General features: G+C 55.3%; 4 protein-coding genes across 7 annotated transcripts; all 4 read left to right on the forward strand.

The window, feature by feature from the left end:
- Nucleotides 1–3,973: 3,973 nt before the first annotated feature.
- On the forward strand, nucleotides 3,974–15,797 carry YJU2B (YJU2 splicing factor homolog B). Of its 3 annotated transcripts, XM_007182074.2 has the most exons (11): nucleotides 3,974–4,049; nucleotides 4,780–4,824; nucleotides 6,581–6,802; nucleotides 8,202–8,255; nucleotides 9,704–9,786; nucleotides 11,521–11,576; nucleotides 13,237–13,297; nucleotides 13,778–13,920; nucleotides 14,016–14,188; nucleotides 14,862–15,000; nucleotides 15,098–15,797. In XM_007182074.2, exons 3-11 carry the CDS (start codon nucleotides 6,800–6,802, stop codon nucleotides 15,577–15,579), a joined length of 1,194 nt encoding a protein of 397 aa, XP_007182136.1. In that variant the 5' UTR covers nucleotides 3,974–4,049; nucleotides 4,780–4,824; nucleotides 6,581–6,799; the 3' UTR covers nucleotides 15,580–15,797. The 3 variants fall into 3 exon arrangements, with proteins under 3 accessions (XP_007182136.1, XP_007182138.1, XP_057397204.1); XM_007182076.3 differs by lacking the exon at nucleotides 11,521–11,576; XM_057541221.1 differs by lacking the exon at nucleotides 4,780–4,824 and having other exon boundaries at nucleotides 3,979–4,049.
- Nucleotides 15,798–15,947: 150 nt separating this feature from the next.
- On the forward strand, nucleotides 15,948–22,075 carry MRI1 (methylthioribose-1-phosphate isomerase 1). Its single transcript, XM_007182077.3, has 6 exons — nucleotides 15,948–17,039; nucleotides 17,115–17,353; nucleotides 18,191–18,366; nucleotides 19,650–19,826; nucleotides 19,907–20,131; nucleotides 21,857–22,075. The coding sequence occupies exons 1-6, from the start codon at nucleotides 16,770–16,772 to the stop codon at nucleotides 22,000–22,002; spliced, it is 1,233 nt and encodes a 410-aa protein (XP_007182139.2). The 5' UTR covers nucleotides 15,948–16,769; the 3' UTR covers nucleotides 22,003–22,075.
- A 1,235-nt stretch (nucleotides 22,076–23,310) lies between these two features.
- C2H19orf53 (chromosome 2 C19orf53 homolog) lies at nucleotides 23,311–26,356 on the forward strand. 2 transcript variants are annotated; one of them, XM_007182072.3, is made up of 3 exons: nucleotides 23,311–23,460; nucleotides 23,539–23,594; nucleotides 25,912–26,356. In XM_007182072.3, the coding sequence occupies exons 1-3, from the start codon at nucleotides 23,364–23,366 to the stop codon at nucleotides 26,053–26,055; spliced, it is 297 nt and encodes a 98-aa protein (XP_007182134.1). In that variant the 5' UTR covers nucleotides 23,311–23,363; the 3' UTR covers nucleotides 26,056–26,356. The 2 variants fall into 2 exon arrangements, with proteins under 2 accessions (XP_007182134.1, XP_007182135.1); XM_007182073.3 differs by having other exon boundaries at nucleotides 23,322–23,409.
- Nucleotides 26,357–33,148: 6,792 nt separating this feature from the next.
- ZSWIM4 (zinc finger SWIM-type containing 4) lies at nucleotides 33,149–52,372 on the forward strand. Its single transcript, XM_057541496.1, has 14 exons — nucleotides 33,149–33,541; nucleotides 35,591–35,792; nucleotides 37,181–37,537; nucleotides 39,073–39,221; nucleotides 39,308–39,458; nucleotides 40,317–40,484; nucleotides 41,140–41,502; nucleotides 42,822–42,959; nucleotides 43,322–43,576; nucleotides 44,205–44,340; nucleotides 46,590–46,744; nucleotides 48,206–48,369; nucleotides 49,835–49,916; nucleotides 50,330–52,372. The coding sequence occupies exons 1-14, from the start codon at nucleotides 33,389–33,391 to the stop codon at nucleotides 51,187–51,189; spliced, it is 3,333 nt and encodes a 1,110-aa protein (XP_057397479.1). The 5' UTR covers nucleotides 33,149–33,388; the 3' UTR covers nucleotides 51,190–52,372.
- Nucleotides 52,373–62,737: the final 10,365 nt, after the last annotated feature.

The raw sequence follows: 62,737 nt of genomic DNA on the forward strand, positions 1-62,737 counted from the left end.
TATTCTTTTCCATTATGGTTTATCCCACAATATTGAATATATATAGTTCCCTGTGCTATACAGTAAGACCTTGTTTATCTGTCAGATGTTCCTTTTCAAGATTTTTGTTTCCCCCAAAGAATTTAGCTGCAGAATAAGCCAGGTGCGGTAGCTAACAATTGGAGGTGTGGCACTGAACTTGCTCGTTTTGCAGGGCCTCTCCTGCCCCCTCCTCTGGAGTTACAGGATCATGGCAAGGACACCAAGGTTCCCTGGATGCCCTGTGTGCTCAGAGCCTGGCCACTGGAGGAGTGGCCCACGCAGGAGCTGGCCCTGTCCTCTCTGTCTTCCAGCTTGCACCGGGAAGAGGATTTATCCGAGAAACCCAAGTGTTGTCCTGATCTCATCAGGATCTGACAGAGGCAGATATATAGGCCTGTCATTGAGTTTTCTGTTTTGTCTGCAGTTGATTTGAAAATGTGTCACGCTTCCTTTTGTCAAGTTCTTGATTCGACCTTTCATTTTCTCTCTGGACTCAGACCCCCTCAACCACCAAATCTGGAACTCTGATACTCCTGGGAAATGTGTTAAGTAACCTGCAAGTACAGCTTCATGTTAAGAGACCCAGACCAGTAGGATTGCACAAAGATCCATCGTCCTGGTTTTGTAGCCCCCTGAATTTCAAATCCTGTTACCTTGTCTTGCATAATCAGAGAGCTTGCATTATCGACCAGCCTCAGTGCTCACTTGTAAAAGATGATTAACTTGGTTTGGACTTCATTTTTACCATTCTATAGCTATTTCATACTTTGCAGTTCTACCTATAAAATGAATTGTTTGAGGCCCCCCAGTCTTGGTGTCAGTTTTCACAAAAAATAAGGGGAATGATCTGGAGTTTGTAAATTCCACATACCAACTCTGCATCTTAGACACAGATATTGGTAAAGTTCTTTGGCTTGCAAGAAAGAGAAACTTGTTCAGATTAGCTTAGTCAAAGAGGAGAGTTTATTTTAGGGATACGGGGATATATCAAGCCACTTAAGAACTGAAAGGTCTCCAGGGATAAGGAAAGTTTTTCTGTCTATTTCTTTCTCTGCCTCTCTATTTCTTTCTCTTTCTCTCTCTTTCCCTCTTTATCTCTATTTCTTTATCTCTCTCTTTCTCACCACATGGTTTTCATCTCTGCTTTTCTCTGCACATGGCTAAAGATGTCTTCCCCCTAAGTCCCGAAGTTCTATGTCCTCAGACTAAGCCACAAGCAGATTCCTGTGCATGTCTGGATCCCAGCTGTAAATTGCCAGGAGCAAACCCCATTGGCCCAGCTTGGGTTAACTCTATACCCCTGATCCAATCAGCTGTGGCCAAGGATGGGCCATAGGTAGAAATGCTGCAGCATCCTCCGGAAGTTGGATGTTCTCACACAAAGGTAGGGGTGGGGGCTGGGCAGGCACCCCAAATAGTTTTGGTCACAGTCACAGATTAAATACAAAATGTCTAACCTATTGCGCCTGCTTTCTGAGCTAGTTGGTGATTGGGGCATGAAGACAGAGGTAGGCTTGTACCACAGACTCTTAGAGGTGGGAGGGAGCTGGAGGGCTGGCATGTGGAAGAGGGGTCGGTCCTCTGTGGCCCCCAAAGTTAGGAATAGGGCCACATAGTGGGTGCCAATAGCAGGGAAGTGGGTTTCAGTTTTATGTAAAGAACTTCCTGGTGCTTAGAGGTCGCCCCCTCCTCGGTCATTCTGCTCTTGTCCCCCGAAGCCACACCATGATCTTGGAACGCCCCTCCCGGCCCACTGGCTTCTCTCTTCCTCTTCAAACTGTTTTACAAATACATTGGTAGGCATTTACTGCATTTGTTCCCATGGGCAGGGCTGAGATATCCCACTTTACAGGTAAGCAGATAGAGGTGACATGACTTGGTCAGGGTCCCCCAGAGCTAGAATCCAGGTCCCTTCCTGTCACCCTGCCCAGCCTGGCTAATTGTCTTCCTCTCCCTGAGCCAGTTCCCTTGGTCCCACGGGAACTGCCTTGCGCTTGGCATCTTTATAGACAGTCTCTTCGTATCCCAGGCTGATGTTTGTTTCCATCACCTGAGCTGTGTGTGAGTAATAAGAGTGAGGCTCGGGACTTCCCTGGTGGTGCAGTGGTTAAGAATCCACCTGCTAATGCAGGGGACACGGGTTCAAGCCCTGGTTCGGGAAGATCCCACATGCCGCGGAGCAACTAAGCTCACGAGCCACAACTACTGAGCCCACGCACCACAACTACTGAAGCCCGCTCACCTAGAGCCTCTGCTCCGCAACAAGAGAAGCCACTGCACTGAGAAGCCCATGCACCGCAACGAAGAGTAGCCCCCACTCGCTTCAATTAGAGAAAGCCCGTGCACAGCAACAAACACCCAACACAGCCAAAAATAAACAAAAAATAAACAAATAAAGGATTTTTTAAAAAAAGAGTGGGCTCTACATGTCCCTTGAAAGCCAAGGGCTCTCACACTTCTCACCAAAATATTACTCACAAGGGAGTATTTTGTGGCTTTTCAGTCACTAGCTCTTCTTTCAGGTGCAAGACAAGGACTCAACCAAAATCCAGAGGTAGCAAGCAAGATTACTGGGGTTTGAGTGCAGCTCCATCTTGTTCCTCAGGATCTGTGAGCATTCCTCTGCCCTCCCCCTGCACCCTTCCTCTGCCTGGCTTCTCTTTATCCAGCTCCGGTGTCACCCCTCACAGGGGTCTCGCTGACCCTCACTTCTGCCCGCTCCTGAACACCCCACCCTTGTTAAAGATTCCTCCTGGTTCCCACAGCCCTTATGTTTAATGCATACAACCCAAAGCAGTATAGCTCAGAGGTTAAAGGAACAAGGTTTAGTGTCAGCAGATGTAAGTCAAATCCTCCACCTTTCACTAGCTGTGTGACCTTGGGCCAGTTGCTTAATCTCTCTGGGCCTGTCTCGTCATTTATAAAATGAAAATGATAGAGTATCCATCTCCTGGAATCAGCATTCCCTGAGGTGATTCATGTGAATAGTGAGCACTGGTGAATGATGCCTGGTGAGTAGTGAGCACTCCATATGCAGCACTATGATTACACAAGATCTGACTTATGAGGGCTTTAGAACAGGGCCTGGCACCAAATAGTATAGTAATAGTAGCAATCATAGCAGTAGTAGTGTCATCATTTTTCACACTGTCCTCGATAAATTGCCAGTTGACATGCCAGCCTCATCAGTGAGAAAAGGGTGTGTCCTTTACTCCATAATCCCCGTAGCCTGACATATAGCAGGCACCCAGTAAACAGCTGTTGAGCGAACAAATGAACAAACAGATTTTGCTACACTCTACAAGGCACAAAAGTACATTCAAAAGCCATTGCCCTGTGCAGAAGGCAAAATCAAGCTGGTCTGAAGGCTCTAAGACAAGGGCTGACCCACTTCTGTAAACGACCAGACAGTACATTTTCAGCCTCCATGGGCCATAGGCGCTCTGTGACAACCGTTCAATTCTGCCACTGTAGTGGGAAAGCAGCTACAGACAGGTAAATGAGTGGGCGCAGATGTATTCCAATAAAATTTTATACACGGACACTAAAATGTGAACTTCATTTGATTTTCACAAGTCATAAAATGTTATTCTTTTGATTCCCCCCGCAACCATTTAAAAATGGAAAAACAATTCTTAACTCGCTAGCCATTCAAAAACAAGGGGCTGGTTTGATTTGGCCCAGGAGCTGGAATTTGCCCACCATTGCTCCACCGCTTCAGCTGGCGAAATCCCGCTCTCTGGAAAGCATCATCAGAAAGGCGGTCCTCGGATTGGGTCAGGCAAAGTGGGCGGGGCCGAGGGTGGGGCATCGTGTAGTGCGTGCTGTTGGGAAGGGCAGGCCCGGATTGGTCCACTCCGGCGGCTGTGAGCGAGCGGCGTGTTCGACATTCAGCCAGTCAGCGCTGCGCTGCCGCCTCGCCCCGCCTCGCGCAGGCGCCCCTGTCACGCGGGGTGTGCGCCACGCCCCCTTACGCGCTCAGCAGGGACTTCCGGAACGGATGCGGGGTGACGTCAGGAAGAGGGCAGGTAAGTGCAGGCGGGCAGAGGGGTGGCCAGGCCCGGTAGGGTTGGGGGTCCGTCCACTGCTTCACCTGGCCTCGGAGCCGCCCGATGGGGACGAACGCGCCAGGGGCCGCGGGGCTCTGGGAACGTGGGCCCGATGCTCGGAGCCGCCCGCTCCCCAGCCGCGACCCCCGACCCAAAACCCCAGGCCCTGGCCGCGACCCCAGACCTGACCCTGGCCCATATTATACCTCTTCAGGTTTTCCTCATCTGGAAAATGGGACAGTAAGCCCCTACTTCTCTGGGTCTCGGTGAAGGTTTTTTTAAATGACGCTTGTAAAACGGTTTGGCATGAGAAATAATCAAAACTACCAACGTTTAACTCAGCATCAGGCGCTCTTCCAGATACTTTAATTCACTGAGTCTTGACAGCAACCTCATCAGGTTGATACTTGTATAAACCCCGTTTTACAAATGAGAAAACAGGCTCAAGAGAGAGAAGCAGTTTGCCCAAAGTCAAGCCACTAGCAAGCAAAGCAGAGTCGGAATCCAAGCCCAAGCATTATGCCCTGAGCCAGTGGGGTTTATCATTATTCTTGATACCAAGAACCAGAGATTTCTATACATCCACCCTGTAACCCCACCTGTACCACTCACTGGGGTGATAAAACCACGGTAAGACCCCCAACTCCTGTAAATGGAGTACTTACTCTGTGCAAGCATTACCCATGTTTGTATGTTATTTCATTTACAGCAACTCCAGAAAGTCAGTCCTCTTGCCATCATCGACTCTTTACAGGTGAGGAAATATAAGCTCAGGGAGGCTCAGACATTGGCCAAGGTTACCCAGCTAGTGAGGAATGGAGCAGGGATTCCAGCCCAGGGAACTGTGCCCCCAAAGCTCGGGTGGGCAATTAGCTATTTTGTTGGCAAAAGCATTTTTAGTTTGGAAGTGACTTTAAGAAAATCTGGTCCAGGGGCACGCTTTACAGGTGGAGGATCCGAGTTGGAGAGGAGTTTGGGGGGATGGTGGAACACTTTGTATCTGGGGCTTTGCACCCTGGCTCTGCCTTCCTATCAGCTCCTGGCCCCTGGCAAGTTACTTAAGCTCCCACATCCTCATTCGTCAACTGGAGATAATACTAACACAGTATAGAGTAAATGGGGCAATGATGTTGGACTCTGCAGCGGGTAGCACACAGTAACTATTAGAGAGCACACAGCTAAGTTGGCAGAAACAGTTAGAGACTTCCTGATTCAAACACAGGGAGCCAGCAAACTACACTCACAGGCCAAAACCAGACCACTGCCTGATTTTGTACAGCCCACCAGCAAAGAATGGATTTAACTTCTTAAATTGTGGGGAAAAAAATCAAAAGGAGAATAATATTTTGTGACATGTGGCAATCACGTGAAATTCAAATTTCAGGGTCCACAAATAAAGTTTTGTTGGAATACAGCCACACCCGTTCATTTACATATTGTCTATGGCTGCTTTCTAGCAGTGACAGCAGAGTAGAGCCGAGTTGAGCTGTTGGGACAGAAATTCTGGCCCTCAATCGAGAAAATCTGCCAATCCCTATTCTGGACTACACTTTAGTCCCTCATAGTGTCTCTCTTTTTTTTTTTTAATTTTTTTATTGAAATCCAGTTGATTTAAAATGTTGTGTTAATTTCTGCTGTACAGCAAAGTGATTCAGTTATACATATATATATGTTCTTTTTTTAACATTCTTTTCCATTATGGTTTATCTTAGAATATTGACTATAGTTCTCTGTGCTATACAGTAGGACCTTGTTGTTTATCCATTCTATATGTAATAGTTTGTATCTGCTAACCCCAAATTCCCAGTGTCTCTGTGTCACCCACACAGAGTCTTGTGGAACCTCAGTCAGTTATCAGAGGTTCATGAAGTCAGCATTTATCAGGAGCTGTCCTGGGTGCCAGAGACATAGCACAGTGGGACCCGGCCGAGGACACAGACTGTAAACAAGTAAACAGACACAGGGTGATGTGGTAGAAGCTCCAGGGAAGAAGAGACTTTAGATCAGGGGATCAGATGAGGCCTCTGACAGAGGTGATGTTTGAGCTGAGACCTGTGACAAAGAACACTTGTGGTGGGTGTTATCCTGTGTATTGCGGGTGTTTAGCAGCATTCAAGGCAGTTGGCCTGCACCTGCTGAGCTTTCGAAGGCAGCCAGGAAGCCAGTGTGAGTGGAACAGTGAGCGAGAGGGAGAGGGGTAAAAAGGTGGGCTCGGAGAGGCAGGCAGGGGCCCCATAGGCCATGGGGAGGGGTTTGACTTGATTCTCAAAGCAATGGGAATCACTGGAGGGGTTTAAGCAGGAAAGCGATAGTTCAGATTTATATTTTAACAGATCCTTCTAGCCCTTACGAGGAGAACAGACCGTGAGAGTCAAGGGCAGAGCCAGGAGCCTAGGGAGGAGGTGACTGTACTCGTCCAGGCGAGCGATGATGGGGGCCGTGGAGGGGTGAGAAGTGTCAGCTGGGAAATACATGTTGGATGGAGAGTGGACAGGACACTCCCTTTCCAGACAGACAAACGCCGCTCCTCGGATGCCTCCTACAGCTGCGGGGAGGATCGTCTGAGCCGCCACCACCACGCACAGCCCACCGCATCTTCACAGAGAAGCCGCGACTGTCTGCCAGGCTGTCCAGGAGGCTGGCACTGGGCAGTGAGTCGACAAAGCAGTGTCTCATCGTCTTTTCAGATTGGCTGAGTGGCGGGTGAGGACCAGTAGGCAGCTTCCAAGATGGTGAGTAGACAGGCTGTGCTCATTGGGTTTCTCTTCTGATCTTTAGGTGAAGGGAAGGGGTCCCCTGAATAGCCCTTTCCCTCCCCTAAAAGTCTCCTTCCCCACCCCTGACCCCAAGCTCTCAGGTATTTTCAAACTCTGGATCATGGCCTTTTGGTGCAGTGGTTCTCAAACTTTGCTGTGTACTAAAAGCGCCCAGGGAGCTTTTTTCTTTTTTTTTCCTGTTTTTTTTTTCTTAATGAGGTGTGAAATTCACATAACATAAAACTAACATTTTAAAACATATGATTCAATGGCATTTAGTACATTCACAATATTTTGCAATGACCACCTCTATCTAGTTCCAGAACATTTCCGTCACCCCAAAAGGAAACCCTATACCCAATAGCAGTCACTCCCATTCCCCCACCCCAGCCCCTGGCAACCACCAGTCTGCTTTCTGCCTCTGTAGATTTGTCCGTTCTGGACATTTCATATCAATGGAATCATGTACCATGTGTCCTTTTGTATCCAGCTTCTTTCACTTAGCATGATTTTTTCAAGGTTTACCCACATTACAGCATATATCAGAGCTTCCTTCCTTTTTGTGGCTGAATAATATCCCATTATATGGATGGACCATGTTTTGTTTATCCTTTCATCCACTGATGGACACTTGGGTTGTTTCCACCATTTGGCTACTGTGAGTGAACCTGTATGTACAAGGATGTGTATACACACGTGTTTTCCAGGGTTGCTTTTGAAAAGCCCTGTGTCCAGGCACCATGCCCCAGAGCAGGTCCTCTGTTAGGAGAACCTCTGGGTGTGGGTCCCAGGCATCATTATTTTAGAAACTCCTCAGGTAGTTGTAACGTGCAGCCAAGTTTGAGACCCACTGCTTCAGTGGATCGTTAAGTCAATAAGTCAGTTCAGCAGGTGGCTGCCAGCATTTAAAAGAGAGAGTCACAGCTGGGTGAGCATTCTTTCCTGAAACCTGTGCTTGTGCATTTGGGGTTAAATATGTCTTACCTTAAGTCACAGTCCCAAAACAACTGTGAAAGCCATTGCTCTAGGAGAGTCTGACCCTTGTGGAATTTTTCACAGCGACGACAGTGGGTTTTGTTTTGTTTGTTTGTTTTTCTTCGGCTGAGCCGCTCAGCTTGCCGGATCTTAGTTCCCTGACCAGGGATTGAACCCAGGCCACAGCAGTGAAAGCGCTGAGTCCTAACCAGTGGACTGCCGGGTAATTCCCAACAGTGGGGCTTTTTCCCCCAAGTCACCAGTCCTCGATGGGACACAGAGCCCTGGGCCATCCTCCAGGATATCCCTGTCTTCCTTGTCCAGGTCTCGCCCCTCAAGGCTGCATGAGTAGGTCTCTTGTAGGACCCTCGCTGACTCACGTCTCTCTTCTGCTTTCCAGGGTGAAAGGAAAGGCGTAAACAAGTACTACCCTCCGGATTTCAACCCTACAAAGGTAAGGGGCAGGCTTCCTTCTCCGTGTCCACGATAGCATAGCGACCCCACAGGGCAGGAGCCCCACGCTCTTCATCCCCTCCTGGAGTCAGAACCAGAGCTGCAGAAGCCCGGGCGGCCCCCGAGGTCTCCCTGCCTTGCACTTGTCACCTGCGTCTTGGGGCAGCCTTCCCTCCCAGGTGGTCAGTGTGACCCTCGTCAATGACCCATGTAAACACCAGCATGCCCAGTGCTGTGTGTTTCCAGTGGAGTCCAGAATGAGGTCCCACACACGGCCTCTGGGTCAGATCCCCTCACCCTCCCAGCTCCAGCTCGTCTGGCCTCCTCATTGTTCCCTCTGCCTGGAACCTCTCCCTCCCCCTGACCCCAAGACTCCTGTCCTTCCTTTAGGTCTCTCCTCACAGAGGGCCTCCCTGACCACCGTCTCATTCTCTGTCGCATGACCTAGTGCTTTATTTCTCTCCGTAGCCTTCTTAACTCCTTGATGCATCACCCATTTATTTGCGTATTGTCCATCTCCCCCTCTATTTATTTATTTTATTTATTTCTTTTTGACTGCATTGGGTCTCCGTTGCTGCGCACGGGCTTTCTCTAGTTGCGGCGAGCGGGAGCTACTCATCGTTGCAGCGTGCGGGCCTCTCATTGCGGTGGCTTCTCTTGTTGCGGAGCATGGACTCTAGGCACGCGGGCCTCAGTAGTTGTGGCTTGCAGGCTCTTGAGTGCAGGCTCAGTAGTTGTGGCGCACGGGCATAGTTGCTCTGCGGCATGTGGGATCTTCCCAGACCAGGGTCTGAACCCATGTCCCCCGCACTGGCAGACGGATTCCTAACCACTGCACCACCAGGGAAGCCCCCCATCTCCCCCTCTAGAACGTCTGCACCTCAAGGGCAGGGATGTTCACCTGTCTCATTTGTGTCTGTGTCCCCACACTGTGGGCGCTCAGTAAGGGGCTAGTAAATGAATCAGCATGTCCCAGCTGTGTGGTCCCCTGCACATGACTCGGCCTTTCTACACCACAGTCTCCCCATAGGTCCAAAGGGGAAACAAAACAACCTGACCTTCCAGAAACATTGAGGGATTAAAGTGAGATGACACACATAGAGTACCCAGCAGAGATTTGCTGGTCTTGTCATCTCACCTGATCTCACAACACCTGGAGGTAATTATGATCCTTGTCCCCAGTTGACTCATAGGGCTCAGGAAGGCAAAAGGTGAGGTCACTGCCCAGGGTCACACAGCTCTTTTAGTTCCTAAATGGGAGAGGTAAGATGCAGACTCCCGTTTTCCTGATTCCAAGCCCACTTGCTTCACCAAAGCCTAGGTGCCTCCCATTTTGCTGTGAACACTCCCAGCAGGACATAAGAATGAGGCCTCTCTCGGCCTGTGAGAGAGGGCCTGAGCTCCCCCAGCTCAGCAGTGCTAATCTGCTCCCTCTTCCTTTCCACACAGCATGGCTCACTCAACAGATACCATAACAGCCACCCGCTTCGGGAGCGGGCTCGGAAGCTGTCCCAGGGCATCCTCATCATCAGGTAAGGCCCTGGCATCACCTGAGGACCCCTGCCCTTTGTGCCACCTGGTGTCAACCTCAAGGAGCCTTCAGCACCCCCTGATTTTGCCCAGTGCTGCAGGGTCTTAATTCCATAAAGCAGAAAGTTGCTGTATCAGTCAGCCATTGCTGCGTAACAAAACGATAAGCACATGTTAAGCACTCGTGTTGCTCACGAGTCTGCAGCTCAGCTGGATGCCTCTGCTGGCCTTGGCTGGGCTTGGCTGACCTGAGCTGGGCTGTCTCACATGTTTGGGGGTTGCCTGGCTGGGGACTGGCCGGTCCAGCATGGCCTTGGTTGGTATGACTGGGCTGTGTTCCAAGTGTGTCTCATCCTCCAGCCGGCTAGCCTGAGCTTGTTCACACAGCAGCAGCCAGGTTCCAAAAGAGAGCCAGCAGAGGCACACAAGGCTTCTTGAGGCAGAGACCCTGAGCTGGTACCCTGTCACTTCTGTCTCATTGATTCCCCAAAGCAAGTCATGATGCAGGGAGGGGGTGGGACAACACACTGCACCTCTTGACAGGAATGGCTGCAGAGTCATCTTGCAAAGGGCATGGACATGGGGAGGATAAAGAATCACAGCCATTACTGCAGTCAAGCCAGGACGATGGCCATTCCCGGGGTTCTCCTCTTATTTCTGGCCAACACCCTGTGGGTCAGCTGTGGCGGGAAGCAGAAGCCAGCTTGTGTCGTCCCAGAAGGAGCCCCTCTCTGCCTCCTTCTCTGCCTCATGAACTCTGCCCTCAGCCTCTGGGGTCCGCCCTGGGCCTGAGCAGAGCATCCAGTGACAAAACCATCAGAGGCAGGAACATCTATGGAAAAGTAGTCAAGATGCAAATCTCAGCAGTGGCCCCAAGAGTCAGAGCTGAAGGTCACCTCCAACTCCCGCCATGCCTCCACACTCCAGAGCCAACCACCCACCCTGCCTTCATCCAGTCTGTTTGCCAAGCCCTCATCTCATCTGTACAGTGTCTTAAATTCACCTCATTCATTACTTAATGGTTTTGTTTTAAAAGAGAAGCTCCATTACTGCTGTTAATGGAAATTTACTGGAATTGCACGTTGCAAATAGAACTGGATAAAAGAAACCCAGGGACTTCCCTGGTGGCGCAGTGGTTAAAAATCCACCTACCAATGCAGGGGACACAGGTTCAAGCCCTGGTCCGGGAAGATCCCACATGCCGCAGAGCAGCTAAGCCCGCGAGCCATAACTACTGAGCCCGTGCGCCTGGAGCCTGTACTTGGCAACGAGAGAAGCCACCGCAATGAGAAGCCCGTGCACCACAATGAAGAGTAGCCCCCGCTCGCCGCAACTAGAGAAAGCCCGTGTGCAGCAACGAAGACCCAGTGCAGCTAAAAATAAATAAATAAATGTATTTAAAAAAAAAAAAATCCAGTGTCACTACAACTTAGCTAAACTGGAATCGAATACCAGTGCCCCCTGAAGCCTGCTTCCTCCTCTGCTTGGAAACTTGTGTAGCTGACGTGGTGGGATATGGAAGACAGGGCAGCACCCAGCGGAGACGCTCGCCCAGACTGGGTCAGCTGGCCAGAGAGCCACGTGATGGGCCTGACCTGGTTGCAGGAATGACCACCGTTCTTTACCCTCCCGCTTGCACGCCCTTTGCAATGTGACTGCAGCCAGAGTCGCTGACCTGGAGATCCTGGGAGAGCCCACGTGGACAGGGACAAATGAGCTGTTCTCTGTTTGTGTAGATTTGAGATGCCCTATAACATCTGGTGTGACGGCTGCAAGAACCACATCGGCATGGGTGAGCTTCCGCCCGCTGCCCTGCTCCCCACCCTGACCCCACGGCCAGCGAGCCCCTTAACTGCTGGGCGCCGTGAGAGGCCGTCTCCGCCGGGCTCCCGATCAGGAGTCGAGTAGGGGACAGTGGGCTGCAGTGCCTGGGGGGCTGTGGATGCCTCATGGCAGAGCGGTTAGGAGGCTCTGGGTTCAAATCCCATCCCTGCCACTTCCTCGCTGGTGACCCTTGGCAGGCGACTGACCCGCCATGCGCCTCGATTTACCCGTCTGTGAAATTCAGGTGGTATGAGTGCCCGCCTGTGTGGCATATAAAGTGCTTAGTGCAGGGAATTCCCTGGCGGTCCAGTGGTTAGGACTCTGCGCTTTCCACTGCAGGGGACATGGGTTCGATCCCTGGTTGGGGAACTTAAGATCCCACAAGCCGCACAGCGCAGCCAAAAATAAATAAAAAGTAAAGTGCTTAGTGCACAGCATGTGGCACGTGCGAGGGCTCGTAAACTCAACCTGCTGCTGCCACTACCCTTACTGTTACCTTTAGCATTCACACCCCTGATCGTGCCCACAGGTGCACAGATGGACGGACAGACATGGGTCTGCGGCCCTGCTCAGCAGCCCTGAGGCCTGCAGCAGGTGACTCGACCCTCCTGGCTTCCGTTTCCTCCGCTATAGTACGGGGATCCTCAGCCCTTCCCGCGGCGCCTGGCCCAGGGCAGCAGCTCGCTCTGTCAACAGGAGCCGGCAGCTCTCGGCAGGAGGGTCCAGTGCAAGAAAGAGGGGCCAGGCCACCCCACTGCTGAAGTGGAACGACTCCCCCCAACACACCCCCCTGATCAGACCCAGCAAAGGGGCACCTGCCCCAAAGGCCGCCAGGCGCTCAGGCGGCAGAGAGCAGGGCGCAGCCTGACACCACACGTGGGTCAACCTCAGGGCGTGAACAGAAGCAGCCCCCCAGAAAAGGAAAAGCCAGCCAGGCCACACCACCAACCCCCCCGCAAGCTCTGTTTTTCTAGTTTAAGCTTTTTTCACTCAGTAAGCAAGATAAGAGTCAAGAATATATCATCTAATTAGTGAAAAAGGAACAAAAAACCTGGATATTCTCTAGAAAAATAATAAAAGCCAACCCTTTTTTTTTGGCCGCACCCCACAGCTTGTGGGATTTTAGTTCCCCGACCAGGGATTGAACCTGGGCCCCGGCAGTGAAAGCACGGAGTCCTAACCACTGGACTGACAGGGAGGGAATTCCCAAAAGCCAACCCTTCTTGAATGCTTGCTGAGCAGCTGGCCCAGTGTTAAGCGATCCGTGTGTATCACTAGCTTCTGCAGTTCTCACACCAGCCCTGTGCGGTAGGCATCACAGCCATCCCTATCCAATCGATGGGGAACCTGAGGCCAGACGGCCAGGGCAGCTGGCCTAAGGTCGCACAGCTGGTGGGGTGGAGCCAGGGTTTGAACCCGGGCCCTCTGGCTCCATCCAGCCCACCCTCCTCTGTGGCCTGAGCACCCATCCCGCAGCCTAGACCTGGCTCCTTTCTGCTTGAATTTGTGTCCTCCAGAGGTGTCTCCCCTGCAGGGGAGTGAAACACCACCCCCGTCTACTCCCCACCCCAGGAAAAGACGCTGAGGGTGGCCTGAGCCCTAGCCTCGTTCTCTCCCTCTCCTCCTAGGTGTTCGTTACAATGCAGAAAAGAAGAAGGTTGGCAATTACTACACGACCCCGATCTACAGGTAGAGGCAGCCTGGTGGGCTGCAGGGTGAGGGGGCCACACAGGAGTCTGAGTGGGAGGGAAGTTTCTACCCTCTGCCTGATGATTATTCCCTGGGGGTCTCCTGGAAACCATCGTGGTCTGTCAGTCAGGGCACATCCTGCCTAGGACCCTTCATGGTTCCCACCTTCTTCAGAGTAAAAGCCTGAGTCCTCCCCGTGGCCCACAAGGCCCCGCAGGCTCTGCTCTGTCCCCTCAGGAGGGTTTGTTGAATGAATGAACGAACGAACAAATGAATGGATGGATGAACAAGTGAACAAACTCCGGACAGAAGGTCAGTGCCGGGGTGAAGGAACCATATCTGTCTCACCCACGGCTGTCCCCCCGACACGGAGCCCAGCATGTAGCAGGTGCTCCGTGAACCCTAGTTGATGACACGCACGGATGGAAGGAAGCAGGTCACAGTGTCCTGACTCTAGCCCACCGCCCTCCACCCTCCCAGGTTCCGCATGAAATGCCACCTCTGCGTCAACTACATCGAGATGCAGACAGACCCCGCCAACTGCGACTACGTGATCGTGAGCGGCGCCCAGCGCAAGGAGGAGCGCTGGGACATGGCAGACAACGAGCAGGTGCTGACGACAGGTGAGCGCCAAGGGTGGGCTCCGAGCCCAATCCCGACCCTGACCCCAGCCCCGAGCCAGGGCCCTGAAGGCCCAGCCCCACTCTCACCCCTGCAGAGCACGAGAAGAAGCAGAAGCTGGAGACAGATGCCATGTTCCGACTGGAGCACGGTGAGGCTGACCGGAGCACGCTCAAGAAGGCCCTCCCCACCCTGAGCCACATCCAGGAGGCCCAGAGCGCCTGGAAGGACGACTTCGCCCTCAACAGCATGCTGCGGAAGAGGTTCCGGGTGAGCAGGGCTCCGGCCCAGGGTCAGGACCACAGGCAGGCGGGGGTTGCCTGGCATCACCAACAGTGGAGCGGGGAGAACAAAAAGCAGGCTAAGCGCACTTCTGCCTCAGGGCCTTTGCACAGGCTGTTCCCTCCACCTTGGAACACTTTTCCACCAGATATGCGCATGGCTCCCTCACTCAGACACCTTTTCTCAAACATGATTTTCTCAGGAGACTGTCCCTAACCCTCCCCTCTACCATGCACACCACATTTAAAGTTGAACCCCCTGCCTATTTCCTACCCTCTTCCCAGCATTCTTTCTCTCCTCACCACTTTGTCTTGCTCACCCACTAGAATGTCAGCTCCACCAGAGCAAAAGATTTTGTCTGCTCACTGCTGTGTCCCTAGTGTCTAGAACAAGGCCTGGCACCAGAAAGACGTTCTGTAAATATCTGTGGAAAGAATGAATGAGTGAAGAACCCAGTGGTACACATACTAATGATTGTGTCTCCTGCTGTTGAACAAATTCTATGTCGCGAGCACTGTGTGAGGCCTTTTCCTCGCATCAGCTTGAAGAGAAGGAAACTGAGACCCTGAACACTGGAGGGATTCTCCCCTCCAGCCCAGAGGGCAAAGAGGCACGGCTTTGACACCCGCCATCCGTCCCCAACCCCTTCTCCCCAACACAGGAAAAGAAAAAAGCCATGCAGGAGGAGGAAGAGAGGGACCAGGCCCTGCAGGCCAAGGCAAGCCTGGACATCCCGCTGGTGCCGGAGACGGAGGATGACCGCAGGCTGGCCGCCCTGCTCAAGTTCCACACCCTAGACTGTGCGTGGGGGCCAGTGGGCGAGGGGGTCGGGGCAGGGGGAGATGGGGGGCTGCTCGGGCAGAGGGCGGCTCTGGACCTCCCTCTCCCCATCCGCAGCATATGAGGACAAGCAGAAGCTCAAGCGGACGGAGATCATCAGCCGCTCCTGGTTCCCCTCCGCCCCGGGACCCGGCGCCAGCAGCAGCAAAGCCAGCAGTGTCCTGAAGAAGCTGTCCCAGAACCGCAGATCTGCTCCCACTGGCTCCCCCATCACCGTGGGGCACCTGGGCATTGTGCGGCGGCGGTCCCGGGAGGTCCCAGAGAGCCCTCAGCACACGGCTGAGACCCCCAAGTCTGGGGAGCCACGGGTGCCGGAGGGGACCGCCCAGGACAGGCCCACGTCCCCCAGAGACTGTCCTCAGGAGACCGCCAAGACCTGCAAGAACAGTGGGCCACCGGGGCAGGAGGAGAGCTGTCAGGACAGGCCCCAGCCCCTGCCAGGCTCCTCCCAGGAGGCAGCCGATCCCCAGGACACACCACAGCCCTGCAGCCTCAGCTCCTCCCTCGTGGCTGACTACTCCGGTTCGGAGAGTGAGTGATTCTGGGGGCCAGATTCACTCAGGAGGCCGAGACACACCGAGGAGGCCCCTCACAGGCTGCGGCCCCTTAGCCCGCCAGCCCTTGGAGAGCTCGGTTACCACCCTCCCCAGACCTCACCTCCTCACAGTAATAGAGTTGTTATTTATTTGGTCCTGGAGAGGGTGTCTGTGCCTTGTGGGACCCCCGACCTCCCAGCATTAAAACCCTGCTTCTTTGCCTCTGCCTCAGATTACTAGATGGGCCCAGGAGCTATGCCTGCACCCCTCCCCCTGCAACCCAACTAAGCTTGCCCAGCATCTCATCAGCCAATGCTGATGCTGTGACCACAGCCTGGGTCCCCACCCAGCGTGATGAGGGTTGAAAGGTAGTAGCCCAGGCTGGCCTGTAATCGGGGCCAACTTCCTGGAGGAGGTGGCACAGGAGGTGGCACATCCTGAGTGTGAAGGATGAAAATGGGGCTGGACAGCAGGGGTGCTCAGGATCCAGGCCAGATGCAGGAGGGGATGGAGCACACAGGTGTGGGCTGTTCATTATCCCCCACCCATGGGGACACCCTGGAAGGGTCATGAAAGAGTCCCCAGCGTGTTGCTTCCTTTGAAGGCAACTAGTAAACTGAGCAAAAAACAGCTGAGCATCCAACCAGGTGCCTCATGGCCCACCACCTCCCCCTAAACCCTGGAGAAGGATCATTTCACAAATATTAACGGAGCACTTGCAGTGCACCAGACGCTATCCTAGCCACTGGAGATACAGCGGTGAACAAACCAGACATACGGACCTCTCGGGGCTGAGGTTCTGGCTGAATTGTGCCGAACTTGTAATGTGCCCTGTCGGGAGGTGGTGGTGACCCCCAGCCCGCAGGCCTTTACTCCCCGCGGGGATGGGAAGGTCTCAAGCCAGCAGTAAGAGTCTGTTCGATCTCAGAACCCCCTTTTGGTGCCTTGCTCTATGTGAGGCCACAGGCAGCACTCGCTCTGGCTGGAGGAGTCAGGCACCTGAGGGTACCCACCTGGCACTTAGCAGTCTTGCTATAGCCAGACGCTAAACACAGGACTTGGCATGCAATAGTTGCCCTATAAGTGGTGGCACCTTTGTGGTTCCGAGGGTGCGGCTAACTGTCCAGGTTTGGCGGGAAAGGTGGAGTAGGACCCGGCGCCTGGATGGCGGGTCCCAGGAGCCAGCGAAGTTGATGTGCGCCCGCTCCTCCTTCCGGGAGAGGTCCCACCCCTGGGGCCCTGGCCTCGCCCCCTGCGCCCTTTCCGGCCCCGCCTCTGGTGCGCGCGGCCAGCTGAGCCCCGGGAGCGGCGGTGATCGCGGCTGCAACAGCATGACTTTGGAGGCGATCCGCTACTCGCGGGGCTCACTACAGATCCTCGACCAGCTACTGCTGCCCCAGCAGAGCCGCTATGAGGCGGTGGGCTCGGTGCGCCAGGCCTGGGAGGCCATCCGCGCTATGAAGGTGGGGCCGCTCGGTGGGACCGGGGTGGGGGGCTTCCCGTGCCTGCAGTCCCTGACGCCCCCATTTCCCCAGCAGGTGCGCGGCGCCCCAGCCATTGCGCTCGTGGGCTGCCTCAGCCTCGCCGTGGAGCTGCAGGCAGGCGCCGGGGGACCCGGACTTGCCGCGCTCGTGGCCTTCGTGCGCGACGCGCTGAGTTTCCTTGTCACCGCCCGGCCCACCGCCGTCAACATGGCCCGCGCCGCCCGAGACCTGGCCGACCTCGCAGCCCAGGAAGCGGAGCGGGAGGGCGCCACGGAGGAGGCGGTCCGAGAGAGGTAGAGGGGCCTTGTGCCAAGCGCTGCTCTAACCGGCGGCTATTCATTCTTTTTTTTTTTTTTGCGCAACGACGCATGTTACAGATGGGGAAACTGAGGCAGTGTGCTCTTAGTCCAGGGCCACACAGGCAGGGCTGGGACTCACCACCGGGCAGCCTGGCCCCGGTCCTTGAACTCAGTGCCCTGACTTTGACCTCCCTGAATGTCCCCAGCTCTAACTGACCTTGGAGGCCCTTTTAAGTGCCACCTCATTTACCTAGTTTTTGCTTTTGAAGAATTTTGTTTCTAGCCCTGGTCCTCTCCCTGCTCTCTTCCCACTCTCTCCCTCCCCATCTGCTGCACAGATACTCTCCATGTTTCTTAACCCCCACCAGGGTCCCTTCTGCCTCAGGGCCTTTGCACACACCATTTCTGCAAGCCAGGTATCCATCGACCTAATCTCCTCTCCTTCAAATTTCAGGTTTGTGCCTTCCCCACCCCCCATATAATACAGCTCATTCCTGTCCTCTGTCTCCTGACTCCGCTGCCTTTTCCTTCACTTTATTGTCTGTTCATCACCTGCCTCCCCCACCTCAGTGTCAGCTCCATAGGAGCAGAGATTTTTGTCTTGTTCACTGCTGTGTCCCCCAGCCCCTGACGCACAGGAGGTGCTTGGTAAATGTGTCTCGAGAGCAGATGGAGTTACAGTTAGGTGGCTGTGGCAGAAGGGTCCAGCCCCACAGCTGTGAGAGGCTTTCAGCAGGAGAGCTCCAGGAGAGCAGTGTTGGGCAGGGAGGAGGGGCTGGTGTGGGCCCTGAAGCCTTGTGACTTGTGCTCAGAGCCCCTTGTCGGCCCCAGAGTGATCCGCTGGACCGAGGACATGCTGGCAAAAGACCTCCGGGACAATCGGAGCATCGGGGACCTGGGAGCCCACCACCTCCTAGAGCGGGCAGCACCCCAGGGCGGCAAGGTGATCGTGCTGACCCACTGCAACACTGGCGCACTGGCCACTGCTGGCTATGGTACAGCCCTAGGTGAGTGGGCAACCACGGGGATAGGGGAGGGCCCTTTCTGGATGCAAGAGAAAGAAACCCAAACCACTTTATACACCCCCCCCAAAATGTGAATTTATTAGTTCTTGTACAGAAACACTCAGGGGGTTGGCTTCAGGTATGACTGGATCCAGGGGCTCAAATAATAGCATCAGGGTCCATCTATCCGTATCCCTAAGATCTGCCCTCCTCCATGGTGGCATCATCCTTATGCTCCACTGGTCGACCAGGGTTCAGATCACGAGGAAAAGAGCCTAGGGTCTCTATTCTGACAGCGTTAGAAAAGTCTCCTTGTATCTCGGGGGCTCTGATGGAGTCATCTGTCCATCTAGGATCAGTCACTCGATAGGTCTGGCCTGTGCCACGTGCCTAGAAAATCGGTGGGGGGAGTTCCCTGGCAGTCCAGTGGTTAGGTCTCGACGCTTTCACTGCTGTGGCCCAGGTTCAGTCTCTGGATGGGGAACTGAGATCCCGCAAGCCGTGCAGTGCAGCCAAAAAAAAAATTAAATTAAATATTCTTTAAATAAAAATAAAGTTAAATTAAAATTTAAAAAAAAGAAAGTGGGTGGGATGTGGACTCCAAGAGGACTGAGGGGTAGGGCGTAGCCCCCTAAAGAAAGATTAGGGTAGCTGTGACCGGGACCAGGGGGACTGGGTCCTGGGGTTCAAGGCAGCAGATTCCACTTGATCCTAAATTCTCCAGGAGGTTTCCCTACCTGCCTAGGTGCCACCCTTGTGCCTGGGGACTGAGGCTCTCATGGCAAAACATTCATTCATTGATTCACTCAACAAATATCCATGCTTAATAAATGCTTATCTACTGTGTACCCCATCATTCATACATGCATCCATTCCTTCAGTCACTCAACATTTATTAAGCACCTACTGTGTGCCAAGCACAGTTCTAGGAGTTAGGGACCCAGCAGTGGAGAAAGTAGATCAAATCTCTGCCATCAGGAGCAGGAAAATAGAAGGAACAGACACAGGAACAGAACAAATACGTATGATGCATTTGAAGGTGGTAAGTGCTAAAGAGAAAGAGCAGGGGTTGGCAGTGTGAGGGTTGCTATGTGAGATGGAGGAATCCCGGCAGACCTCACGGAGAAGGCATTCTCTAAACACATTTGTACCAGGCAGAGAGAACAGCCACTGCAAGGGCCCGGGAGTGGGACTGCATGCTTTGGAGAACCACGCTGCTAACCAGTGGGCTGCCCTGCCCATCTGTCCCTTTGCATCTCATCCTCCTGGTGGGCTGGGCCCCACAGGTGTGATCCGCTCGCTGCACAGCCTGGGCCGTCTGGACTATGCCTTCTGCACGGAGACCCGGCCCTACAACCAGGGAGCCCGGCTGACGGCCTTTGAGTTCGTCTACGAGCAGATCCCCGCCACCCTCATCGCCGACAGCATGGCGGCAGCCGCCATGGCCCACTATGGAGTGTCAGGTCAGCAGGTGGGGGGCGCCAGCGGGCAGGGCTCCAGGCATCCAGGGCCCGGTGGTGACTCCCGGCATCTCATTCCCCAGCTGTCGTCGTGGGAGCCGACCGCGTGGTTGCCAATGGCGACACGGCCAACAAGGTGGGCACCTACCAGCTAGCCATCGCCGCCAAGCACCACGGCATCCCCTTCTATGTGGCTGCCCCCAGCTCCTCGTGTGACCTCCACCTGAAGACGGGCCGGGAGATCATCATCGAGGAGCGTCCTGGCCAGGAGCTGACCCATGTCAATGGGGTCAGGATTGCGGCACCCGGTAAGCCATCCGCCCAGAGGGGGGCACCATAGGCCTGGGCACCTCTGTTGAGGCACCCTGACCCCTTCACAGGCAGCAGGTAGTAGTTGGGGTGTCATCAGCCTTCTGGGGCATAAGCTGCTCCTTCAAGCCATATTTTAGAGCAGACACGTCTTGGAGGTCAGATTCAAGGTCAGAAGATACAACTAATGAGTTGGGAAGCCTTGAGCGAATTGTCTTGCTCTTCTCCAGCTCTGTTTTCTCACCTGAATAAGAAATAAGAGTACCACCTGGCCGAGTGCTTATGAGGAGACAGATATTTCTCAGCTTCCCCACACTTCCTGGCTGTGTAGCCTGGTTGCCTAAAATTCATCCCTAAGAGCCCCATGAGCTGTTTTCATGACCTACCTCATATACCCCAGGCGGTTCAGTGTAATTAACCCATGTGAAGTGGAGAACAGTGCCTGGCCCGCAGTGCTCCTTAAATAGTAACAAGTATGATCGAAAACCTTTTATAAAAAGGACCAGTTAGGGAGAGGGAATTTGGGACTGACGTGTACACACTGCTATATTTAAAAATGGATAACCAGCAAGGAACTACTGTATAGCACAGGGAACTGTATTCAATATCCTGTGATAAACCATAATGGAAAAGAATACAGATAGATAGATAAATAAATAAATAATAAAAATAGATACATTAATTCTGGAAAAAAAAATATTTTCTCGTTATTTTTTTGGTGTCCCTGCTTTCCTGGAGGCTTAATTATTTAGCACTGATCAAAACCCATAAGACCATGGAAAGCAGAGTTGACAACCCACTGTGCCCCTCCCCCCAGGAAAGCTGGGTAACACGGGCCAGGTGCAGTCTGGGGACCCCGATACTCTGCTCTGGCCAAGGATCACAGGAATGCAGACCCCAGGAGAACAGGTCTTCCTTCTGATTTTTCCAAGAGAAGCCTTACATTTGTTATATGTTTGAAAGCTCCCACACTTTGAAAGCTGGCAGCTAGTTCAATGGTCTTAAAAAACTGTGAACCAGAGAAAACAGAGTTTGCAGCCTCTTGTGTAAGAGATTGTTATTCATTCAGCAAATATTTTTGAGCACCTGGCCAGTGCCAGGTGACATGATAGGGCCGGGGAAACAGGAGTGAAAAAAGACATAAAACTCCCTGCCCTCACAGAGCTGACAGTCCGGTGGGGAGACAGATAACAAACGAGATAAATAACAAAATTCCAGTGTATGTTAGAAGGGGGTAAAGGCTGAGGAGAAATAAATGAGGCACAGAAGGATGTGGGAAGTGTCTGTGCAGGGGGTGGATTAGACAGGATTATCTGTTCCCACCGAGAAGGTGATATTTGAGCAAAAACCTGAAGCCAGTGAAACATCAAGTCATGTGCGTATCTGAGGGAAAGCATCCAGGCAGAGGGCACAGCCCATGCAAAGGCCCTGGGGTGGATTCTCGGAGTTTCCTAAAGAGATTCTTGGAGCAGGCACAAGTGGGTGGATGTATATAAGACTTTGAAAGCTTCTTCTTAGGCGGTGACAATCCAGGAATGTAGGGGGTCTAAATTCATTACTGGTATCAAAACCCATGCCTTCATGCACTTTTGGGGTGAGGATCTCTAGATTCTCAAGGATTCCCCAATCCCAAAAACCACTGTGAGTGAGACAGGTGACAATAGCTTGAGAACTTTCACTGAGCCTAATACCTGCCTTTCTTGCCTCCCCCCTCTCCCCTGCAGGAATTGGGGTTTGGAATCCTGCCTTTGATGTCACCCCCCACGACCTCATCACTGGCGGCATCATCACAGAGCTGGGTGTCTTTGCCCCTGAGGAGCTCCGGGCAGCCCTAGGTGCCACGGTCACCCTAGATGGACCCCAGAAGTAACCAACCTAGCTGTCCATATCCTGCCCCCATTATTTTTATAATAAACTTATTGAATGGCCTGCCCAAAAGCTGACCTTTTTCCCCCAACCACAGTTCTTCCCAGAACACAGAAAGCAGACAGGGCCTTTGCATGGCTCTTAAGATCCCAGCAGCTGAAGTCAAGCTGCCTGAGTTCATATCCCAGTTCCACCGCCTTTTCTTTTTCTTCTTCTTTTTTTTTTTTTTTAAATTTATTTATTTATTTTTGGCTGTGTTGGGTCTTCGTTGCTGCGTACGGGCTTTCTCTGGTTGCAGCGAGCGGGGGCTACTCTTCGTTGCAGTGCACGGGCTTCTCACTGCGGTGGCTTCTCTTGTTGCGGAGCACGGGCTCTAGGCGCTCGGGCTTCAATAGTTGTGGCACACGGGCTCAGTAGTTGTGGCTCGTGGGCTCCAGTGCGCAGGCTCAGTAGTTGTGGCGCACGGGCTTAGTTGCTCTGCGGCATGTGGGATTTTCCCAGACCAGGGTTTGAACCCGTGTCCCCTGCATTGGCAGGCAGATTCTTAACCACTGCGCCACCATGGAAGTCCTCCACCGCTTTTTCTGTTGTGTGATCTTAGCCGAATCACTTCACCTCTCCATGCTTTCTTTTCCTCATTTACAAAATGGAGACAATACTAGTACCTCCCTTTTTGGTTGCTCTCAGGGCTGGAATTAGGGTGACACCTCAGGTGCAAAATTTTAGAGGAGGTCCTGAGAAGCTCAGTAGTCAAGATAAATAATAGCTTCATGCATTATTTTTGAAAAATCAAAATTAATGCAAAAACAATCCATGGTGAACAAAATATAAAGATATTAAGTAGAATGAAACCCTGACCTTGCATATCCTGACCCTACTCCCTTCACTCCTGATACCAGCCCTCGTTCCAACAAAACTTTATTTACAACATCAAGCAGCCAGTCCACAGACTGTAGTTGGACGATTTGATTTTCTTTGTTTTAAAATATTATTTTTGAATGTTGAATATATTTTTATCTTGATAACTGAAGTTTGGGGCACCCCTTAGATTTTGCACCAGAGTGCCTCACTTGCCTGACCGTGAGTCCTAGACTTGAAGTTTATGTATAAAGAGCATAAAACAGCATAAGTTTTACAAAGCAGATAAGCACCCAGTAAGTGTTAGCTTATCATTATAACCTTTACTTCGAAATTTTTGCGAAATGCTGGCTATCATCGACCGTCGTGGGTAGTGGTCACTTTAACTCTTTGCCACGTTGTATCCCGTGAGCCATTGCGCCCCCCGGTCCCACTGTATCCCATCATGCCCTGCATTTTTCGTCTGCGACCTCCCACAGCCCCGCCTCTTCCGGTGCATGACTGATCATGGCGCAGGGGCAGCGCAAGTTCCAGGCGCGGAAACCGGCGAAGAGCAAGACAGCTGCGGCAGCCTCGGAGCGGAACCGGGGCCCGAGGAAGGGCGGTGAGGAGCGGGCCGGGGACTGGGGGGGCGAGGTGGACCCGAGGTTCTCCGGCCTCACGAGAGCGCATCTCTCCCCAGGTCTTGTTATCGCACCCAAGAAGGCACGCATCGTGCAACAGCAAAAGCTGAAGAAGGTGAGTTCGAGCGTGTGGGAGGCCGGGGATGGAGAACTCCCAGTGCTGTGAGCTTCAGTTTCCTCCCATGTGCAGTGGGTACGGAAACATTACCTACAGTCAGTGAGCCTCCTAAAGCCACGACTGGCGCGCAAAATGTGTTCAGCACACATTAGCTGCTTTCGCTCAAATTGTCCTCGTTAATAGACCTCGAGAGGGAAGGCAGTCTGGGAAAGGGGTTGAAAGCCCCAGCTTTGCAAGAAGACAGTGCTGGGAGCAAAGCGCAGTTCCATCGACAGCTAGTATATCTTCACCCGGAGCTTCTTAAAGAAGAAATGGTTGTAGTGATAGCACTTTTCTCCTAGAGTTGTAAGGATTCAATGCCATAGGACACCTGTAAAGCCCTGAGAACAGCACAGGGCTGAAATAAATGTCTTTGTGGTTGTTTTTAAGTGTAGCTTTTTCGTGTGCAGGTGAATGGGGTTGATCTTTTAAAGAAGTTGCAAAGAGATTTTTGTTAAGGTTGGAAAGAGAAGTTACAAAGAGATCTGGTGGAGTCAGACGTGAATTCTAATTGTACAACACATACTAACTCACCCTATAATCTTGAGCAAGTTGTTTAGAGCCTCAGTTTTTTGTTTTTTGTTTTGGCTGCACTACACAGCTTTCAGTAGTTCCCCGACCAGGGATTGAACCCATGCCCCCTGCAGTGGAAGACAGTATCTTAACCACTGGATCGCCAGAGCCTCAGTTTTCTTAGACCTGGGTACCCAGCAACCTGCTTACCTCCATGTCGCAGCCAGAGGGGGAAGGTGTCTCATGGGCATCTCAAGCTCAGTACGTCCAGAACCAGGCTCCTGATCCTCTCCCCACTGTGCTCCCCGACTCCACCATGATCCTGCCACAGTCTCTCCTTCCAGATACTCTGGATTCCCCCTTTCTCTCACATCCAGGTTGGATCTCGTCCTTTTTGCCTTCAGGATTAATCTAGAATCCACCCACTTCCCACCTCTCTGACCCCCCAACCTGGTCCCATCCCATCATCTCCCACCTGGACCAGGGCAGTCACATCCTCCCAGATCTCCTGGCCCCGCCATTCCCCATAGCAGCCAGAGGGCACCTGTGAGCACCTGAATCAGGGCACTTGCCTCCTCTGCTCAGAACCCTCGGTGGCTCCCACCTCACTCAGGAAGAGCCCAGGTTCTCCCCACAGCCCACAGGACCCAGCACACTCTGCTCCTATCTTTTCCCTGCCCTCACCTCCTCCCTCTCTCCCTCCAGCCTCACTGGCCCCTTAACTGCTCCTTGTCCCACCTCAGAACTTTTGCACTAGCTGTTTCCTCCACCTGGATTCTTCTCCCAGAAATCTACACGGCTTCCTTCCTCCAAGTCAAGTCTGGCTGCAAGCGCTGCTTCTGAGCAGCTATCCGTGATGGCAACCTCACCCCACCCCTCACTCATCATCCCTTGTATGCTTTTCTCCATAGCAGCACTTATCATCTGTCATCCTTCAACAGTTTACCAGAGGGACTTCCCTGGCGGTCCAGTGGTTAAGACTCTGCGCTTCCACTGCAGGGGGCGCCGGTTCCGGTTCCGGTTCCGATCCCTAGTTGGGGAACGGAAGATCCCGCATGCCACTGGGCGTGGCCAAAAAAAAAAAAAACAGTTTACCAGAGTGTGTCACTGACAGCTGTGTTGTCCACACACACTGAATGTCAGCTTCATGAGGGCAGAGGTTTTTCTGTGTCTTTGCTGTTGTTTCCCTTGCGCCCAGGCCTGTGGTGACGGTCATGGTTGTCATGGTCATTGAAACTCATAGGCAGGGCAAGGGAGCAGTTTAGGTAATATGATTAAACTACCAGTTTTGGACCCAAACACTTGGGTTCTGATTCCTGTGCCTTTACTTGCCTACACCCCTATTTCTCAGAGCCCCAGTTCACCATTAGCAAAGCAGAGACAAGAGGAGGCTGCCCGCTTGGAGGCTGAGGCTGGAGACTCTGGGCGTGCTGGGTTCCAGTCTCCCATCACTCACATGATTTGGGAATCCTGGGCAAGTGCCTCCTCACTGCAGGTGCCTCAGTTTCCCCAGCTGTAAAATGGGAATGGGCAGAGGTTTAGAAGCTGAGATCCAGAGATGAGAAGGGGTTTTTCGGTGTGCAGTGTTCCCAGAGTATGGGGCAGAAGCAGGGCTTAACCCCCAGCCACCAGACTCTCAGGTGTTGTTTCGGGGGGAGTTGCTGATCCAGCCCCTTGTGAGCTCACAGGAGAAAGGGCAGCAGACCAGGCCCTCCCTCCCGCCTCAGGTCCCAGTCTGATTGTGCCACGGTTGCTCCCTCAGAACCTGGAGGTCGGGATCCGGAAGAAGATCGAACATGATGTGCTGATGAAAGCCAGCACCAGTCTGCCCAAGAAGCTGGCCCTGTTGAAGGCCCCCACCAAAAAGAAGGCAGCAGCCCCTTCCTCCACCAAGACGCCTTCCTAAGGATGCAGCCCAGCAGAGGCCATCACCGCAACCCTCTCTGTGCTCAGACCTGTGCAGGGAGGCAGGACCATGCTCCCCAGAGCCTTGGGTTGCGCCTCAAACTTTACTGGGGGCCTGGCCCGTCAGCAGGTGATCAGCAGGTCAGAAGTGCACCGACTCGCTTCCCAGGGTGCCAAGGCCAAGCGCAGGCCAAGGCCAGGAGGATGCCTTCACCAGCTTCCTGTGTCCCCCTCCCCCTCCCCACATCCTGTCTCCACTGGTTTAACCCGGAGCAATAAACCTGACTTTGTCATTCCTCCCACGGTTACATGTTCCTGTGAGCTCACATGTTCCTGTGAGCGGGACATGCTGGGGCCTGGGGCCAGGTGCCGCGACCGGGTCATCCCCAGCAGTTTCCACAGGAGACTAGCCACGTGCCAGGGAAGGACGAATGGGCTTCTGCACCTCCAGCGTGGGAACCAGGGGAGAGTTTTCTTTCCTCCTGCCTTGGGTGACTCACCTACATACCCTCCACAGACGTGCCTGTGTCACCCCCTCTGCCGGGGACCGGCCAGGCAGCCTAGGGAGTCACTTTCCCATCTGCAGGACAGGTACTGACACCACCTTGTAGAGTCAAAATGCTGATTAAACCAGAATGTGCTTATAAACTTCTCAGTGCCACCTCGATCTTTAAAAAAAAGTCATAAGTCATAACAGCAAGTACGAAGCACTGCCTGTGGCCCAGGCACTGCTCTGGTGCTTTCCACACATCACCCCAGTCCTCATGATGCCCAGGTCAGGTCACATCATTAACATTCCAGAGCAGGAACTTGAACCCAGCACTGGCAGAGCCCCAGTATGTGCTTTCAGCTGCCCATCTGCTGCCTCTCTTAACAGACCAAGTTTCTGTTCTGTTCCATCCTGGGCTCCCCTCCCCTAAAACCTCAGCTGTGCCTGTGGGATCGGCCAGGAGCTCTTCTGGTCTGAGGTCCTTCCTCCCTCCCTCTGATGGGGGTGTGGGGAGCAGGTTACAGCTCAGGGACCAGGCAGGCAACAGTCTGGGTGGTGCTGAGCCGCTGTCTTTGCGGTGGCTGTTCCCCCGAGGTGGGTGACTAAACTCCCAACATTTTCTAAAAAGCAAGGGACAACCACTGTGGAAGACAGTTTGGTGGCTCCTCGGTAAGTTCAGGCTGGAGTTACCATGTGACCCAGCCGTTGCCCACCAGGCACACACCCCAAGGGATCGAACATAGACTCAGTATCTCGTACACGTACGTTCACAGCAGCACCAGTCACAGTCACCCAAAGGTGGTAGCAACCCAAATGCTGCCAACAGATGACTGGATAAGCAAAGTGTAGTTTGTCCACAGGATGGAATATTATTCAGCCATAAAACAGAATGATACAGTTCACCATGGGTGAACTTTGAAAACATTATGAAAGAAGCCAGACACAAAAGGCCACATAATGTGTGATTCCATTCATGTGAAATGTCCGGAAGAGGCAAATCCATAGCGACAGTGGTTCTCTATGGGGTAGCAGGGACTGGGGGGGCGGGGCAATGGGGAGTGACAGCAAGTGGGTATGGGGTCATCTTTGGGAGGTGATAAGGTTTTGCAACTAAAGTTGGTGGTTGCAAGCGTTGTAAATGTGCTAAATGCCACTGAATTATACCCTTCTAAATGGTGAATTTTCCATGTGAGTTTTAACCCCCGGAAAAGGCAGGAAGGGTAATTTCACATGCAAAAAACAAAAAAAAAAATGCTGATTTACATCTGAAAAACACAGGAATTGTGGCAGCAGAGCCCTAATTTGATGGCGAGACTTCACAGTTTGGAGTTGTCTGGGGCCTGGGGCTCAGGGTTTCTGTTAAGGGGAGGAGAGGGGCGGGGGATGGGGCCCAGACCCGGGACTGGAGGGCAGGGCTGCCACTTGGCTCTGTGATGCCCAGAGTATACCGTTCCTTGAGCCCCACCTACAGGACCTGGACCCTCCTGCCATCTGCCCACCTCACAGCAGTTTCTCCCCTAAGCAGACAGCGAGTGACTTCTGCCCTTTAACATGGAGTCACTTTGCACGTTGGGCATTTATTGTGCACCTACTGCATGCCAACCTCTGGGCTAGGTAGAGCTGAGAACTGACATTCTAGTGGGGAGAACAGAAAACAAGGAAGCCCCAGGCTGCCCCCTCCAGACCCCCGCCTCCTCCCAGTCCCGCCCCCTGCCCTTTTGCACCTCCTGTTCCCTCCCCCTCCCAGGTGTCACCTCAGAGAATCGTTCTCTGTCCCCTGCTTCTGGAAGTGGTCACTCTGTGTCACTCTCATCCGTTTTCTACTTTGCATCTTTGTTGTGTCTCCAACACCTGGAACAGCGCACAATAGTTGCTCCACGAACAGGTGTTCGTTGAATGAAGGAAGGAAGGAATTGTTTCTTTCTGCAAGGAACATTTTGCATCTCAGTAAATCAGTTCTGACCATTCAAAGCATCATCTCTATACAACACGCCCTTCCCTTCCGGGTTAGCTGGCTCATAACAACGTCTTTGAACGATTTCACAGCTCCATCCATGAATTGTAAGCAACTGATTGAGCAATACAGAACCACTCTTATCTGCTCATTCCGGCCCATGCAGCTGAGGTTCCATTGACAGCCCTCGTCCCCTGTGGAAAAACCAATTTGCCTCCATTCGCACATTTATTTACTCAAATAGTCTGATCTGTTGTAAAAGCGCCCGTTTTCCGGACTCTCTTTTGAACCTCGTGTAACATCTGCCTAGTTCCCACAGGAGTTCAATTTAAAAATCTTAACACGTGTTCATCTTTATTTGTCGGTGAGAGCCTTGATTGCACCCGCTTTTTTTTTTTTTTTTTTTTTTTTTTTAAAGGATTTTCTTATTTATTTATTTATTTATTTATTTATTTTTGGCTGTGTTGGGTCTTCGGTTCGTGCGAGGGCTTTCTCCAGTTGCGGCAAGCGGGGGCCACTCTTCATCGCGGTGCGGGGACCGCTCTTCATCGCGGTGCGCGGGCCCCTCTCTATCGCGGTCCCTCCCGTCGCGGGGCACAGGCTCCAGACGCGCAGGCTCAGCAATTGTGGCTCACGGGCTCAGCCGCTCCGTGGCATGTGGGATCTTCCCAGACCAGGGCTCGAACCCGTATCCCCCGCATTGGCAGGCAGACCCTCAACCACTGCGCCACCAGGGAAGCCCCATGCACCCGCTTTTGAAAATTATCTTTTAACCTTTCTATCTGGAATCTCGAAAGGGTGAGGGGTGGGAGCGGCTGGGCTCTGGGTGCCATCTGGCGCTTCCCTCAGCCACCAGGAGGCGCCTCCAACCCGGGCCAAGCCCACTGCCGCTGGCGGCGCCCGGGCTGGCCAAGGACTCCTGTAAACTGGCTCCCTTTGTCCCTCTGACGCCAGCCCCTTTGAGGGGGACCCCAGGGGTGAGGAAAGGCATTCAGGCGTGACAGGTTTCGGATCTGGAATGTCAACCCACCTGTTCCCTCTTCACCCCATTCCCTCGGCCTCCCCAAACAGCCTCACTTTCCCACCACCTCCACCCTCCACCCCATCACTGACCTGGGTGACTTTTTCCTCCCATGCTAGGTCCTCCCTAGCATGTGGGTCCTGCCCACAAATCCCCCGTTAGTGTCGCAGCCAAGAGCCCCAGACTTTGGGGAATCCCTACACCTCTTGTTCTCTTCAGCAGGTCCCTTTCTGAGCCTCAGTTTCCTCATCTGTTAAATGGAGACCGTAACACCCCTCCCTGAGTGTGGAAATGTGGGGAGCCTGAAGACTGTGACAGCTGCCTTTGTGTCCTGGACCGGGAGGGAAGCCCAGTTCCAGCCACTCAGCCTGTCTACTCCCTGCCTTTTCCCCTGCCCCTCCCCACTCCCCAGGGCCAGGGCAGTCATTAAATGTTGCTTTTCAGACAATTATTCCTGCTCAAGCCTTTTCCTCTCCTGCCTCCACCTTCCCCCTCTGCCTGGAATGCCCATTTTTCCTGGCAGGGCCCTGACTCTCTGCCCATGAACTTGTGTTCCAAAAGGGAAGAAAAGAAATGTAAGAAGCAAATGTTGCCAGCTGGGCAGCCCAGAGGGGCTGCAAAGGGACCAGGAAGTGAAACTGCCCTGGCTGGTTTCCTGCCTGAGTCAACAGGGGCATTGGGGTGCTGCAGGGGGGTTGGCAGAGGGAGGGACCCTCAGAATGTTAGGATGGGGTGGCACAGAGCTGGGGGGTGGGGGGAGCTGTGGCCCCCCTCATCCGAGCCTTCAGAGTCACCCTGTTTCTCATGGGTCTTGATGTCAGTACACATGTGGGTTTGGGGTCAGGAGCTGTGGATGCCTAGACAGTGAGCTCACGGCAGCGGGCGGGATAAATGTGTTTCCATTTTCCTGAAGCCCAAACTCGCTGGCTGCACTGAGAAGAGAGGACTTGCGGGTAGCTAGAACACCCCTTGCAACGTCGCCTTTCCTAGAAGTGTTGCTAGGAAGAGGGTAGGCGTGAAACAGGCTTGGAGACTTGATCCTGGAGGCACCCCCCATTTTCCCAAGGGCCTTTCTGACTTCTCACATTCTCCAGGGATTTCTGTGTGGCCTTGGGCAACTTTGTGACCCTCTCTGGGCCTCATTACCCTCATCTGTAAAATCAGAGTAACGGAATAGAATGTTGGTGTTTCCCAAACTGTGCATTTGATCCCCAGCCAATGTGACAAGACCAGCCCACCCACCAGGGCCTGAATGCTGGCCCTACCCTTTCCTGCTGTGGACCTAGGTTAAGTCACCTGAACTTTCTGTGCCTCAGTTTTCTCATCCGTGAGATGGGGATGATGAAAATATTAGTATCTCTTGTGAGAGAATAAAATAAAACATCCTCACCCTGTGATGTCCCATTCTCTATTCCTCCTATACATCCTGTTCCACTGGCCTGGAGTGCCTTTTCTGATTCAGCATCTCAGGACATCCACGGAAGCATCCTCAGGGACAAGGGCCAGCCACATACTAAACGCTGAAGGGGGCTGCTTGGAAAAGCTGGACCCTGGGTCCTGTTTGCTAGGGGAGCACCTGAAAGACTTGTTTCACTGATGTTCTCCCTGCTTTTCTCCCCACCCATTTCTCCTTCCCCATAAGTCTATCTTTGCCTCAAATCCTTGCAAGAAAGACATGCTCTAATAAGTCTAGGGCTTCCCAGTCTGGCAAGAACTCCACCTGTCTAAGCCTCAGTTTCCTCATCTGAGAAATGGAGATGACATCCCCATTTTGCAGCGCTGTTGGAAGGCTTACATTTGATAACGTGTCTGAACAGCTAGAGCACCACATAAGCAATCAGTACATTATTATTACTGTTGTTTTGTTGTTGTCATTGTGGTCAGCTGTGGTTTCTCAAGACCACTGCTGTTCCATAGAAATTACAATGCAAATTGCATATGTAACTTCAAACGCCCTGATACCGCAAAGAATAAAATAAAATAAATACACAATGAAACAATCACGGCCCCAGTCACAGCCAGTGCCAGGAAAACCACAAGTGCCCGCTCTAAAATGTAGGGCTTGATTTCCAGCAACATGGATGGACCTAGAGATTATCATACTAAGTCAGTCAGACAGAGAAAGACAAATATCATGAAATACACAAGGTGGGATTAATTTTAATAATGTATTTTACTTAACACAAACATCTAAAATAGTATTATTTCAACATGTAATCAATATAAAAAATTCTTAATGACATATTTTGCCTTCTTTTTTTTTCTATTAAGTCTCCAAAATCCAATGTGTTTTACATTGACAGCACAGCCCAGTTCAGCTTGGTCCCATTTTAAGGACTCAAAGGCCACTTGTGGCCAGTGGTGACCATACTAGACAGTGCAGGTCGGAGGGAGTTTACTGAAGGGTGGGTTGGGGACTGGCCAGAAAATGCAGCTGTGAAACTGGAAATTCCTGGAAGGAAAAAGGCAGAGTTTCCATGTGGGGAGAGGCAGGGGGCAGCAATCAGGCTACTTAGGGGCCAGCTTGGGTTTTCCTGCTCTGTAGATCATTTCAGTGGGATGGGAGCAAAGCATGAGCTATACAGATTAAGTGACTGCTGTGTATCCGGAGGTGTTCAGGTGCTGGCGGTAAAGCAGTGCATCAGTTAGACAATTAGACTGCCCCTTGGAGCTCACCATGGAGCGGGGAGAGACAGAAATTAAACAACTGCTGAAATAGATAAAGAAACGTAATGATAATGGAGAGAAGTGTGGCGAAGGGGAAATGCAGGGTTCTCTAGCAACATGGAGATGGCAGGTGTGGTGGCGCCGGGGACCGGCGATGAGGACCACCGCCTGATTCAAGGTCACATCAAGAGATGTGACCTAGACAAGCTGAATCAGAAAAAATAATCAGAGGTGGTCGGATTTGACATCTATTCGTTGAACCTTATGAAATTGCCATTTAGTGTATCAAAAATTGTTGAAAATCAGTAATTTCATAGGACTTAACGTAATATATAGGGCATAGAATGGATTGGAGATTCTTAGCTTGGGGCTCAAGGATGGGCTTGAATTGGGCTCTATTTCTAGCGAGGGTGTCCACAGCCCCCATAAACTCTACCAAGGGACCTGTGATCCCTCCATCCCGCAAAGCATCAAAACTTGACCCGTCGCCCAAAGAGGCTGAATTTCTCCAGTCACACCGCCCAGAGGGAGGAGGGGCTGAGGGGCTGCCCGGGGATCCCGCCGCTCTGTCTCGCTCCCGGGCCGAGCCGTGTTGATTGTCCCCTTGCGGCGCCCGGAAGCGACCCTCAGTAAACAAAGCCTTGTGTGGGCGCAGCCCCAGCTGCCCGGGGAGCGCTGTCCAGCCCTAGTGGGGCGGGGTAGGAATGTTGTGAATGAACCCAGGACCCGCCCCGAAACTCCGCTTAAGGCCGGCGCCGGGGGGTCTCCTCCCACTGTGATTGGTTTCCGGCGTCCCGTGATTGACAGCGCTGCTCGCTGAGCGCCCTGATTGAGTAGTCCCGAAAAGACAGGCAGTGCATACAACGAATGAACAGCGGCGACTTGTAGACGGATCTGGCGGTGCAGCCAATGGCGAAAGAGGGCCTCGGAGGCCGAAGGGGGGCCAATGGAGACGGGCTGTGGGGGCGGGACGACGGCGGAGGATAAAGCGGAGGCCGAGGCCGCTTCATTGTTGTGAAGGGTCTTAAAGGGGCCGCATCACCCCGCCGGCCCGGGGGTGGGTGCGGCGCGAGTCCCGGGGCGGCCGAGCGCGGACGAAGGACAGGAAGGCGGGCAGGGGTCGCGGGAGCCGGTGAGGCGGAGTAGGCGTCGGACCGACCCCCCCCTACACACAGGCCCCGCCCCGGCCCCGGCCCGGCCGGATGGACCCCCCCGCGGCCAAGCGGAGCCGGGACTGCCCCGCGGGACCGGAGGAGCGCGACGCCGGGGCCGGGGCAGTGCGCGGCCGGGGCCGACCCGAAGCGTTGCTGGACCTCAGCGCCAAGCGAGTAGCCGAGAGCTGGGCCTTCGAGCAGGTGACCGAGGAGTGCGGTGGGGAGGGACCCACTCCCAGCCCCGTCCCCGACATACCTTCTCCCCCTGTCCAGATTCCAGCCTCCGGACCTGCCTCCATCGGAGACACCCCCAGAGATCTCCTCCAAGATCCTTAACTCTGCCCGAGACATCCCCTCATCCTCCCATTTCACTCCTTCAAACCCTATGACCCACCCCCATCCCTTCCCCAGCAGCTCTGCCCTTCAGCCCACAAGACCCAGGGGTTCCCTCAGTGCCCCAGATCCCAACTCGGGACACTTTTTCTCCTCCTGCCCCATGGTCCTCTCACAACCCTGGGTACCTCTCTTTTCCCACCTTATCCTCATCCCCCAATTAGGGCACCCCATGCAATCCTCACTCCTCTCTCCAACTCCTACAACCCGCCCCCACTTGGGAACAGAGCAGATCTCAGCACCTAGAGACTCCAGATCTCTGTCCTACACCCCCAGTAGAGGACTCCCCCACTTATATAGATCCCAGCCCCAAGACACCCCTTTCTGTCTCCCAATCCCTGCCTCCAGCCTCCAGAACCCACCTGTCCCATGGGGACCCCCTTCTTCTCCTGCAGATCCTGCCCTCAGGCACTAACACTCACACGCCCCTCAGTAATTGTGGGACTACCTCCCACCTGGGGCTGCCCAGCCCCTCCTGGCTGGCTGCAGAGATTACTCCATCGTCAGAGTCCCCCCTCCCCATTACCCCATGCTCACTCTCCCCTTGCCCCCCAGCCATCCCAGTCCTTCCAGAGTTTGGCAGCAGGTGTGGGGCCTGGGTCTCGGTACCTGGACAGATGCACCTGGAATCCTGCCCCTATAACTTCTGGGGGCCCCTGCCAGGATGCCCCAGGGCTGGGCAAAGGATGCCCCCTTTCCCAGCCTCAGTGTGGGTCCCCAAGGAGCTGGCGTCGTGGCCAGGACCTGACCAAGCCTTCCTTAGCCCCCACAGGCTTTGGGGCTGTCCTCTGGCTTTGGGGGGCTTTCTTTGCTCCCTGGCCTCTCCAGAGTTAGTGAGTCTGCTGCGACTGATGGGTCTGGGCCAAGTGTGGATGGGGCGGGCTCTGATTCACGGCCTGGAAAATCCCTCCTTAGTCATCTGCCAACTGTCCCCGAGGCCTGAGCCAGTCGCTGGTCCTCCCACTTCCCTTTCAAACCTAGGGCTGGGGGCTCTGAAAGGTCCCTGCCCCTTCATTGTGTGTGAGACCCCCAGAGTAATCCTAAAACCTTCTCCAGGGCTCCCATGTACCTGCCCTGGGCAGGTCTGGCCCTAGGAAAGCTCTTGCCCCGCAGAAACTCATGGAATCCTCTGCAGCCTTTTGGGAGTTGTTCTCCTTCTTTGAGGAAACTGGGGCACAGAGAGGTTGAGAAACTTGCCCAAGGACACTCAGCCAGTGAGTAGCAAGCCTGGATTGGAACGCAGGCCCAACCAGATCAGTTCATTGCCCAGAGCCCCCGGGGTGGGCAGGACACCCCTCTCTTCCTGGGAACGCTTAGAAGCTGGAACAGAGAGCCTGTCTTGGGAGCTGGAGCTCACCAGCTGTGGGACCCTGAACAAGTGAATTCACTCCGCCTCTGAGCCTGAGATCCCCCAGGCTGCAAAAATATTGGGTTGTTGCTATGAGAATTAAGGGAAATCGCACACATAAAGCATTTAGCACAATGTCGGCTAAGAACATGTAGGCCTAATCACTGGTCTTCTCATCACTTTTGTCTTCCTTCCTCGTCCCCCTTCAAAGCCTGAGAGGTGAGACTACCTTACATTAGGACCCTGAGAACTGACATCCAGGAGGGAAGCGGCAGAAAGTTCCAGAACACTAACAATAAGCCAGGTGTTATTGTAAGCGCTGTACATATATTAATGCATATGTAATACTCATGACACCCAGAAGGCAGGTGCTCTTAACATCTTCTTACACTCGAGAAAAACCAAAGCTCAGAGAGGCAAAGTGGCTTGCCCAAGGTCATACTACTTGTAAGCGGCAAAAAGCCAGGATTCAAGCGCCAGGGTTTCTAACACACCGGGCCTTCCCACAGGTTGAGGAGCGGTTCTCCCGGGTGCCAGAGCCGGTCCAGAAGCGCATCGTGTTCTGGTCGTTTCCACGCAGCGAGCGGGAGATATGCATGTACTCATCCCTGGGCTACCAGCCCCCGGAGGGCGAGCACGATGCCCGGGTGCCCTTCACCCGTGGACTGCACCTGCTACAGAGCGGGGCCGTAGATCGTGTGCTGCAAGTGGGTGAGTGCCTGCCCCATACCCCTGCCAGGGAGGCCAGGGAGTCCAAAGCAGGTGTGGAGGGCTGGGGGAGGTTCCAGATGTCAGGCTTTGATGCCCAGGGAGGGTTGTACAAGATATTATGAGCTCAAGATCAGGGATCTGCCTCGACCTCAGTCAGCTTAGTTGGGGCATAGGGGTAGAGGTGGTAGGATAGGGAGGAGAGCAGGGAAGAAGGCAGGGCCGAGGCAGTGGTTTTGAGGAGTGATTGTAAACCAGAAGTGAGAGGAGGTTCCAGACCTCACACAGAGGGACCCAGGGATGCTCTGGGTCCAAGGTTTAGAGCCAGAGGTAAGAATAATCCTAGACCTCAGGCTGCAGCGTCCTCGGTGAGAGTGGCAAAGTTTTAGAGCCAGTGATGAGAAACAGTTTTGGACGTCAGGCAGAGAGACTCAGGTGGAGGTTGGGTTCAGAGGTTTAGGAATGGTCTCAGACCTCAGGCAACGAGGCTTCCGTAGGGTCTAGGGTGGAAGCTGGGGATCATCTGTGAGGAGTGGTCTGAAACCCCAGGCAGCAGGGTCCAGGCGAGGGGAAGGGATGGAGGTTTAGAGCTAGCGATGAAAGATGATTCTAGACCTCAGGCAGCAGGGCTCAGAAGGGAACCAGTAGAGGTTGAGCCAGAAGGCAGGTAAGCCCTGGAATGCCATACCTCCCATGGGGGCAGGTCATGTCTCCCAGCTGGAGGCAGGGGCTCAGCCAAGATGATCCTCTCTGAACCCTGTCAGCCTGGGGGCCCCCTTGCCTGGACATGACCCAGCTGGCCACAGGCTCGGCCACCTCCAGCCGGTATGAGGAAGCCGCCGTCTCCCTGCATGACGCAGCCAGGGCCAGCTGGGGCCTGAGCTGCCCAACCAGTCGGATGAGCCTGGCATCTGGGCTCCCCAGGGGCCAGGGAGGGGTGGGGGGTGATGGGGTGACCTGGCCCCTGGCCGGCCACATCAATCCCTCGCCCCCCAAGTATCTTTGGTATCTTCCCAGGAAGTGACAGGGCGCCTGGAGCCTGGGCTGTATCCATGATTACCCAAGGGCTAAGAAAATCATCTTCAACAGCATTGCTGTAATAATATTATTCAGAATTAGAAGAAGAACAAACATTTATTTAACACTTACTATCTGCCAACAGTGTTCTAAGCACTTGCCAATATTAATCCATTTCATCCTCATTACAAACGCATGACGAGGATGTTACTATTTGTTCCCATTTCACAGATGTGGACACTGAGGCACAGCAAGGTTAAGTGACTTGTGCTAGGTTACTCAGCTGGGATTTGCACCTGGTCTTGCTGTGCACCGTGGAAAAGACTACCCATCTTTGGGGTGACACAGCAGTGACAATTTGGTTTTGGTCTTAGGGTTCCACCTGAGCGGAAATATCCGGGAGCCAGGGGGCCCTGGAGAGCCCGAGCGCCTTTACCATGTCTCCATCAGCTTTGACCGCTGCAAGATCACATCCGTGAGCTGCGGCTGCGACAACCGAGACCTCTTCTACTGTGCTCATGTGGTGGCCCTGTCACTGTATCGCATTCGGCATGCCCGCCAGGTGGAGCTGCGGCTACCCATCTCCGAGACACTCTCCCAGATGAACCGGGATCAGCTGCAGAAGTTCGTGCAGTACCTCATCAGTGCCCACCACACCGAGGTGCTGCCCACTGCTCAGCGCTTGGCGGACGAGATCCTCCTCCTGGGCTCCGAGATCAATCTGGTGCATGGTAAGGGCGCACCAAGGTCTGATGGGGGCAGCGAGGCCCCAGCTCACAGCCATCTCGCTTGCTGTGCCACAGGCATTTATCACAGCATCCAAAGGTACCCCTGACCAAGGAATTCCCTTGTGGTCCAGTGGTTAGCACTCGGTGTTTTCACTGCTGCGGCCCAGGTTCAATCCCTGGTTGGGGAACTAAGATCCCCTAAGTCACGTGGTGCAGGCAAAAAAAAAACAAAGGTACCCTTGATCCATGAGCAGGGGTGGGGGAGCACCACTGCCTGAGGTCAAGATCACACACCTCAGCAATTATACTCCAATAAAGATGTTATAAAAAAAAAAAAAAAGGATCACACACCTCAGTAAGCGGCAGATCCTGGATTTGATCTGGCCCTGGGCAGATGAATGGTCAAGAAATCAGCCAGTAGGAAGATCCAGCCCCAGGGTGGGGGTGTCTCAAGATCACAGGAGCAGGCCTGAGTATGGGTGTGTGGAGGTCATAAGGAGTATGTGTGGATATTAGTGGGTGTCAGAGGTGGGATAGGGTAGGAGATAGACCAGGTGTTATGAGTTCTGGGGTGGTTTGGAGCTACAGGTGTTGCTTAACTATAATGATGGGAGGATGGAGTAGGATGGTGGGTGAGTAGACGGATGCATAGTGGGTGGAGGCATGAATGGATATTTGAGGATGGCGATGGGTGGATATAGAAGGTGTTCATGATGGGGTGTTGGAGTGAACTGTTGGTGTGGAAAAATGGATGGAGTGAGTGGATGGGTGATTTACTAGGATGGTAGGTGAATAGAGAGTTGGTGGTAATTGGTGGTAGGGTTGAATGGGATGGGCTTTGATTGGGGAGTTTGAGGTAGTGGACAGATGGGGTTGGTGGAAGACTGGAAGGGCCAAGGGGTGCATGGATTGAGGGTGAGTTGATGCGTGCATGAATGTTCTTATGTGAGGACTAACATGGTGGATGGATCGAGTAAGTGGGTGTTTCGTGTAGGATGTATGGATGGACCAATGGGCTGGTGGGTGTTTGGGGAGATACCTATGAAGGGTGGTTGGTGGGGAAAGAATAGATGGAAAGTTTGGGTTAATTGGATGGATGGATAGCACAGTTGTGTAGGTCAGTGGATGAATAGGTCAGTGGGTATTTTGAGTGGTTAGTACAGATGAGTTGGAAAGACAAATAGGGGTGGGTAGGTGGCTGGATGGCCTGGTGGGATGGGTATATAGATGTGAGTAGGTAGGAGTTACGGGCAGGGTGGATGATGGACTAATGGGGTGGGTAGGTGTGCTAAGGGTTATGATGTGTGGATGGAAGGATGCATGGCATGGCATGGGGGTGTGGATAGATGGTTGAGTGGTTTAAATGGATGGGTAGGTGATGTTTGGGGTAAGATGATGGGTGGATGGATGGATGGATGGATGGATGGGTTTTCAGGTGGGATGGATGGAATTCTGGGATGGGGTGGGTGATTTGAAGGACTGGATGACAGACACCCCCTCCCCCCAGCCCCAGCCTCAGCTTCCCTCCCTCCCCACAGGTGCCCCAGACCCCACGGCGGGCGCGGGCATCGAGGACGCCAACTGCTGGCACCTAGACGAGGAGCAGATCCAGGAGCAGGTGAAGCAGCTGCTTTCCAACGGCGGCTATTACGGCGCCAGCCAGCAGCTGCGCTCCATGTTCTGCAAGGTGCTGGCTGGGCAGGGACAGTGGGGCGGGACTAGACTGCCGGGTGCTGGAGCCCCCTTCCCTCCTCACCGTGTGGTCCGGCGCAGGTGCGGGAGATGCTGCGAATGCGGGACTCCAATGGCGCGCGCATGCTGATCCTCATGACCGAGCAATTCCTGCAGGATCCGCGCCTGGCCCTGTGGCGGCAACAGGGCGCCGGCATGACGGACAAGTGCCGCCAGCTGTGGGATGAGCTGGGTAAGTCCCAGACCCTGGAGTGCGGCAGGCACCCAGGCTTGCCCACCTGAGATTAGGGTCTGGCCCGTGAATCCTTCCTCATTCATTAGCACCGCCAATGTACGAGGCACTGTACTGAGCGCTGGCACTACAGCAAGAAATCAGAGAGATTAAATACCTGTCCTCAGAGAGCTGACACCTAGTAGGGCAGACGGACAAGAAAATCCCACAAGCCCATTAGACCAGGGGTCAACACGTTTTCCATAGGGCCAGACAGTTAATAGTTTTGGCCTTTCAGGCCATTTGGTTTTTGTCGCTGTTACTCGATTTTATCTGTTGTAGCAGAAAATTAGCCACAGACACACATAACAAAGTGGGTGTGGTAGCATTCCAATAAAACTGTATTTACAGACACTATTTATTTATTTGAATTTCATATCATTTTCACAAGTCACAAAATATTCTTTTTATTTATTCCCCACCCCCTCCACCATTTAAAAATGTAAAAATAAATCTTAGCTTACGGGCCATTCAAAAACACGTGGCGGGTTCGATTTTCTCCACGGGTGGTAGTTTGCTGACCCCTGTGATAGATGGTGACAAGTGCTATAGAAAAAAAATTTTTTTGCAAAAGGAGTCCAGTAGCCTGGGTTTGAGTCCTAACTTCTGGCTTCCCAGAAGCCAGACTTTGAGCAAGTGATTTTACCTCTCTGGACTGTAAAGTGAAGAGATGATGAATTGCACCCTCAGAGGCCAGAGGTGAGGGTTGAGCAGAGACCAGTGCCCAGCACACAGCGGGCACTCCATAAGTGCGTGCCGCTCCTGTTGCATGGATGTTGAGCCTCCCCCGTGCCCACATTTGCTGCCCTCTCTCCCCAGGGGCCCTGTGGGTGTGCATCGTCCTGAGCCCCCACTGCAAACCAGAGGAGCGGACGAGCTGGCTCCAGCTGCTTAGCAAGTGGGACAAGCTGGACGTGTGCCCGCTGGAAGAAGGCAACTACTCTTTTGATGGGCCCAGCCTGCAGCCCACCGTAGCCCTCAGCCCAGGTAGGAGAGGGGTCCCCGCCACTCCCCCCAACAAACCATCACTACTGCCTGTGGCCCAGCCACCCCATCATGGCGCTCTGGGGGAAAATGGAGGCAGGGCAAGGGGGAACCAGCCCTTGCCTGCCTCCCAGCCAGGAGGGAATACCCAGGGCAGGGGCAGCAGGCAGCCCGAGGGACAGCGATGTGAAATACTTAAGATGCCTATAGTTCTGGGCTGGTCTCCTGACTCAGTCTCCTTCTGGCCGTGGAGGCAGGAATCGGGCAGGGGGTAGGGGAAACAGATAGAAAAGGAAACAGGTATTGAGAAGAGAGAGACAAGTAAAGAGAGGCAGAGATGGAGGGAGAGAGGGAGAGGGAGAGATAGAGAAGGAGAGAAAAAAATGGAGTGTGGAGGGAGAAAGATGGACAGACAGTCACAGTTGTTCAAGATCAGTTGTCCATTCATATGAAGGGATATCTCCACTGACACACACACACACACACACACACACACACACCCCTTTAAAAGGCTGCTGGAAGGATTTGGGGAGATAACACACACTCATCGCTTCACCCGGAGCCTAGCACCAAGCTGGCACTCAGTGGGGCAGAGCTGACCAGCGCCTGACTGCTAGGGCCCCCCTCATGGGGCTGCATTTGGGCGCCTCTCCCACAGGCCCAGAGGAGGAGGAGGAGGAGGAGGAGGAGGTGGAGGCTGCAGGTTCCCGCCACACCGTGTTTGGCCGCGCCCTGCAGGCTGGGTCGCTGCACTGGAGTGACGCCCACCTGCAGAGGATCCTGGCCAGCGACTCCTACGGCCCCAGCCTCACAAGCAACGGGGGTGGTGACAAGCCAACCTTTGACCCCCAGGGCCGCCCACTGTGGCTGGGCGAGCCCTTCCCCACTGCCTGTGCCCGTGTGGACACCCTGAGGGCCCACGGATACCCCCGCCAGGCCCTGCGACTGGCAGGCGCCATAGTCAACACACTCCGGCTGCAGCGGCGACATCAGCTTGAGACCTACAAGCAGCAGAAAAAAGGTGGGCACCAATATTGTCATCATGTCCTGGGGCTGCAGACACAAATGCCAACAGCTGGGGACTGTGGCAACCTGGAGAGTCTGTGGGTACAACAGGAAAACAGACCACTCTAGGTGTCTTGAGCAGAAAGGAATTTAATGCAGGGATTGAGGGCTCACAAAACCACCGAAAGGGCTGCAGGATTGAAGGTCAGGGAAGCCCCTGCTTGGCTTCACACACTTGGACTTCAGAAGCACAGGAAGTTCAGCAGGCTGTAGCCCTCACGGGGCAGCAGGGCAGTTCCCAAGAGGACAACCCAGAACCTGCTGGCAAACCTCATGTCTGTGCCCTGCAGACAGCCACACACCTGCTCACAGCTACTGTGGGAGAGTAATGGCCTCATTCTCTCCCACCTTCCACACCTCACACAAAGAAGTCTAGGAAATGTAGTTTCTATAGATCTAGCCACGTGCCTTTCAGGAACATGGACCCAGTGTGGCCAGATCTTCTGATTTTTCAAGAGAAGCAAGAAATCCAGATTATCTAATGTGGAATTTACTGATTTTTTTCAATATGGGCAACAATTTGAAAATTGTATTAGGAAAAACAAAAACTCACACTGTATTGGCCCAAAAAAGGACACGTTTGTGGACTAGATATGGGGGGACAGGAGAGAGGCTACCAGTTGTGTTCTCTGGGTGATGGAGTTGAGTTGATGGGTCAGTTACCAGGAAATTGAACACAGGGTGTAATGGGGGAGAAATGGGGGCATTGGGATCTGAGCAGACCCCTGACCTAGCCTCGAGGCATAGGGTTAGCCCCCCAGAGGAGGTGAGAGCTAAGCTGAGGTCTTAAGGATGTTGAGGAGTTTCCCAGGAGAAGGGGAGGGAGCAACAATGTTCCAGTTAGAAGGAACAGCATGGGCAGGAGCCCAGAGGCAAGGGAGAGCACGGCTTGTGGGAGGAGATTGGAGGATGGGCTTCCAGGTGGGGTGGGTGACCACCTCAGGGAAACTTTCATATCAGTCCTTGGGAGCCCTGAAGGCTGGCTGGGCCTGAGAGAGGTGGGAAGGATCAAGGGTTATAAGGAGGGGAATGACACTGGTTGGATGTTTTAGAAAGCACCCAGTTTAGCCGGGCCTGGGTTTGGGTGTGGGACAGGAGGCCAGGGCTGTGGAGGTGAGAGCTGCTGCAGAGCTCAAGGGGCAGAGAAAAGGGTGCTGGGTGGGTAGATGGTGAGTGGGCACTGGGAGGTTGGGCTTGGGGTTCAGGGAGAGGAAGCCCCCCCTGGGGGCTTGGTGGAGGGGGGCTGGGCATTGAGCCCTCTCTTCCTACCTGCAGAGCTACTGCAGAAAGGCTCCACCTGCATCACCAACATGGAAGGATGGGTGGGCCACCCCCTGGACCCCATTGGCTGCCTGTGCAGGGCACTCTTGGAGGCCTGTCACCTAGAGGAGGAGACTCTTGCCATTTACCCAGGTACCCACACTGGGGACCCCTTGAGGAGGTGGGAAAATCACCACCTCTTGGCCATGCCCCCTTGCCCAGTACCCCTAGAAAGTGAGGCCACGCCCTTACACTTGGCCATGCCCCTACACTTGGCCACACCCTTCGGCCAGTGCCAGGTGCCAAGAGGCTTAGCTTCTCCTGAAAGTGAGGCCACCATAGGCCTATCTGCTGTTGGAAGATGGGCCCCACCCCCTGGTGTGTGTGGAAGCAGCTGAGCTCTCCCTAAACCTCCCCCCCACCCCACACACAGTGTCCATGTTTAAGGTCAAGGACCACCGGAGTCGCAGGAAAAGGGGTTCCCCTCTAGCCGGCCTGGTGTCCTTCTCCCACAGACTCAGGCCCTGAGAAGCGGAAGGTGGCCTACCAGCACGTCCCGGTGCCCGGGAGCCCTGGGGAGTCCTACTTGGCAATGGCACTAGAGGTGGCACTGCTGGGCCTGGGACAGCAGCGGGCCCTGCCCGAGGGGCTGTATGCCCAGGACAAGGTGGTACGCAACGAGGAGCAGCTGCTGGCCCTGCTGGAGGAGGTGGAGCTGGACGAGCGGCTGGTGCAGGTGCTGCGCAAGCAGGCGGGACAGCTGCTGGAAGGTGAGGCCCCACTGCTAGCCTGGCCGTTCCTGAAAGATAGGGTCCCGCCTCTGTACTGTAGTGGCCTGGTTGTTGCTGGATCGGGAGACCCCGCCCCTAGCTCCACCTCCTTGTCCTTACTGTCTTTCCATACCCTGGCAGTTCCTAAAAGGTGAGCTCCAGACCTTGGCCGCGCCCCCAGAAGTGCTGGCAGCCAATAACGGCTTCGAGTGATGAGGCCCCCCCCACCCCCTGCCCACTTTGGAGCCAATGAGCCTAGTCACTGATGCCCAGCTAGACTTTGATTGGCTCTGCCCACGGTCCTGCCTTGTGAGGCCCCTCCCCTACTGCAAAGGGAAGCTGGCTTGGCCACACCCCTGGAGCAGGTGCAGCCCCACCTCCACCCTCTGGCCCCACCCTGCATCTGAGTCCTGCCCCCTATCCAGGGGGTGCCCAGGGTCTCTTTTCTGTGGATTTTCCAGTGCTTGTCTCAGTCTTAGCCCTGTGCTCCCACCCCCGGGACCTCTCTAGCCCCAGTCACTCTATCCTGGGTCTGCCCATCCCACACTCAGAGCCTGGGGTGTGGGGAGACCTGGGGAGGGGCCATGCAAGCCCACACCCGGAGGCTGATCTCAGGCTGCCCCTGCAGGGGGTCCTTTCAGTGGCTTTGGAGAAGTGCTGTTCCGGGAGAGCGTGCCCATGCACACCTGTGCCCGCTACCTGTTTACCGCACTGCTGCCCCACGACCCCGACCTGGCCTACCGCCTCGCGCTGCGAGCCATGAGGTGAGGAGAGGCAGCTGGGAACTCCCACTGGGCCGGACTGGACTGGGGGATGGGAGGCTACTGGGAGCCCCATCCTTCTGCCTGAACTCACAGCTTGGTTCATTCAGCCTCCCTCATCCGGGCATTCCAGACTGCCCTGTGCTCTTGATTACACATTAGAAATGTGTCATATTATTTTGGATTTGAGAAATATCCACATGACACAGAATTCAGAGTCCTTTTCTAGGCAGGTTTGTCCCAACTTACCCAAAGCTCTCTGGAGGCAAGCAGTGTTACCACTTTCTTATTTATACTGCAAGAGTCCATATTTCTGCAAACCCATAATCTGAAAATTAAAAGTTGTCTCTCCTTCACGCCATGACACATCCTGCACGTATTCTTTGCACCTTGTTTTCACTGAACATTTGCATCTTAAAAGCTATATCCTGTCACATAGCGTGTGAACCACTGCAGGGATACACCAGGAAAAAACCAATCTGGAGCTGATAGACATTTACACTGTTTCCAAAAAGATGTTGCAATGAATAACCGGGTTATTTCCCATGTGCAACAGCAAATCATAGAAGCAGAATTTTAAAAGGCCCCGTCTATAGTGAACCATGTCCAGCAAATATATTGAAATCTGTCCCCCATCCTCTGATCCTATTCTCCAGAGGCACCTATTAACAATTTGGAGTGCATTTTTCCAGAATATTTGGAAAGAATAATCTGTTACGAGCCATGATTTAGAGAACACTCTTTCATGTGCTAGACTTTTTTCTAAGCCAGTGCCAGCAAATTACAGCCCACAGGCCAAATTTGGCCCGCTGCCTTGTTTTTGTACAGCCCATGAGATAAGAATGGTTTTTGTATTTTTAGATGGTTGGAAAAAAATCAAAACAATATTCTGTGACACATGAAATGTATGTGAAACTCAAATTTCAGCGTCCAGAAATAAAGTTTTATCAGCACAGAGCACCATTCACTCATTTCCTTATTGTCTGTGGCTGCTTTTACACAACAGTGGCAATTGTGACAGAGACCAAATGGCCCACAAAGCTGAAAATATTGGCTGTCCAGCCCTGTGCAGAAAAAGGTGCTGACCCCCCTGATCTAAATCTGTGACTCACATAGTGAAATAAGTATGTTTACCCCCATTTTACACATAAACAGGCTTAAGGTGTGTCCCGAATTATGTAGCAAAGTCATTCAGATATTTGGAACCAGGATAGTCTTGACTCCTATTCCATGCTATTGATTACATTTAACAGCTTTGAAAGACTTTCTTAGCACAGAATGCATGTAAACAGTGAGCTGCTGAACAAAATATCTTAGGGGGGACATTGAGTCATTCAACAAACATTTGTTGTTTACCTGCTGTGTGTCGGGCATTGTCCTGGTGCTGGAGAGGCAGTGTCGGTGAACCAAATAGTCAAAAATTCCTGCCCTCATGGAGCTGCCCTTGTAGTTAGGGAGAGACAGTAAATAAATTTATAGGTAAGCTATGTTGTATGTCAGATAGTAACATGCAAGAAAGGGGTGGAAGGAGTTGGGAGTAGGAAGTTGCACTCTCCCATGTGTTGGACATGTCAGGGAAGAGCTTATTGAAAAATATTTGAGCAAAGACCTGAAAGAGGTGAGGGGGAGTCACAAGAATGTCTAGGGGAGAGTGTTCCAGGCAAAGGGAACAGTTCGTGCAAAGGCCCTGAGGTAGGGCTGTGCCTGGTGGTATGTGAGGGATGTCAAGGGGAACAGTGACTGGAGCAGAGTGAGCAAGGGGTGGGACCACAACAGGACACAAATAATCCCCTTACCTCTTTATCAGCCCTTGGTGCGTGAATAGAGCATCATTTATTTAATCAACTCCACAGTGATGGGTATAAACAACACTGCAATGAACATCTTTTTTTTTTATTATTTTTATTGGAATATAGTTGATTTACAATGTTGTGTTAGTTTCAGTTGTACAGCATAGTGAATCAGTTATACATATATTAATACATATATCCACTCTTTTTTTTGATTCTTTTCCCATATAGGTCATTACAGAGTACTGAGTAGAGTTCCCTGTGCTATATGGCAGGTCCTTATTTATCTATTTTATATATGCAGTGAACATCTTGAACATACATCCTCCATCTTTTTGGATGCCCAGGGATGTGCTGGCCTAGGAGGGTAGGCTCTGGCTGAGGCAGGAGGCCTTTCTCTCCTAGAGAGGATGGAGACTCCAGCCTTGTCTCAGGGCAGGGCTGCTTCTCTTCTCACCCCAGGCTGCCCATACTGGAGACAGCGTTTCCAGCTGGAGAACCTCACGGCAACCCACTGGATTCCATCGTGAGCAACCGCTTCCCTCGCTGGTTCATCCTCGGCCACCTGGAGACCCGCCAGTGTGAACTGGCCTCCGCCATGCTGACCGCCGCCAAGGGTGAGGACAGCGGCTGCCCCCTACCCCCGTCCCCATGTCCTCCTTTACCTTACTCCCCTCCCTCCTTTCCCTCATTCCTTCCTGCCTACCTTTATCCTTTTACCATATCCCACCCACAGTTTTCCTTAAGCGCGTTCTTTTTTGGCCACCCCACACAACATGTGGGATCTTAGTTCCCCAACCAGGGATCAAACCCGCACCCCCTGCAGTGGAAGCGTGGAGTCTTAACCACTGGACTGCCAGGGAAGTCCCTCCTTGAGCACTTTCTATATGTACCAGGCACTGTCCCAGGTGCTGAGCTTGCAGCAGCGAACAAAACTGTCCCAAATCCTGTGCTCTGTAGTGTTAATTCTAGTGAGGGCAGACAGACAATAAATAAGGTAAAGAAGATAGTTATGCAGTGAGAGGTAATAAGTGATAAGGAGGGGAATAAAGCAGGTTGACACTTAAGCCAAGACATGAAGGTGAAGGTGGAGTCATGCCAGTATCCGGTGTCTTAGCTCAGCTGCTGTAACAAAATACCATAGACTTGGTAGTTTAAACAACAGGAATTTATTTTCTCACAGTTCTAGAGACTGGAAGTTCAAGATCAGGGTGCCAGCATGGTCAGTTCCTGGTGAGGGCTCTCTTCCTGGCTTACAGACAGCTGCCTTCTCACTGCGTCCTCACATGGCAGAGAAAGGGAGAGCTCTGGTCTTCTCCTCTACTTATAAGGACACTAATCCCATCCTGGGGGGTCCTAGCCACATGGCCTCATCTAAGCAAAATTACCTCCCGAAGGTACTATCACGCTGGAGGGTTAGAGCTTCAATATATGAATTTTGGGGAGGACACAGTTCAGTCCATAGCATCTGGGAAGAGCATTCCAGGCAGAGGGAACAGCCAGTGCAAAGACCCTGATGCTGGACTGTGCCTGGCTATGTTTGAGGAACAGAGAGGAGGCTGATGTGGCTGGAGCAGAGGAACAGAATTGTAGGATCTGGGCCAATGATAATAATAGTAATAAAAGCTCACATTTGTGTAACTCTTGCCATGTTAAGGCCTTTACAAGTATAGGCTCACTGCAGCCCTGTGAGACACGTACCATTGCATTAGTATTACCCTTTGTACAGATGGGGCAGCCAAGGCACAGAGAGGTGAAGCGACTTGCTCAAGGTCACACAGCTTGTGAGTGGCAGGGATTTGAACCCAGGCATCTGGGTCCCGAATCGGTGCCCTTGACACTTAGGGGTCCAGTGGGTCCCTGGGTGGCTTCCTCCCACTGGAAAGGAGGGGGCAGAGGAGAGAAAAAGGGGAGTGCCAAGAGTGGTCCAGGTCTTCATAGAACCATTGCCAGGTGCCTGACTGTCCACATTCACACATTTGCACATGTGTAGAGGAACCAGTGTGAGCAGGTCAGGCAGCAGCAGGGGCTGGTGCTGGGTATGCCCACAATATCCTCTGTCCCTCCCCCGACCCCAGGAGACCCCAAGTGGCTGCACGCAGTACTGGGCTCCATTCAGCAGAACATCCACTCTCCAGCCTTGCTCTTCAAGCTGGCGCAGGACGCCTGCAAGACTGCCACGCCGGCCAGCGCACCACCGGACACCACACTGCTGGGCATTGCGCTGGAGCTTGGCCTGCAGGTGACTGGCCGCAGGGAGGATGGGGGCAGGGGGCTGCTGCCTGAGGGCTGGCCAGGTGAGGGCCACTTGGGGGTGGGACCTGAGTGTGACGTCTGCCTCTAGGGGCGGGGCCTGAGGGTAAGCATCGCCTCCGGGGGCGGGGCCTGGATGTGAGCGGCACCTCTTGGGCAGGTCTACAGAGGAGCAGGGTCGGTGAGCAAGAGTCCTGAGAGTGAGGGAATGGAGTCACCAGTGAGGGTGGGGCCTATGAATGCGTGACTCAGTAGCAGAGCCTGAAGGTGAGAATCTACTTCTGGGGGTGTGGCTGAGGACAAGGAAGGGGGTCACGGAGCATGCAGGTGAGTGGACTGGCCATGAGAGAGCAGAACCTAAGGGTGCTGGCCTTGGGAGTGGGGCCTGGGGCTGGTGTGCCTTAAGAACCACGGGTGGGCGGAGCTGAAACTGAGGGGGCAGAACCTGCCTGCAAGGAGCTTTCTTGGGGAAAGGGCCTGTAGGGGACTGCAGCCTAGAAGGAGGGGTCACACCGCTGAGGGGCGGGGCTTGGGGAGAGTCCTGTGAGTGAAGAGCCATCTCTGGAGGGTGGGGCCTGTGGTTGAAAGTCATGGAGGCGGGGTCTGCAGGTGAGTGTCCAGGCCATCCTCAGGGGCCGGACGAGGGACAGTGCTGCAAGGGCAAGGCAGAGGCATGGTTGCAGCCTGAGGGGATAGACAGGTATGGGGCTCATGGGGGCGGGGCCTCAGACGGTGGCCAAAGTAAAATAACAGAATAAGGTACAGATTCGGGTGATACCTTCCCAGGTAGAACTGGCCAGCAAAGGGCTGGCAGGAGGCAGAATTAGCCTCTGAACAACCCCCTGAGGGGGGCGGAGCCATTGTGGGGGATATGTGGGAGTTGAGATAAGGGTGGTGCTTTAGGCAGGTGACCCACTATTTAGAAGCTTGCAGACAGGACCTGGGGATGGGGCCTCAGAAGAGAGGCCAGTAAGGAAGGTGCTTATTGGGGGTGGGACCTGAAGAAGGTGGGACCTGTAGGGCAGGTGCTTTGTTTGGGGCTGCAGGGGGAAATCTGCTGACAGGAAGCATGGAACTTTCCAGAGAGAAGGGGCAGGTTGGTTTGTCGTCCCAGGTAGGATCCATGGGGCCTCAGAATAACACCAACACTAACAGTAATGGCTGGCATCAGCTGAGCACTTCGAAGAAGTAGGCACCGTGCAAAGAGCTTTACCTACATACTTTCACCTAATTCTCACAACTCGATGAGGTGGATACTATTTTTATCTCCATTTTACAGATGGGGAAGCTGAGGTCCAGAGAGGTGAAGCCCCTTGCCCAGATTGTATGGCTCATTGATTCAGCCCTTAACTTCCAAGTTTCCCGGGGCCCTTAAGGATCCCCCGCCCCCCTTCCACACGCCAGCCCTGGTTTGGGTGACCCCCTTCTCTACCCCTCCCCATCCCATGCTGCAGGTGATGCGGATGACCCTGAACACCATGACCTGGCGTCGGAGGGAGATGGTGCGCTGGCTGGTCAGCTGTGCCACGGAAGTCGGTGAGAGTCCCCAAGGGGACCCGCCACCCACCTCCCTGTGGAACTGGGCAGGCATGAGGGAGAAGCAGAGCCATTTCCCCGACTCCAGCCTGTGCTCAGGGCTAGGCCAGGAGGGAATGTTGGGAGGGGGGACCGAGCTGGACAAAGACCTGGAGTCTGGCTAGGCTAAAGTGGCTTGGAGAAGGGACAGTCCCTCCAATGCTTAGCCCCCCACCCCACCAGATCCCACCCAGCCCAGCTGCCCTCTCCTCCCTTGGAAAAGTAAAGTGAAGTTTCTGTCAAGCCAAGAGTGGCGGTAGAGGGGGTGCAGCTTTAGCCTTGGCTGGTGGGGATAGTAGGTCAGGGTAAACCCATGCACACAGGGTACCCCCCTGTCCCATTCCTGACCAGTGTCACCCTGCCATCTCCCACAGGCCTGCAAGCCCTGATGAACATCATGCAAAACTGGTACTCCTTATTCACACCGGTGGAGGCAGCCACCATCGTGGCAGTGACGGGCACCAGCCATGCCACGCTGTTGCGGCTGCAGCTGGACGCGCCCCGGCGGGAGGAGCTCTGGGCCTGCGCCCGCACCCTGGCCTTGCAGTGCGCCATGAAGGACCCGCAGAACTGCGCCCTGCCCGCCCTCACCCTGTGCGAGAAGAACCACGCGGCCTTCGAGGCGGCCTACCAGATCGTGCTGGATGCCGCAGCCGGAGGCCTGGGCCACGCGCACCTCTTCACCGTGGCCCGCTACATGGAGCACCGCGGCCTGCCGCTGCGGGCCTACAAGCTGGCGACGCTGGCCCTGGCGCAGCTCAGCATCGCCTTCAACCAGGACAGCCACCCGGCCGTCAACGACGTGCTCTGGGCCTGCTCGCTCAGCCACTCGCTGGGCCGGCACGAGCTCTCTGCCATCGTTCCCCTCATCATCCGCAGCATCCACTGCGCCCCCATGCTCTCCGATATCCTGCGCCGCTGGACCCTCTCAGCGCCCGGCCTGGGGCCCCTCGGGGCTCGCCGGGCTGCCAAGCCGCTGGGCGCCGACCGGGCACCGCTGTGCCAGCTGCTGGACGCGGCGGTGGCCGCCTACATCACCACCAGCCACTCTCGCTTGACGCACATCAGCCCGCGGCACTACGGCGACTTCATCGAGTTCCTGGGTAAGGCCCGCGAGACCTTCCTGCTGGCGCCCGATGGGCACCTGCAGTTCGCGCAGTTCCTGGAGAACCTCAAACAGACCTACAAGGGCAAGAAGAAGCTCATGCTCCTGGTGCGGGAGCGTTTCGGCTGAGGGGCAGCAGGCAGGCGGTGCGGACATCCGCCTTCGCCCTCGCTTCTGTGGCACCCGCCCTCCATCACGGGCCTCAACACTGGAGGCCTATGTGGCATTTCAGTATTAAGTCAGGGAAGGAGCCCGGCTGGAGCTGGGTGGTCTTGCCTGCCATCCCCTCCAAGCCCAGAAGGAGGTGGGAAGCAGGGGGTCGCATCCTGCCACATGCGTGCCTAGGGCACATGCGTGCCTAGCGAGTGTGCAAGACGCAAGGATCAGAAGCCATACCACCACCCAGAGGCCTGGAAGGGGGTGTGTGCTTGTGCAGCTGGTATGACCCCACCTTGAGCACCCCAAAAGCAATAGGCAAGCTCTCCCTCCCCAAACCCACAGGTCTGCCTTGGGCTGGGGTGGAGGAGCTGGGAGGCAGGACTTTCCAGAAACTGGCTCTCAAAGTCAATGTAGCAGACCCTCCCTGCAACCAACTCTGGGTGCCCGGAGGGCTTGTTTTGTGTTAGGGCATCTAAACTTTTGTACCCTCCCCTCACTGCCTCAGGGGTCCCACCCGCAGGCTTGCGCCCCCTCCAGGCTGCCCAGCTGGGACCAATGGCTCACCCCCACTGAAGGATTTGAAGAGGCTTCAGGCCTCGGCCACATACCTCACCACCCATCCCGCCAGGATTCCCATTCCCTTGGGTGCCAGGGTCCCAGGGTGGGCTGGGGGCTCATTACTGTCCCTCCCCCTACCTGCTAGTCACTGGACATACAACTCAGGAACCGAGCCAGGCTCACACTGTCCTCCAAACCTGGTGTGGGGGGGGATACAAGCGCAGGCAAGCCAAGGACACCCCCCCCGATCTAGAAAGGAAAGAGGCCAACATCTTAGCATTTTTTGGCCCTCTATCTGTCTGTCTGTCTCCCGCTGATCCTCTGCCACCCTGCTCTGCCCTTCATCTTACTCCCCCTTCCCATATTTCTCTCCATCTAGCCTGTCTTTCTATTTGCATCCCCAAGTTGCTGTCTCTCTTTGGCCTCCCTTTCCCCTACCTTGACCCAGGGAGAAGGAGAGTGTCCCACCCCCCAATCACCCTCCTCTATCTTTTCTCCTCTTGTAATTAAGGACAAAGATTACCACATTTTGTAACTTTTTTTCTATTTATTGAACCATATATTGTATTTCCTTTTTTTTAAAGGTTGAACAGTTTGTTCTTTTTAATTTTATTTTGAGACTAAGGCGTGTTCCGCCCCCCGCCCCATTGTGGCCCCCTGCCAGGGCCGCCTTTCCCCCCCCCTCCCCCCACAGAAAATCTCCAGCCTCTTCTCTGGGTACAGCTTCAAGTGAGGGGTGCAATGGGAGCCACTGCTGGTTTCCTCCAGTGGTAACAATATGGATGATAGCAGATAGGGAGAGAGAGCTCACTATGAGCAAGCCGGGGGCTGACACCCGCGCTTTACACCTGTCATCTGTTACAACACCTGTCATAACAGCCCTATGAGTCGGTAGGATTAGCATTCCTATTTTACAGAGGAGAAAACTGAGGCTCCAAAGTTTAAGAAAGGGCACTCAGTTTTAGAAAGAGACAGAGCTAGATTTAGTACCTTGCTGGGGTAGGGCCACTGATTGCTCATCCCGGGCTGCATGGACCATGCAGGGCTGGGAATGGCCACTAGGGGGTGCCCTGGTTCCAGCACTAGCTGTTGAAGTTAATTGCAAGTTTCTGAGCATGGGCGGTGGTGGTGCGTGTCAGGTGCTGGGTGCCGCTGGGTGGGGAAGACACGCCCCCCAAAGGTGGGAACTCTGCTTAGACTAGGCCTTGGTGGGCGAGGTCAATGGGGGGGGCATGTCTGGGCTCCTACACCACGGATGCGGCTCCCAGTCCCCAAATAGAGTGAGGGATCTGGTGGACGGCAAGAAGGCCCTTGGTTGCCTTCCTTTACTGGCTTCCTGTCTTTAGAGAGTGACGGACAGAGGGACAGACTGTCTGGGTCACTGTCAGGGCCGGGGCAGGCGAGGACAGAGGCTTCCCGGAGGGTCGGGGCTCAGAGCGCGGCTGGGCGGAGCCGGCCGCTAGAGGGCGCCGCCCCCCCCCCCCCCCCCCCCCCGCGCGCAGCAGTGGGCGGGCCTTCGATGGCGCTGAGCCTGGCGATTGGTTCTTGGCTCCTCCCTGCGCTGGAGGGAACCAGTTGGAGGCGGTCCCACCTCCTGCCCCGCCTCACGCATTCCCACAGGTAAGTGCGGGGAGACCCCACCCCCCACCCCCACGCTGACCCGCACGCTCCTTAGTGCCGCCTGTAGGCCTGGGAGGGTACGAGTGGCAGTTCTGAGCACTCTACATCAGCTTTGGCCCTTGTGGTCCCAGCTGCCTCCAAACATCCTCAGACCTGGGGTGCCCCGTACTGTGCCCCTCACCTCTCAGAGTCATCTACAGATAGATGTTTCCCACAGACCTAGGGCGCGACTCAGGTCCCAGTCACAGCCGGATGTCCCCCTTGGGCCCACATACACACCTCAAGCCCAAGTTCCCCACCAGCCTTCTCAGATACCAGACACCCCAAATCTTACCCCCAGCCCAAGTAGTCCCTTACATCTAAGTCATCCCCAAATGTCACTAGATCAAAACCTTCAGGTCCCAGGTATCCCCAAATGTCCAGTGTTTCCCTCAGGGTCACCCCCAGCCACCAGCTTAGATTGGGTCCCATTCTCTCCCACACCCGGCCCTGGATGTGGGGCATGCCTCATCATGATCCCATCTAAGTCCTCCAAGAACAGTCCTCCCTGTCACCACACCAACCCTGAAAGTCAGTCCCTCCAGCCCAGGGTTTCATGCAGGGTCAACACCCATCCCAAGGACACTCCTCAAGGTCACCTTTCCATGACAAGGGCACCCTTTCCACCCATGTGACTAAATTATCACCTTCCTCAGAGCAGGTGGGGCAGGGATGGGCATCCTGTGAAGTCAGGAGCCCAGGATGCCAGGACAGTAAATTCAGACCAATCAACCCTCCCCAGTCAAAAAGCCAGAAACTCCAGGGTTGGACGCCAGAATAAATCACAAACCACCAGACCTTCAGGAATGAGGCAGGGGGCAGCTTTTATTTAATTGAACAACAGGCTCGACACACAGCATAGACTTCCCCAAGCTGCTGTCTGCCCCTGCCCCAGTGGAACAGGGGTACACTGAGCCAACTCTGACAGCCTGGGGGGCTTCACTCTGCCTCCCCAGTCTCACCCCCAAAAGAGCCCCATTCCATCTGATGATGGACAAAGTCTCAACGCGTCCATGCCCTGGGACCACCCAAGGACTGAGCGGGCCTGCTTGTGTCCTTTGGGCCCACAGGGACCTCATTCCCTGCCCCACGTGCCAGGAGGGTGTCATGGCTCCTCCCCCCCAAGTTAGGAAGCCGCAGGGCCCAGGGAGAAGGGGCCAGGCAGGTTCAGGTCAGGCCAGCCTGGTTCCGGAAGCCCGGAGTTGGCATTTAACGGTCTGGGGGCCCAAGGCAGCTTCCTCTTGGGTAACTGACTGCTGGGAAGATGCGAGCCAGCCATCCCCCGACCAGGCTTGGGAGAGGAGGGGCCAAGGGTCGGCCAGGCGGGGACACAGCTGGCTTCCTTTTTTCATGGAAAGGCTGGCCACCCGCCTGCCTACCCATCCTCCCTGGGAACACAGCCCAGCCTGAGATGGGACTGTGTGAGGGTCCCCAAGTGCAGAATTGGAGGAGGGGGCCTGCAGCAGACAGCTGGGTTCACCCATCCCATCCCAGGCTCCACTCGTCCCCAAGTTCCTCCTCCAGACACAGGTCCAGGGCAGGGTCCTCATCTCTTCTCCCAGGCAGTGACTGGCCCACCCAAGGAAGGCAGGGGCCGAAGACTCCAAGGGGGCTTGACTCCTGTTCCTGCTGAACTGAGCCAGTCTGCACAAATCAACTGTGTTTCAGCTCAGTAGGCACGGGAGGCAGAGCCCAGAGAGGCCCGGAGGTCGGACAGGCAGGCGGACGGGAGAGGTGGCAGGGCCAGAGGAGGCGGGGCCCCGGGGGGCGGAACTTAGCCACTGTGAACACGACTTGCTGTGGACCTGCTCACAAGCAGCTAAGCCCTGCTCCCCAGGCCAGACACAGGCGGTGGAGGCCTCTCTGCCACCCCATCCCCATCCCCATCCCTGGGTCAGTGTCCTCAGCGGAAGCAGTGACAGCGGTGGCCCCAGAGGCAGGGCTCAGGGTCGGTTGGAAATCCCTGGCAATGTGATTTGTGACAGGCAGCAAATCCCATCCCCAGGAACCCCAGCCGGCCATGGCACAGGGGTGGGGGGGCACCGGGCAGGGCCAGCAGCTGGCACCTAGGAGAGACAAAAGGAGGTAATGAGATTTGAGGACATCTGCCCTCCAGGTCCCCACTTGCTGCCATCCTTTGAGGTCTTGCAGGGAAGCCCTTTTTCCCCACGTGCAGCAGCAGCTAAAGAGAGAGCTAGACCACCAGGCTGGATACCCCCAGCCCCAGCCATGCCTCCCAGGCCCAGAGAGGTAGAGATACCCAGAGGGTCACTTTCAGCCAAGGAGGCTGCAGGAGCTCCCAGAGCCAGGTCCCCCCGCCCTTTCTTCACCACCCCCACCACTGAGCCCTGGGCAGGCTAACTGGGGCCATGGGGAAAGGAAGCTGAGGGGGTGGCGGGCAGGAGGGTGAGGAAGTGATCTCACCCCAGCTGGCGCCACTTCCTAGAAGCCTGAAGGGCAGGAGGAAACCACCAGGGCCACCCCGCGTGGCCCTGTCTCCTTGGTGTTCAGGCCTCATTCCGCGCCCCACCAGAGTGAGCGGATGCCGGCAGCGGGCGCCCAGCTCTCCCCCGAGGCACGCACGCCCCCAGGGCACCGGACCCAGGCTCGAGGTGCAAATCCCAGCTCGGCAGTTTCCCAAATGCCCTCCAAGCCTCAGTTTCCCCATCCGTAAAATGCAGCCAAGAGTCTCTACCACATAGCATGGTGAGGTTTCACCAAGAGTGCTGCCTAGCAAGTACCTGGCACCAAGACCACCTACAGAATTTGTGGGACTCAGTGCAAAATGAAAACTTGGGGCCCCTTGTTCACAAATGAAGAGTTTCAAGACGACAGCAGAGCATGAAACCAAGCTCCAGGTCCTTCTCAGTGGCGGGTGACCCTGTGAATGGCACAGGTCACACGCCCATGAAGCCAGCCCTGTGTTCAGTAAACAGAGACCTCCCATATGATGAGAGCCCTGCGGTTAGGAGATCCAACTCTGGAGCCAGCCCAGCTGCATTTGAACCCTGGCTCTGCAGCTTCCCAGCTGGGTGACTCTCAAGTCACTCAGTCTCTCTGGGCCTCCGTCTCCCCATCGGCAAAGCAGGGATAATGTCATGGTAAGGATCCCGCGAGTGCTGTGTGTAATTAGGATGGGGCTACTCTGTCATCATTCACCAGGCATAAACAGGAAGGATGACGGCACTGAAGACGCTGCACACGGGTAGGACCCCGGCGTCCAGATGTGGTAGGCGGTGGCCACCGCTGGGAGACAGGTGGAGCGAGGCGTCCGGCTCTGTGCGTCCGCCCCTCCATACACACATGCGTACACCGGCCACCCGCTTTACGGTCGGGCCCTAGCCCAGCCCTGTTCCCTCAAGGTTTAGGGGCACCAACCAGGAGCAGACAAGGCCCCGCAGGGCGGCCGGCCTCCCTGGGCCGCCTCCGGAAGTGAGACAGCACATTCGTGTCCCAGGGACGAGAACGGGAAGGGCGGCCATTTGGCCAGGCCCGTTTCCTGTGGGGTTTCCCCTGCACAGAGCCCCGGGCCGGGGCCAAGGCCACTCCCCATCCCCGCAGGCGCAAAAGGCCTGGTTCTCGAGTGGAGGGGTCACCATCATGCAGGTGCCCAGAAGCAGGGCCCCCGTTACCATAGGCGCGTCTCTCAGGCTCTGGGGAGATGGTGTCCAAGGAGGGCCAAGCTCCTGGCAGCTGGAGGCATTGTGGGGAGGAAGGGCCCTGGGCCCGGGGAGCACAGCAGGCCCCAGGCCACACCGATGGATGGATGGATGTATGGATGTATGTCTGAGTACGCTCTGCAGACAGGGCGTGGACTCGTGAGACATACTCTGTAATGCCTGCCCCCCCCCAACCCCATGCTCCAAGAATGAATCAGGGGCAGCTTCCGCCGGGGGCGCCACCACCACCGCCCCCAAGCCTGGTCCCCAAATACTTTCCACCCTCTCAGAGCAGCTGGGATCGGAAAATACCAAGGGCTGCAGGCCCCGCCCTGCCTGCCGCTGCTGCCCGCCCTCCCAGCCTGTCACTAACGCTTTGCCTAATGGGCCCAGACTCTCCGCAGAGGCTCCCTAGGCCAGGCCCCGAGCCAGCCGCTAACCTGGGCTGCCCAGCCAAGTGCCGCCTGACCACCCGCCTCCCACCCCTCACCCCCAGCCCAACGTGGCCACCATAACAACCGGCCCGATGGGCAGCCCTCAGAGGTTGGCGCCCGGCTGGAGGAAGGCAGGGCACTGGTAAGTGGGTGGGCCCCGCTGCCCACCCAGGGCTCGGGGGAGGGGGGCAGGCTCAGGAAGGGGTGAGTAAGTGAGGACTGAATCACTTGTTATAAATAGGGGAACCATGCAAGTCACATCCCAGCCCCCATGGTGCCCGGCCACGCCGCGCTCCAACCCCTGCCTTCAACTTTAATCCCCCTCAGACCAGTGACAGAATTCCCAGGGGACCCCTAACATCCACACTTTGGGCCCTTGACTGAGGGGTACACCCTACTGCCATGTCCGTCTCTGCCTTATCCTTGTCCTGGCCTCCTGGCCTGCCTTTTGGGGGCCACTGGCCTTGAAGGCAGCTGCTGGCTTCCAGGCCCTGTCCCCCTCCTATAGCACCCTGACAATTCCCAGGCCCAAAGGTCAGGATTCCCTGGCTCCCCAAGGTATTCTCAGGGTGTGGGTGACCATGGTCCTGGACGATGACGCCTGACCAAGGCCAGAGGGAGGCCAAGGGGCTTAGCATCTCAGAAGTCAGTTCCCTGGCCCCTCACCATCCAGGACCCCATCCCAGACCACCCAGGCCTGCTCTGCCCAGGGCCACAGCTCAGTGACCACACCCAGGGTGGCGCCAGCTCCAGCACCCTGGGGCAAGGCGCCGCTAGAGCATGACTCAGCTGTGCCCAGCATGGCGGTGTCCTTCTGTGCCCAAGGATTCTCACACACCCACACCCACTGGCTTCCGAGTACGTCCGTCCCGGGGGACTGGCCTTCCCCCAGGCACACCTCCGTGTTCACCCAGGACACCCAATGGCAGGAGGGAAGGTGGCCAGAGTGCCCTCCAAGGGATCTGAAAGTGAGGGCCCAGGACAGGGAAGGGAAGCACACACTTCTCTCCGCTCGTTTTTCCCAATGCTTCCCATATACAGATGGAGAAACTGAGGCCCAGAGGATTCAGAACCAGGCCCAAGATCATGAGGGAAGTCTAAGGAAAAGCCAGGCCTGATCCTGGCATAAAGTGTATCCAAAGTGGGAAAGGGCCAGCCAGCCAGCCCAGAGAGGGGCCGGAAGGAGTTTTCTTCAGACCGCCCAGGGTTCCTTGCGGTGTCCTTCACTTCGGACAGGCTCCCCCACCCAGCCTCCCAAAGTGAAGGGCAAACTCTGAAAAATGCCTTACGGTATATCAAAGCATCACCTGGGCCCCCGGAGAACAGGTCATCCCACTGCACCTATGGGGCCAGTGACCCTGTGACTGCAAATGGGACAGGGGTTTGCCCCGCAGCTGCGGCCTGCACAGAACATCTGGCCTCCACTTACAACAGGCAGGGGTTGGTAGGGGGGTCCCAGGGAGGACCCCTGGAGCATCCGCCTCTGCTGTTTCTTTCCAGTGAGCAAGGGTCTGCGAGACTCAGAGGCCGGGCCAGCACAGACAGGCCCGACCCCCCCGGACACGCCCTGTCACGCATGTGCTCCGCGTGCCAGCCCCAAGCCAGGCTAGCAGCTATTTTAGGGCCCCCTCCAGGCCCACAGACAAGACTTGCCCGTTGGGGTCTTGAGGGAGCTCCCAGAGGACATCCTGCAAGGACAGAGGGCAATGGGTGCCCCCTGGGCGCTAGGACAGAGCTGGCACCAGGCCCTAGGGCCCATGCCTTCCCAGGACGGCGGCATGTGAACACATGCGCACCGGCTGGCCCGGGCAGGGTGCGTGGGCGAGCGGACAGGGTGTGTCCTACATCACCTCGCCTCTAAGCCTGGGCACCTGTTGGGTACTGCCCTCCAGCTCACGCTGGCATGGGCAGGGCTGCCAGAGGACACCCCTCATGCCAAGGGTCCCACACATCCCAGCCTCACCCTCATATACCACCAGCCATGGACAGGCAGCTGGTTGGGGCTGGGGCAGAGGGGACAGGTGACAGGGAGCCAACTGCACCTCCAAGGCATTCAAGAGGCCACTCACTGGGTCTGGGCCTGGCTGGGTTGCATAGGACAGTCAGTGTACGGCTGGGGGCTTTGGTAGCAGTCAAGTCCGGTGCTGGGGTCAGAGGTCAGTCTGGGGCTAGGATGAAGGGGTCGGGGTTCAGTCTGGGTCCTTTCACCCTCTTCCTGCCTCCCGAGGGCACGGGGACCCCAAGCTACACAGGGCTGGGGAGTCAGCCCTCCAGGAATCTCCCAAACCTGGCCGCCCCCTTCCTATGAATGAGCCCTTCTCCACTGGGCCAGAAGGAGTGGGAAGGGAGGAGAGGGTCCCCCAAGCCCTCCTAAGCCCAGGCTGTACTGCTGGGCCCCAGCCCTCTCCTCTGTGGAAGGCCTTCCCCTCACTCACTGACTGACATGTCAAAAACTTGAACCACTGTCTCCCACCCGCATCCACATAACTCTGGGAGACCCCGACCCACAAAGCCCAGACATGCACCCCCAGGGGCCATTCCCTCCACCCCAAGCAAGGCACATACCCTCCCACCCTGCGGCCAACTCCTGCCCACCTCGACCTGCGCCGGTCGCGTTGGGACCCGTCCTCCCCACCACACTCGCAGGAGTCTCCTGGGGGGGGAGTGGTTGGGGGGCCGCGGCGGACCCCACGGGACGGGGTAGAGGTGGGCCGCCCTCCCCCCGCTCTGTAGGGGGCGCCCCGGGACTCCGTCGCCACCACCACCAGATACACGGGCCCCGCGGTCCTCCCCCAGCCACCGGCGGCGGGGCGCGGGGCGGCGCCCTCCCCCTCGCCAAGGGCCGGGGGACCCGCCGGGCGCACCCCCACTCAGCCCAAGAGTCCGGCGCGGAAAAGTTGCCGCCGCCACCACGGCGCCGCCGCCTCCCTCCCGGTTCCCTCCCTGACTCACCCACGGGGGAGGGGAGCCGGCACTCGGGGCTCCGGCCGCCGCCCCGGCCCGGCCGGCGGAGACACAGGCGGGCGGGCGGCGGGGCCGAAACAAGCCGGGGGCGGTCGCCGACAGCGCTCCATCCCACTCACTGGCCGGCCCGCCGCGGGGTCGAATCGCTTTTAAAACCTCCCCGTCTCCTCCCCCGCGGCCGGGCAGGGGGCGGGCGCGGGGCGGGGCGGGCGCCGCCGTCATGTGCCCCCGGAGCCGGTCCGCCCCCACTTTCTTTCTCCGGTCCCCCAACTCAGCCCCAACTTTCTCCTCCCTTGTCCCAACTCTTCCTGGGCCCCATACTCAGCCCAACTCCTCCCTCTGGATCCTGGACTCGGGGTCTAGCCCCAATTTTTCAGCGAAGGCTCTTCCTGCTGGGATAGGGCGGGAGCAGGGGTCTTAATTCACATCGCACCTCCGAAACTCCTCTTGGCCTAGGTCCTGCCCTAGGCAGGGAGAGAAACCCAGGAGGCCGTAGACAAGCGGAGGGGAGATGGAAGGGGGTCACACTGCCACCGCGGACCCCTCCCTTCCCTGGGAGGGCATGGGCCTGGGTATTCTGGGATTCTGCCAAACACGAATCCCCACTCTTTCCAGTTCCACAGTGCATTCTTTAGCCTCAGGAAGTCCCTCCTTTTATCCCACCCAACCCTCTCCTGCTGCCATTGAAGACTTTCTGACCCCAGTCCAGGTGGTCCCTGGTCTAGGTCCCCTCCCCCCTCAGGCTTCCCGGCACACACCCAGGGCCTCTGGGAAACTCCCCAGCTCCTGGAGTATCCCTGGGAGAGAGGCCCTCCCTGGATCCCTCCCTCCTTCCCTGCATGCGTGTCTGTCCCACCTCATCCTCCACCGACCTCCCCTCCACTGGGAGGAGGAACACGGAGGCATTGTTCCCCAGGACGGGGCCCTGCCTTGGGGCCTGGCCCTGTGCCCAGGTGGGGGGCCGGGAACAAAACTCAGCAAAGGGGGGGCGGGGTGCCCTCTGATGCCAAGCCAGCCTCCTTGGGCATGCCTGGATGCCACTTTGCCCTCTCCAAGATGGGACTGGGGCCAATGGCCTCCAGACCACCACCACCATGATGCCACAGCAAGTTTCTGCAGCCAGAGGACCCTTCCCAGACCTGTGTGAGCATTGCTTTGGGAGACAGTTTTTCTCCCACTCCAACATTTCCGAAGTCATATAATTAGGGCTGGGGGTCAGATTCTTCACCACCCCACTTCCCAGGCAATAAGACTAAAGCTGGGATGGGGAGGGGGTGACCCAGCAGCAGACCCAGGCAGAAGACTGGAGGGGCTGGTTGGGTGCCTCTGGGTCACCTTGCACCCCAGAATTCCTCCAGAGTCCCTCATTTCTCAGTTCAGCTCAATAGGCTCCTACTTTGGATCTTGGTGGGATTGCGGAGAGGGGGGCAGAAGCCACACCTAGCTACTATCCCATGGGGCCCAGCCCTGGGGGCTCCTGGGTCTTTCTTCTCTCTGGGGCCCAAGGGACAGGCTGGCCCAGGCTGCAGGATCTGGCAGGTTGGGGCAGGAGGGGGCAGAGCCGCCTGTGGGGCCCCAGGGGGAGATTTGGGGTGGCACAGAATTCCCCGACTCAGGGTGGGGCCCAGAGGGGGTGCGGCACTCGCCACATGGCTTCCTGAGCAGCTACAAACAGGGGAATGGAGTTCCCAGGGTCCAGAGTCTTCCTGTGGACACACACACACACACACACACACACACACACACACATCATTCCAGAAGCATACAGTGACCAAATTACAGTGGGGCACCCCCTGCACGCCGCCCCTACAGAACACTACCTTTACACCGCAGGGCAAGGTCTCCCATCCAGAACCATCCTCCTCTCCTTATTAGTCCAATCGGGCACACATTTAGGGGAAATGCCTCCTCCACGATGGCCTCCAGGGATACCTGTGCCAAAGGCCCTGAGCCCATGTAAGCCATTCTGCCGTTTCCCTGCACGTGGCTTGGACCACCACAGCTCAGCATCCCTCAGCCCAAGTTTGGAGGGTCCTCCCGGTGCCCTCAGCCCTCCATCTGGATTCCTGACATTTGCCCCCACCACACACACACACCCTCGTCCTGAGCCGGCCAATTTACCCAGGGACAGCAGCCAACAGGGATCGGAGCTCTCCAAAGTGGCCAACTGATCCTTTGTAATGACGGGGAGGGGTGAGAGGACAGGGCCAGGGTGAGACCAGGCCAAGCGGTCAAGTGGCACAG

The sequence above is a fragment of the Balaenoptera acutorostrata genome, chromosome 2 (assembly GCF_949987535.1).
Source record: "Balaenoptera acutorostrata chromosome 2, mBalAcu1.1, whole genome shotgun sequence".
Taxonomy (NCBI): Eukaryota; Metazoa; Chordata; class Mammalia; order Artiodactyla; family Balaenopteridae; genus Balaenoptera; species Balaenoptera acutorostrata.

What these genes read in the sequence shown, in the direction of transcription:
- YJU2B (XM_007182074.2), top strand. An exon ending in CAGGGCATCCTCATCATCAG is followed by an intron (nt 9,787 to 11,520) that starts GTAAGGCCCTGG and finishes CTGTTTGTGTAG; the next exon opens with ATTTGAGATGCCCTATAACA. An exon ending in CGAGCAGGTGCTGACGACAG is followed by an intron (nt 13,921 to 14,015) that starts GTGAGCGCCAAG and finishes TCACCCCTGCAG; the next exon opens with AGCACGAGAAGAAGCAGAAG.
- MRI1 (XM_007182077.3), top strand. Translation starts at nt 16,770, where the DNA reads ATGTGCGCCCGCTCCTCCTTCCGGGAGAGGTCCCACCCCTGGGGCCCT. An exon ending in AGGCCATCCGCGCTATGAAG is followed by an intron (nt 17,040 to 17,114) that starts GTGGGGCCGCTC and finishes TTTCCCCAGCAG; the next exon opens with GTGCGCGGCGCCCCAGCCAT. An exon ending in GAGGAGGCGGTCCGAGAGAG is followed by an intron (nt 17,354 to 18,190) that starts GTAGAGGGGCCT and finishes TGTCGGCCCCAG; the next exon opens with AGTGATCCGCTGGACCGAGG.
- C2H19orf53 (XM_007182072.3), top strand. Translation starts at nt 23,364, where the DNA reads ATGGCGCAGGGGCAGCGCAAGTTCCAGGCGCGGAAACCGGCGAAGAGC. An exon ending in CCGGGGCCCGAGGAAGGGCG is followed by an intron (nt 23,461 to 23,538) that starts GTGAGGAGCGGG and finishes ATCTCTCCCCAG; the next exon opens with GTCTTGTTATCGCACCCAAG. An exon ending in AACAGCAAAAGCTGAAGAAG is followed by an intron (nt 23,595 to 25,911) that starts GTGAGTTCGAGC and finishes TTGCTCCCTCAG; the next exon opens with AACCTGGAGGTCGGGATCCG.
- ZSWIM4 (XM_057541496.1), top strand. Translation starts at nt 33,389, where the DNA reads ATGGACCCCCCCGCGGCCAAGCGGAGCCGGGACTGCCCCGCGGGACCG. An exon ending in CACCGTAGCCCTCAGCCCAG is followed by an intron (nt 40,485 to 41,139) that starts GTAGGAGAGGGG and finishes CCTCTCCCACAG; the next exon opens with GCCCAGAGGAGGAGGAGGAG. An exon ending in CTACAAGCAGCAGAAAAAAG is followed by an intron (nt 41,503 to 42,821) that starts GTGGGCACCAAT and finishes TCCTACCTGCAG; the next exon opens with AGCTACTGCAGAAAGGCTCC.